Below are 61,210 nucleotides of genomic sequence, written 5' to 3' on the forward strand. Positions count from 1 at the left end.
CACCCGGCTGGCGTGTGTGGGAGTGCACAAGCTAATCTGAATTCCCCAGATAAGCCTCCACAGCTCAGGCGGCAGAGCTGGGAATCAAACCTGGTTCCTCCAGATTAGATACACGAGCTCTTAACCTCCTAACCGCCACTGCTGCTCCTGATAAAGTTTTTCCTAGACTGTCCCACTTCCCCATAGGTGAGGGATAGAGTCGCCCCTTTGAGTCTTCCTAGAATTGCCAGCTCCAGGTGGGGAATTTCCGAGGTTTTCTCCTGTGCTCAGAGTTCTGACCTGGGGCAGGAGGTGTCCATTTTCTTGGAACCTGGAAGGGGGGAGAGAGGTTGCCAGCCTCCAGGTGGGGCCTGGAGTTCTCCCGCAATGCCGCCTGGTCTCCAGATTACAACGTTCAATTCGCATGGAGAAAAGGGGTGCCTTGAAGAGGGCGCTCAATGGTATTACACCACATGGAGGTCCTTTCCTCCCTCCTCAAACCTTGCTCTTCTGCGGCACTGGCCCCCATTATCCAGGAGCTGCCCGATCTGGAGCTGGCAACCCTGACTCCCACCATTCACTGATGGCCGGGGGTGGGGGACCCGGAGACCCTTGTCCTGGTGTCTGTCAGTCTGTTAAACTGGGCAGGGCCCTGAGGCCTCCTCGAACTCGTAGGGATGCTTTGCACGCTTGCTTGCAATTACAAGAAGGCAACACATGCAAATGCAAGCAGGCAGTACAAGCAAAGGCCACTTCCGCACATGCAGAATAATGCACTTTCAATGCACTTTGCTGTGTGGAATAGCAAAATTCACTTGCAAACAGTGAACATAAGAACATAAGAACAAGCCAGCTGGATCAGACCAGAGTCCATCTAGTCCAGATCTCTGCCACTCGCAGTGGCCCACCAGGTGCCTTTGGGAGCTCACAGGCAGGAGGTGAAAGCAAGGGCCTGCTGCTGCTGCTGCTGCTCCCGAGCACTTGGTCTGCTAAGGCAGGGGTAGGGAACCTGCGGCTCTCCAGATGTTCAGGAACTACAATTCCCATCAGCCCCTACCAGCATGGCCAATTGGCCATGCTGACAGAGGCTGATGGGAATTGTAGTTCCTGAACATCTGGAGAGCCGCAGGTTCCCTACCCCTGTGCTAAGGCATTTGCAATCTCAGATCAAAGAGGATCAAGATTGGTAGCCATAAATCGACTTCTCCATAAACCTGTCCAAGCCCCTTTTAAAGCTATCCAGGTTAGTGGCCATCACCACCTCCTGTGGCAGCATATTCCAAACACCAACCACACGTTGCGTGAAGAAGTGTTTCCTTTTATTAGTCCTAATTCTCCCCCCCAGCATTTTCAATGGATGCCCCCTGGTTCTAGTATTGTGAGAAAGAGAGAACAATTTCTCTCTGTCGACATTTTCTACCCCATGCATCATTTTATAGACTTCAATCCTATCCCCCCTCAGACGTCTCCTCTCCAAACTAAAGAGTCCCAAACGCTGCAGCCTCTCCTCATAAGGAAGTGCACTGAAAGTGGATTGCATTGAAAGTGGATTGAAAGTGCATTATTCTGTATGTGCGGAAGGGGCCCAAGCAGGCAAGGCTGACAAACGCAAGAAGGACTTCTCCCCGCCCTCAACCGCCCCTCCTCCTCCCGCTTTCTAATCCCTTTCCCCAAAGCGTCTCACTCCGGTTTCGATTCGGATCGGCGAGACTCCCCCCCCCCGCCCCTCCCTTTCCCCACAGCGGCGACTCGACCGCGCTGTCCCATCCCGGCCGGCTCCGGCTCCGCGAGCCAATGGCAGGGCAGGGGGCGGGCCTCCGCGGACGGCCCCGCCCTCGGCCCGGCGTCCCCGCCCCTCGGCCGTGGCTGCGCGGGGCCTGGGGGCGGGGCCGGGGGCCGGAGCCCCGCCCCCTGCTCCCAGCTGGGCCGCCGCGGGCTATAAAAGGGGCGCTCGGGGCCGGGCGGGCGCTGATCGGGCTCGGCCGGGGCGGGAGCGAGCGAGATGGTCAGCCCGAGCGGCGCAGCAAGATGCTGGCTGGACCCCCCCGCCTGCGGCCCTGGCTCTTCTCCCCCGCCCTCCTGCTGCTGCTGCTCGCCGGCGCCCCGCCGCCCTCGGCCGCCTACTTCGGGTGAGCGCGCCGGATCGGGGCCCCGCGGGACCGGAGCTCCTCGGGAGTCAGGGGGCTGACCGGCTCGGCGATGGGGGCGAGCCGGGGAGGGGGAGGCGCGCTGCCAAGAGTTCGGGGGACGGGGGCGACTTCCGAGGAGACGCGGGGTCAAGAGGGCCAGAATGGGGGCTTTTACTCCCGAGGAGGCACTCTGGCAAAAGGTCGGGAGGGGTGCAGGGTCTTACTTCCGAGGTGACGAGCTGTCAAAACATTGGCGAGGCGGCGTCTTACTTCCGAGGAGACGCGGTGTCAAGCGGTCGGGAGGGGTGCAGGGTCTTGCTCCCGAGGAGACGCGGTGGCAAGAGGTCGGGGGCGCGGGATTTCCCTCCCGAGGAGGCGCGCTGTCCAGCGGTCGGGGCTGACGGGCGATCCCTTGGCGCCCTGCCCTGCCCTGCCCCGTCCGTCAGCCGGCCGCAGCCTGTTGCGCCCGGTGCGCCTCTCCGGCAGGACCCCCTTTCCCGACGGCCCCTTCCGCGATCTCCGCGTCGCGGCGCTTCCTTTTCCCCCAAGTGGCGGGTCGTTCCGCCGGCTCCCTTCCCTCTCGGGCCAGGCGCGCCCGCGCTCTCCGAGATCTCCAGAGTCCCGGGCACTGCGGACGCTGCACATCTGGACAGCGCGGCCCGGATCCCCGCTTCCCCAGCCCGGCAGTTCGTAGGCTTTGCTCTGCCAGCCCCCCCCCCCCCCCCAAGTACCTTTGCTTGGCCTCTCTGACACCCCCTTTCTCCAGCAAACCCGCCCCCCCTTGGGCGGTGAATGAACTCCTCTTGACTCCTCCGCCATCTCTTTGCAAATGTTGATTTTGTCGGTTTTATTCTGGGGGGGGGGGAGGATAGAAGAGCTCATCCTGGCCACCCCTCCCAGAGCCCCCCTTTCCCCTCTCATCTTCCCCCCTCCCTTGAGTAGACCCCCCCTCTTCTTCCCCTTCCATTCTCCCCTGTTCAGGATTTGGTCCCCTGTTTGGTCCGCTTCTGCCAACCTCAAATCATGCTTGGAATCTGCTTAATTTTGTGGGGGGGGGGGCAAGCAAGCTTATTCTGCCCCTCCCTGGTTGTGTGTTGCCATTTGCCCCTTCCATAGGCTGCAATGCGCAACGAATTGCTCCCTTCCCAGATACAGACTCTCCTGCATTTAACGGTGGGGGGGGGGGGAGCTCTTTTAGTTTCGGTCAGGTGGGGGTATTCTCCATGGGGAGGAGAAAGGGAGCGATTGTGCTATGGGGCTGGGCTATGGGGTTTCAGCATCCAAATGCCCATTCCTTTTCTACGGAGGTCCTCCTCATGGGGTTACACGGGGGGGGGGGGGCGTGTGGCATGGAGATTTCTGTAACAGCCCCCTCCCCCCCCCAACTGTTTCCTAGACACAACCGGCTCATCTTCTGTACTTGCACGCAACAGGCTAAGGCAGATCTGAGTGGAGTCCCATGCCCGGCACTGTGAACAGTTTGTAAAAGTGTACTGTCGAAGGCTTTCACGGCTGGAATCACCGGGGTGTTGTGGGTTTTCCGGGTTGTATGGCCGTGTCCCAGTAGCATTTTCTCCCGGCGTTTCACCTGCACAGATGCAGGAGAAAACGTGACTGGAACACGACCATACAACCCGGAAAACCCACAGCACCCTAGTTTTTAAAAACTCCGCCAGCGGGCGTGCCGTGTGATTGACTTATTGAGTTGTAAAAACTGCAGCCGGCTAAAGGTTTGGAATCTCCTGGGCATGTCCTGCTGTCTCCCCCCCCCCCATGGGGGTCTCGCCTCTTCAGGGGTCCTGTCACTCGGGACCAGGCAATTTTGCTTTATTTCACACACGAGGTTTCTTGGCTCTGGCTCTGGGAACCGTTCTTGATTGCTTGGCCTACCTTGGGTTTCTCTTGGGGCCGGCGTGGGTTCCTATAAAACATTATGCTGATTTGCACGCTGTTTATTTATTGTTCTTTCCCGGCAAGTTTGGCGGCGGGAGCGGCCCGGTTTTGTGAGCGGACGTGGGTTTTTATATCTTGCGGTCCCCCCCTTCCTTTTCCTTTCTGTCTCCCTCGCTCTCTCTTTTTTTGCTGCCGTAGCAATTTAAACGATGACTCTATTAGGAAATTGCAGATTTTTGGGCGGCCGTGTCACCGGACGGGACGGTCTCTGCTCAAAGCGGAACTTCTGCAAAACTTAAGGCTGGGCCATCTCTTGAGACTTTGGTTTGCTGTTGTGGTGGGGGGTCTGCTTTGCTTGATGAAATCAGGGGAGGGGGCTTTGGGGTTTTTGCAATCCCAGCTGGGTCACTCTCTTAGTGCAATCCTGTGCAGAGTTTATCCAATGGAATCCCACCTAAATGCACAGTCTGGGACTGGAGTAACTTGCATTAGGTTTGCGCTCTTGCTTTTGAAGTGTTGCTGTTTCTGTTGAAATCTGGGCTCTCTGACCATGTCTGTGGGTCAGCAGAAGGTGTCCTTAGAACCTGTATAGAAGCATCACCCAAGACAGTGTCTAGAAAGAAGGGAACTCCAGAGGGGAAGCCGTGCTTGTCCGATGCAGCAAAATAGAACAGCGGTCGGGTGGTCCCGTAAAACATACAGAAATAAATGCTGTTTTAAGGTGCCACCGGGCTTTGGAGAAGACAGCAACAGATTCCGTTCAGGCCCAGGTGAGATTTTTGGCACCTGTGATGGTCATTGTGGGTCTGTCCTCATCTGGAAGAAGTTGCAGAATTATTATTATATATATATATATTTTTAAAAAACTGCACTGAAAATCTGCACTCTGGGATGTAATCCTGGCTCGGGGTGCGCGCGAAATAATTCTGGATTCGGTTCGGTCTCCCGGTTCAAGATTGAGTCCAGATCCCGGATTGGTTGTGGTGTGCCGGAGGTGTGCAGTGTGTGTTGCTGGTGTGTCTCTCCAAGCAAAGCGACTGTGTGTTTCCCAGCATTGGCATTGGATGGGCAGGAAATCAAAGAACGTCAAGGGTGAGCTTTTGGTTTCTTTGATCCCCCCCCCTCCCCTTTTCCTGTATTTCGTAAGACTCTTCGTGTCTGGGAAAGCGCTCCCTCCCACCCATCTAAAAACCTCGCTGGCCACTCCGTCGGTTAGGAAGTTTGCTCCAGCCGGTCTGATCTGTGCCTGTGATGGTTTCCAAAACTTCCTTTCTGGAGAGGGTGTGGAGTTATTCTAGCTCAAGAGGGCTTTTGGGTGGTGGTGGGACCCGGGAAGAAGAACAACCAAGCATTACGTGTGCATGTTGAAGCCGGTGCTGCCTTCTGGCTCCTGGGCACTGTGGTTTAGTTCTTGCGTTTTCCACGCCAGTTCTTTGGCCCGGCAGATGTTTGGGGAGGCTCTGGGAAGAGGCTCTGGTGTGCCACAAGGGCTTGGGCGACCGCCAGCTGTCGGTGGCGAAGGAAGCGATTAGAACTGCCCTACTGCTGGTCTGCTGCACGCCCAGGGCATGGGCCCAGGAAGAGAGGGGCACATCTTAGCTTGGGCAGCAGAATACCATCAGCTAGACCTGTTCACCTGATGCCCTGAATGGAGCCCATGCTAAGCTGTGGGTTTTTGCAGCTAGGGATTTCTCCCCTTCCTTATGAGCACGGTGGAATCCAAGGCCCATGCTGTGTTCTCTGTGATTCTGTGTACTCCTTGGCGTTCTGCTGGCTTTTCCCATCTTCCTGGTCACTTGTTAAAGCCCTAGATTTTGGGGGGGGGGGGGGGGAAGGGGGGGGGAATCAGATTTTTCTGAGTGCTGTCCCACCTCTTGCCAGCAGAGGGCTCCATCAACCCAGGAATTAGGACCAGGGCCCTCTGGTGTTAAGTCTTGCAGGTGTATCCTGTTCTCTAAGAAAATAAAATATTTTCATGGGAAAGTTTCTTTTTTTGCCTCCCTCCTCCCCTTCTTCTGTTCGTTTCTATTTATTTTGTTTCTCTCTGGGAGGATCCGTTCTCTGCAGGCCGGGCTCGGGGGCCCGGCCCCTCCCGCTCAGTCGCGGAGTTTCTTTAAAGCTGCTCCGTGCGGTTTTATGCTTTCATCTGCTTATTTCTCAAGCGTTTTACTGCTTTTAATGCTTTCTCGATGTGTGGCCTGTGCCTTCCACCCGCCTAATGCGCCGGAGTGGTGCAGAGGCTCTTGTGAGGCGCTATGCCTCTTTCTCTGCATGCGCCAGAGGTGTTCCCGGCACTGCATGTCTGTGCGTTTCGTGTCAGGCATGCTCTATGGCCGACTTCCATCGTGAAAGTTTCATGCCTTGCCTTAAGCCGCAGTGCTTTCTATAAAAACAAATGCCGGAGACTTCTTACGCAAGGGAAACCCCTGTTGTTAGTATGGGGCAGGGGAGCGTACGCTTGGTGGGAGGGAAGGAGGGCGGGGCAAAGAAGGTGATTGGAAAATGGCTACAACAGTGGGAAGTTCCCAAAAAGTGTCTTCTGTTTTAAGAAGAAGAAAAAAGAGTTTAGATTTATACCCCCCCTTTCTCTCCTGCAGGAGACTCAAAGGGGCTGACAATCTCCTTGCCCTTCCCCCCTCACAACAAGCACCCTGTGAGGTGGGTGGGGCTGAGAGAGCTCCGAGAAGCTGTGACTAGCCCAAGGTCACCCAGCTGGCATGTGTGGGAGTGTACAGGCTAATCTGAATTCCACAGCTCAGGCGGCAGAGCTGGGAATTAAACCCGGTTCCTCCAGATTAGAGACACGAGCTCTTAACCTCCTACACCACTGCTGCTAACAAGCTGCATTTTGAGCTCATTTGTTCCTTGGCTGGACTGGTGCATTGTGGGGGAACGGGCTCACTTCTGCTATCTGTACCCCATGGCAAGCTTGCAGGTGTGACCCCCAAGGAAGTCCAGGGTTATTATGGAGAGGCAGGCAATGCCAACCACCTCTGTAGAGCATTTGCCTCGATCTGGCTGGCCCAGACTAGCCCAGTCTTATCAGACCTAAGCAAGGTCTGCTCTGGTTAGTCGTGGTTAGAGACACAATACTACATAGTATCTCACAATACTAGAACCAGGGGGCATCCATTGAAAATGCTGGGGGGACGAATTAGGACTAAAAAAAGGAAACACTTCTTCACGCAACGTGTGATGGGTGTCTGGAAGATGCTGCCACAGGAGGTGGTGATGGCCACTCACCTGGATAGCTTTAAAAGGGGCTTGGACAGATGGATGGAGGAGAAGTCGATCTCTGGCTCCCAATCTTGATCCTCCTTGATCTGAGATGTCTCTCCCCTCCCCAAGCTCCGCCCACAAATCCCCGGAATTTCCCACTATGCAGATGGCCATTCTGCCACTAGCTCTTCAGAGGAATTAGATGGTCACCCTGCGACGGCCCAAACGGATGTGCCACCTTTCGGCCACCGCCCCTCCTAAATGAGTTTGGTGATGGCAAAATGGAACGTACCTCTGATAAAGAAGCATTCAGAAATCTGTCTCTTTATGTCTGTGGTGGCGAACCGATTGGCCGTGCTGGCAGGGGCTGATGGGAATTGTAGTCCATAACATCTGGAGTGCCAAAGGTTCGCCACCACTGCTTTATGTGGATCAGCTCCTTTTTGAACAGATGGCTAGTAACAGGGTGGGCAGGCAGAGGCGTTCCAAAAGAAAATGGCATCCGGGGACAACACCTGCTCCCCTGACCCCTCCCCCTGTGCCTCCCCCCTGCTCCCCCCGAGAGCAGCAGTGGCGTAGGAGGTTAAGAGCTCGTCTATCTAATCTGGAGGAACCGGGTTTGATTTCCCAGCTCTGCCGCCTGAGCTGTGGAGGCTTCTCTGGGGAATTCAGATTAGCCAGCTGGGTGACCTTGGGCTAGTCCCAGCTTCTCGGAGCTCTCTCAGCCCCACCTACCTCACAGGGTGTTTGTTGTGAGGGGGGAGGGGCAAGGAGATTGTAAGCTCCTTTGAGTCTCCTGCAGGAGAGAAAGGGGGGATATAAATCCAAAACTCTTCTTCTTCCTGTGCCCCACTTACCTCAGCCCGGCCCAGAGCCTGCTGCGGGGAGCCTGCCGAGGGATACCCCTCAGCTGGGGGCGGCAGGTGCCTGGCCCAGCTGCTCCTTTAGGTCACATGGGTGGTGCAATTTTGCATCCGCCCTGTGACGTAATGGTAGCGCCTGGAGTCAATTGACCCCCCATGTCCCTCTGGCAGATACGCCTCTGTGGGCAGGGCTCAAACCGTTTTTCCTCTTGCTGTGCCAGTCCTTTTACTTGTGGGGTCTGCTAAAGGTGAGCAGCTCCACCCAAATTGTCTTCCTTCACAGACTTCCGATGTGATGCAACCTATTTTGGTGTCTGATTCTGCTGTCTGTGAAGCCCAAACCACGGGCGGGGGCTTGCACAAATTTCAGGCAGTGTAGGACTTTGTCTGAGTAGGAGAACATCTGTGTCGTACACACAAGGTTCTGGGTTTGATCCAGGGCACCTCCCGTTGGAAGAGTCAGGTGATTTGGAAGACCCAGTTCCTGAGACCCCAAAGATGTTCCAGCAGGCAGAGTGTCAAGGCCTGTATTTAGGCCAAGGGTCTGACTTGGGTGGGTGGGAGCTCACAAACAAAAGAGGCAGCTGCATATTATCATTCTGCATATGCTCTGGAGCATTGGTTTTGTTCTCGCCACAAAGGTCAGGGCCCCTTGCAAGATTCCTTCACTGTTCTTGCCCTATAGCCACTCATCCAACGCAGTCATTTTTTTCCCAAGGAGACTCACCTGGAATTCTTTAGTAATTCTGGGAGGTCTCTAGGCCCTTCCTGGAGGTTGGCAACTCTATCCAGGGTGGCATAGTGGTTAAGAGCAGTGGGCTCTAATCTGGATACCTGGGCTTGATTCCCCACTCCTCCACATGAGTGGTGGATATTTATCTGGTGAACGGGATTTGTTTCTCTGCTCCTCCACACGACACCTGCTGGGTGACCTTGGGCCAGCCACAGTTCTCTCAGAACTCTCTCAGCCCCACCTGCCTCACAAGGTGTCTGTTGTGGGGAGAGGAAGGGAAAGGAGTTATTTGAGACTCCTTATGGTTGAGAAAAGTGGGATATAAATCCAAACTCTTCTTCTTTTTCTCTCCTTGTCTGCATTGGCCCAGTGCAGAGAGCAAACTACACTACTGTTTGCACAGACCATACATCCAGGATTCAGGTGACACCTGCTGCCATCCACCTCTCCACGCCTCGCCCACTCCCCGGTGGCGGCAGCTGTCGCCATCTGCTCCGCACGGCTTTCCGGTGAGTCTTAACGGCAAGCTTTGCGAGTGTTTTGACTGAGCCTGTCTGGTTGCGCAAGCTGTGCCGGCTGAGTCTTTGCACCTAGAGCAGTCTTGGGGAGCTCTCAGCCATTTCAAAGGCCTGCGGAAGAAAAATGCCCCCCCCCCCCCAGCCTCCAACTGAAGAGGAAGAGAATTCCGGCCCGCCATGTGATCGTTTCCGCAGCTGTCCCTTGATCCAAAACCGGACCAGGGCAGTGAGAATGACGCGTTCATCAAAGGGCCGATTTTCACCACCCAAATTAATTTATGTTTAGGCTCTACTCCTTCAGACTACAGGTGCTGTCTGTGGCGGGTCAGCCCAGCTGTGGTCTAGTTTAGGGAATCCCGATTTCCTGGTGGGGCTGGGAATCCCCCGGAATGACAGCTTGTCTCCTTACTCCTCTGGAGAAAAAGGATTCTTTGCAGGGTCGAATCCGTGGTCCCAGACGCCACCAAGGGTTCTGTCACCAAGGGAGCAGCAGTGGCGTAGGAGGCTCAGAGCTCGTGTATCTAATCTGGAGGAACCGGGTTTGATTCCCCTCTCTGCCGCCTGAGCTGTGGAGGCTTATCTGGGGAATTCAGATTAGCCTGGGCACTCCCACAAACGCCAGCTGGGTGACCTTGGGCTAGTCACAGCTTCTCGGAGCTCTCTCAGCCCCACCCACCTCGCAGGGTGTTTGTTGTGAGGGGGGAAGGGCAAGGAGAGTGTCAGCCCCTTTGAGTCTCCTGCAGGAGAGAAAGGGGGGACATAAATCCAAACTCTTCTTCTTCTTCTTCTTCCCCAGACTCCATCCCCCAATCCCCACCTCGCGTCTCCTTACAGGAGAGAAAGGTGGGCTATAAATTCCTCCTCCTCCTCCTATGACAGTGATGGCGAACCTTTTCGAGACCGAGTGCCCAAATTGCAACCCAAACCCCACTTATTTATCGCCAAGGGCCGACGCGGCAATTTAACCTGAATAACCCCCTCGAGCAGGGGCCAGCCTGCTGTAGCCTCCAGCAAGTCCCACATGGGCCGCTCTGCGCCTCTCTAGCATCTCTGCCGCCTCTGCCCCACCCCACCCCCCGGCAGCAGCCACCTGGAGCACAGGCACCAGGCCCACCAGCGTCCCTGCTCGCAGAGGTGCAAGCACATCAAGTCCAGCGGCCCTGGCCAGCCTAGATGTGTGTGTGGGGCGGCGATTCCCCCCCCCACATGACAAACTCTGTGCGTGCGTGCCCACAGAGATGGCTCTGAGCGCCACCTCTGGCACCCGTGCCATAGATTCGCCACCACTGCTCTATTATTATAACGGCATAGAGGCCATGCTCCAAAGCAGCTGTTTTCTCCAGGAGACCTGATCTTGGACATCTTGAGATTAACTACAGTAGCAGAAGATCTCCAGCTGCTGCCTGGGGGTTGGCAACGGTCCCGATGGCCGGCTGACACAAGAATGGACTCCGCAGCCCCTGCACGAACACATCCTGCACCACCTTGCAAACGTTCTCCCATCCCTTGGGTGGCTTCCGAATTGCTCTGACAGTCTGGCTGGGGTGCTGTGTGGTTTCCGGGCTGCGTGGCCGTGTTCTGGCAGCATTCTCTCCTGATGTTTCGCCTGCATCTGTGGCTGGCATCTTCAGAGGATCTGCAGGCGAAACGTCAGAAGAGAATGCTGCTAGAACTCGGCCATACAGCCCGGAAACCACACAGCCCCCCAGTGATTCCGGCCGTGAAAGCCTTCGACAATAGTCTGGCTGCGGCCGTTTGCCTCGCTCCCGGGTGCGTTGAGCCCCGGCAGGCAGCCTCCTCGAACAGATGTCCCTGGGCAAAGGACTGTCCCATTCCGTGGTCCAACAGGGGACTTGAGACAGCTGGGGCTAATCTCCCCAGCGCAGGCGGCTTTCTTTATTTTGAGCGAAGGAATTTTCGGCCTTTCCCGACGTTGTGGCCAATCTGCAAGGGGTGCAGCCGTCGGATCTTTCATGGCAGTCTGCTAATGAGATGGCCTCAGCCTGGAGCTATGCCTCTGTCTGGCTGCCCGGCTGTTTCGGCTACCCAGGAAGCGAAAGACGTCAGGTGGCCTCGTGCAGGGTGTTGGCTAGTGCTTGATTCCCGGGGTGGTGCTTCTGAGAGGAGGGGGGAGACAAACGGATAGACCTAATTTCCGAGTTCTGGTGGGCATGCCGTTGTTTTAGCTTGGATGTGGAAATTTCTAGAGGTTTGGGATTGCAGGTTCAGGGGATGGGAAAGATCTCAGCAGGGCATAGAATCATAGAGCTGGAAGAGACCCCAAGGGCCATCAAGTCCAACCCCCTCCAATGCAGGAACACACAATCAAAGCACTCCTGACAGATGGCCATTCAGCCTCTCTTTAAAAACCTCCCAAGAAGGAGATTCCACCACACTCCGAGGCAGTGAATTCCACTGTCCAACAGCCCTTATTGTCAGGAGGTTTTTCCTGATGTTTAAGTGGAATCTCTTTTCCTTCACCTTGAACCCATGACTCCTGGTCCTGGTCTCTGGAGCAGCAGAAAACAAGCTTGCTCCCTCACCAACATGACATCCCTTCAAACATCTAAACATGGCTATCATGTCACCTCTTAACCTTCTCTTCACCAAACTAAACATCCCCAGCTCCCTAAGCCTCTCTTCGTAGGGCATGGACTCCAGACCTTTGACCATTTTGGTTGCCCTCCTCTGGACCCGTTCCATCTTGTCAATCTCCTTCTTGAATTACGGTGCCCAGAAATGAACACAAAGAGGTGTGCGGCGTGAAACTACCAAACCCAAGAAAATGCGCAGCACACCGGCTGGCTAGTAATGAAAACACCAACAATTATAATCAAATGAATAATCTATTATCATTTCAAACAACTCAAAAGTGTCTTGTTTACATAAGTTCTTAAACTATTAGTAATTGCATCACAATTTCTTAAGTATAAAGAGGTATAGTTCATAAGAAGCTGGATTCCTTATTCAGTGTTATTTATCAAAAACAGCAGAATGCAAACCACAAAAGTCCATAACAGAATGTGGTGCTGGTAAATTCTTGCCAAAGAGTTTGGATGCTGCTCAGCTGTTGTAAAATCCAAGCGTCACTATTTACATGCTGCTCCACTGTAGTAATGCAAGCCTTGATAAATGATGATATGAACCATACAATTCAAACGCAATCGCGTATTTGCGTTTTCAATCATCCATCTTCTTCAGGAAGGTACAATTTTTTATGAATTAATTGAGCCAACCGGCTGTAATCTAAAAGTAACATATCATACAACATTATTCTTAATTACATATTACATAACATCAACAATATATATATATATATATACATTTGCTTTGCTCTATGAACTTACATTAGACAAGATGTCTTAGACCTCAGCCTTTAGCTATCTATTTATTATTTATTATCTGCTGTACACCGCCCAGAGCCCCTCGGGGATGGGGCGGTCTAGAAGCCCAAAGTATAAATAAATATATGTGTTATCTGTGTGCAGCTGCCTAGTGGCAGTAATTATATGTTCTTTCTTAATCAATCACAGGTGTAAAGTGCTCTGCTTACATTCAGTTAAGATGGCAGGAAAAATCAAAATCTTTATTTAGGCCAAATCTGTGGCTTTAAAATATGAAACTAAATTTATTTTCTTCCTGTAAAATAATTATGTTTAAATCAACAAATTAAACTTGTTTGTATTTTTTAAGAACCAGAAATCTCATATCATTTTTGTATATCCATGTTTCCTGAATTGTGTTATCAAGGAAACTACATGGGAGGAAAAATTAACCACTAGGTTTTCCTCTTATCTAGCCGTATTGGCTGAAACAAAGTAGTAGGGCGTTTTGGTCTTAGGATACGTCTCTCAAAGTGTCCTCTAGGACTACGTCTTTCTGTTGAGAGTCTATTAGATCCTAAAATGACTTCATCTCCTGAGGACAGGCGGGAATCCTCCTGGTCAGTGTGATCACTCCCGGAGGAACTCCAGCCATCCTTCCATCTAACACGTCTCTCAAAGTGTCCTCTAGGACTACGTCTTTCTGGTGAGAGTCTATTAGATCCTAAACTGACTTCATCTCCTGAGGACAGGCGGGAATCCTCCCGGTCAGTGTAATCACTCCCGGAGGAACTCCAGCCATTCTTCCATCTAACACGTTTGGCTGACCGGGGAGTATCAGAATGCCATTTGTAAACTTGTTTATTATTATAATCTATAAGGTCTCTATTGAATTTTTTACTTTTAAATTCCACTATTTTGTCCTTGTAATTATCCAAGTCTTTCTGTATCTCTTTAAAGCGTTCATCAAAGCTTTTCTGTATAGGAGCGTTATCTTTTAGGGAGGTTTCCAATTTGTGTATGTCAGTCAAAATAACTTTTCTTCCTCTAACGCTGTTTCTACTATCAGTATCATTAAATCAAAAGAACATTTGTTCAGTATCGTCATCCAACGTGTTTTAAATTTGTCAAGATGAGTGAATAATGTTGGACCTTTTTGAACTCTAAGACCACGTGGGATTCTGTTAGCCTTAATATACTCACTAAGAAACGTGGCATGTTGATATGTACGAATTCTTTTCTTGTGTAAATTGATAAATCCTGTCCAGTCATTATTATCAGTAGCAGTTCTATTTATAGTTTCTTCTATGTTTACATTTGTGAGAATTCTACTAGCCTCTGCAGGGAGGCCAGGCTGAGCCTATTAGCCATGGTTGTGCAAACCCTCCACAACTGAGAAATGGGGTGGCAGAGGGGCCCAAGCTAGAGCCACCCAAGGGCCAGGAGAATGACCTTAGGCCCAGAACTACCCGCAAGTACGCTAGCCAGCACTCTGCCCCCATCCTAGGACTAGGCTTTCTTTCCGGTCTCCACACCCTTTCTTGTACTGCGCTCCTCACCTGCTCTCTGCTCTTCATGAGCCACCAGATTATGGATCTATCTGGAGGATGGGGGGCTCTGGACTGCATGATGCCACCCTCAAGCAATGCCCAGGCCTTTTTCCCTCCCTCGTCCCACCCTAGTTACGCCATTGCCCAAAGGGTCTGCTCCCACTGATACTGAGAGACATTTTTAGATTAAAGTACTCTTTGTAAAGTAATAGAAAGCAAATTAAATAGCCTTGGATTCTCCCTTTTAGCATTGTTTCAGTTAGGACAGGATCAAACCCAGCAAATTATAACACAAAGACTTAAAGCTATTGAGTGCCAAGCTGATCTTTCAAACGCTCCTTCATTTTTTGGTGCCTCCTTATAGCTAGGAATTCTTTGGTGCCTCCATATCTGCTAGGAATAAATAGCCACCAAAGTACTTACGTTACTGTGCAATGTTACTTAAGACCCAATGACTCTTTGTATCTTCAACTAATTATTCAGGTAAATCTGTAAATTCCCTGTTGTTTGAACTTTATTGTAACTTATTTTATAAATTTGGTTGGGTTGGGTTTTGTTCTGTTTTTAATTGGGGAAAAAACATAAATAATAATATAATAAATAAATCATATCTTCCTAGTTCACAATTCAAGTCATTCAGCTACTATAATACACTGTCTAATGCTCATTCCGCACATGCAGAATAATGCACTTTCAAACTGCTTTCAGTGCTTTTTGAAGCTGTGCGGAATAGCAAAATCCACTTGCAAACAGTTGTGAAAGTGGTTTGAAAACACATTATTTTGCGTGTACGGAAGGGGCCTAAATCTCAGGTGAGTTTGGTTAAAGTGTGTATTGTACAGTCAAATTATCAGGGAATAAGTAGCCGATCTAGTCATACAGTGAAGTGGCCTGAGTGAGCTGCAGCAGATCGTCCTCAGAGTTGGTGAACTAAAACACTTTTTAGACATACACACATGCACAAGACCACTGAAGACTGAACCTGGTTCTTCAGATTTATGCCATTTTTTGGCATCTTCTTTTGGCATATCTGATAGTCTGTGAGCTCCGTGCACAGGGAACTCGGCTGGGGATGCTGCTGGTGAACGTTCCATAGCTGACCGCCGTCTCCTGAAATGTCTGGATATTCCACAATGTCCTAGTGAATGGAGCTTACAGGGGCTGGGAATTGGTTATGACAGTGGTGGCGAACCTTTGGCACTCCAGATGTTATGGACTACAATTCCCATCAGCCCCTGCCAGCATGGCCGGAAGCCGGAGCTGGCAGGGGCTGATAGAAAATTATGATCCTATAACATCTGGAGATATGCCAAAGGTCTCAGCCACCACGGGGTTAAATTATAACTAGATTGGGACCAGCGGAGTCTGGAGCACAGTTGCCTCGAAGGGCTAATTTTGTGGCCTAGGCAGAGAGGTGGGGAGGGAAGGTCAATTATTAATTCCTTTTTTTGCGGGAAGTCGCTCATGGCAATGGAATGGCGGAGGGGGGAAGTCCTTTGTCCCCCCTTACAGGAAGCCTTTGGGGTTTAATAATTGAAAAGGTGTGTGCTTTATCTGTTACTGTAAGGTTCCTGGTAGACTTTCTGGGGACAGGTAATTGAATTAGTGCGAGGGCCTAGAAATAAAGAAGAAATTTTTACAGCAGGAGTCCAGGTATGGGAGAGTGGGAGGCGTGTAGCTGGAGCCAAGAGTAGATTCTTGTCTCTGCTGGAACGTTCTGTGCCTCCCCCGTTTTGTTTCCTGCCTAATGCTCAGTCCTTTATTTGCCTGACTCTGTAGGCCAAAACTTTCGGAACAAAAAGTAAGGTCCTCAATACGGGGCCCGCTGCCACCCCTCCAGGTGCCCACCGAGGGTTTTTAGAAAGTGTGTAGGGCCACTTGGGGCTTTTGCCCAGCAAGATTTCTGATTGGTTTGGCAACAGCGTAAGCATCTTCGCTGTGTGACTGCAGGTAAGCTGCAACACAGAGCTGGGATCCAGCAGGTTCTCACAGGTTCCCGAGAGTACGTTACTAATTATTTGTGTGTGCTGAGAGGGGGTTACTAATGGGTGATTTTGCCACGTGGTTTTTGCCTTAGTGACGCCCCTCCTCTCAGCAGCAGCGCGCAGAACTTGAAGCAGTCTAGCAGGAGGTGCACCGGTGTGCGTGGCAGCCTGCGCCTGCGTGCATTCGTTTCCCGCCCAAGGACCGGCACAGCGGCTGCGTCCTTGCCACAGCCCTGCCCAGGAATGCCCCACCCCTGGAATGCCCGGCCACACCCCCGTCGTGCCCCGCCCCGCCCAATTGGCGCTACGCCACAGTTTGAATCCCACCACCATGGGAACCTGTTACTAATTTTTTTGGATCCCACCACTGCTGCAACACCTATTTTGTGACTGACTTAATATTCAGCGGCCGCCATTTTTAAGCTGCCCCTACCACGCTGTATCAGAATCAGGGCTGCCATCTTGCCACTTGGGGGCAAGTGAATCCCCTCTCCTAGGCCCACCCCTTCAGATTGGCAATCAAGAGCTAGTGGAAGGAGTTACCACCAGCAGGACAGGCCTATACCAGCATCTCAGTGCCACACAGGAAGTGATGTCATCACCTTATTTGAGCCTTGGGACACTCTGGGCCAAAACCTTTTGACAGAAGCCATGTTTTGCCTAAAAGTTTTTGCCCAAATGTCAGTGGTCCTGTGTGGCGATGACATCACTTCCAGTATGCACCGGAGCTGATGTTGTTGCCATGCTGGGCTAGGGCTCCCCCTGCTGGCAGTAAATTCATATGTCAGCCAGCTGATGGTTGTGGAATCGGCAAAGCCCTCAAAGTCATTGACAAGGGATGATCCCCTTCTAACCAATTGCGTTCCTTAGAAGTTGTGCACTTAGATATTTACTTTCCCCCTCCCAAAATAAAAGGTCTGTGGGAGACGGGTGGAGTTTGGGAAGAGAGAGATCTTAGCAAGGTATTATGCCTTCCCAGGTAGCCATTTTCCCCAGAGAAACTGACCTCTTGTCTGGAGACCAGTTGAAATCCTGGCCACAACTTGGAGGTTGACTACCCTACAATCTATGATATATTTTTGGGTTGCCAATTTGTGGGTTGGTAAATTTCTGGCGAGTTTTGGGGGCGGCACTTGAGGCAGGTGGGGCGGGGGTGGGAGGGGCATTGATGGAATATAAAACCGTAGAGTCACCCCCTCTGAAACTGCCGTTTAATCCAGGGAAAGTAATCTTGGTAGTAAGGAAGTCAGTTGTAATTCTGGGGTTTCCCCCCCTAGCAGCTGGTTTCCCTAAGATCTTAGCAGGGTATCTTCGTTCAGTGGAGGCCAATTTACTGGTGGTCCCTGGCCCCTCGATGACGCGGCTGGCCTCCACACGGGCCAGGGCCTTTACGGCTCTGGCCCCGGCCTGGTGGAACCCTCTTCCTCCAGCTGTCCGGGCCCTGCGGGATCTCGGTGAATTCCGCAGGGCCTGTAAGACAGAGCTGTTCCGCCGGGCCTTTGGAGGGACCGGCCACTGATGGTGCCCCCCCTTTTCTTGGCTCTTACATCTGGGCCTTGTATTATCCAGTGGGACTCTCCGTTCCTCCCTTTGGGTCACCGGGCGCCACTCACTTATAATTATTAGTATTATAGTTAGTCTCCCGCTGCTTTTATAGGTTTTAACTAATTTATGATTGTTTTTATGACTGTATCTTTATTGTATGTTGTGCACCGCCCGGAGCCTTCGGGGATATGGCGGTATAAAAGTCTAAAGTATAGATCGATCGATTGATCGATAGATAGATAGATTAGATGGGACACTGACGGATGACGAGTCCAGAATATATTTTGACGCGTGAAGCGGAGACACACGCTTGATCCGGCTTTAAATCTGCTTTCCAGCCAGTCTGCATTTCTCAGTTTGTAGCTGTGCAAGGCGAAAAGAATAAGGGAACCGGAGAAAAACCCTGATTCCAGAAGAGGCTGGCAAAGGGGGGCGGTTTCTCCGGGATGAGAGGGGAGAGACGCAGAGAATCCCTCTTTACGGCCCTTGCAAATGCAGCTCTGAGAGAGCTGAAATAGCTTCATGTCTTGCGTGTGGTTCTGGGCTTCTGTTTCCGATATTAAATCATTGGTTTCCAGCAAGAGTCGAGGGTGGGGAACGACACGGTTTTAAGTTTTCTTTATTTTTAAAAACATCGGCTTGGGGAAGGGGAAGCATTTTTGAAGGCCGGGTTACTCCCTCTGGCTTTAGCTTTGGCAACCGCCTGCACCAGCGCATATGCAAAACGGGCCTTCACCGCAGCGGTTCATGAACTTTTCGATCGGCTGTTTTAATTCTGGAGCAAACGGGACGCTTGCAATTGGCAAACTGGGGGAAAAAAGGGAGGTGTTGGGTTTCCTTTGATTTGAAAAATATGGATCTCGGGCACACGCGCTTTGATGTCGGCTCAGTTCTTGAAGGAGTTTGATCTTCTTCTTTGAGAGGAAAGCCCTCGGGCGCAGTCTGGGAATTGCTCCCCAGATGAAGGCATCGGCTGGTGCTCCGGGCAGGTTCCTGGCAGCAGATGGCTAATTGAAAGTGTGGCGTAGTGGTTAGGGTTGACTAGAAGGCCGGGTTCCGATCCCCGCCCTGCCGTGAAGCGGAAGGGGGTGATCTTGGGTCTGTCTCTTTCTCTGGAAAAAAAAAGATGTTAGCATGATCAGTAGAAGTGGAGTGGTCAAGAAAATTGTATGCTTCCACAATAGAATAGAGTGTAGCTTTTAAGGCTGTATATAGTTCTCTTTTCCCTTCTATAAGCACAAGGAAGGGAAAGGATGCTATACTATACCAGTGGTGGCGAACCTTTTCGAGACCGAGTGCCCAAATTGCAACCCAAAAACCCACTTATTTATCGCAAAGTGCCAACACGGCAATTTAACCTGAATACTGAGGTTTTAGTTTAGAAAAAGCGGTTGGCTCCAAGGCGTGCATTTACTCAGAAGCAAGCCCCATTGCCAGCAACCAAGCTTACTCCCAGGTAAAGGATCGCGCTTTAGTTCTTCGCATGAAAATCAGTGAGGTTTAACAGCACTTAACAGGGTTACCTACACTGCTTCCCCAAAACTAGGTCTTAGGTTTAATGCTAATAATCGAGCCCGATGGCCCAGGCCAGCCTAGATATGTGTGTGGGGGTGGGGTGGGGACTCTGTTTGCGCATGCCCACAGAGAGGGCTCTGAGTGCCACCTCTGGCACCCGTGCCATAGGTTCGTCACCACTGTACTATACTCTAGATTCCCTTCGTACAGGAGGGAACGAGAATACTGGGTTTGTTCAGAAGGGAAAGAATACCATGGATTCCCTTTGTATAAATGGGAAAGAGAATATTATATTCAGCCTTTGAAGATCTCTCCCCCCCCCCAATGAAACTGATGTGAAATATGTAGGGTTGTATAGACAATAAAGTCCCTCCCGCACTACTAGTTTTTGCTTTTCCTTTCTTTTGCTTGAGGCAGCCCTCAGCTTTTTCAGTGGGTGCCCATGTAATGTTGGGAACAAGAGTCCTGTTGAATCTGGCCCTCTTCTAGTGCATCTTTCCGTTTCCCTCCAGAAGTGTGCAAGCAGCGTGCAAAGGCAGCGCACCCCCCCTTGTTCTCCATCATCTACACGGTAAAGGTATACTGCCTCTGAAACTGCAGGTTCCACTGAACAGCTGTGGCTTGGAGCTGCCTGTGACTTCAGGGAAAAGGGGGTGAATTCTGTCAGCTGAATGTGGCGAGATGGACCTCCGCCTGCCTGTCTTGGATCTCCCATGGGTTTCATTGAGCGATTTGGACTTCTTCTGTCCGACAGAATCTTCTGCCGGGCTGTGCTATTGATTTAATAATCTGTTCTCTTGCCAACGAACAGTCCCCAAACACCAGGGTTGCCGACCTCAAGGTGTTGCCTGAAATATTCCTGGAATCGCAACTGGTCTCCAAGTTGGAGAAGTCGTTTTCCCCAGAAGAGGGGGCCCCTTTGGAGGGCGGACGCTGTGGCATCGCATCCTTCCCAAGCTCCGCCTCCTAAATCTTCGGGCATTTCCCAACCTCAGGTTGGCAACCCTGCTAAACTCCTCCGCTTCTCTTTCTAGCTGCTTTTTTTCCAGCTCTGTCTTGAGATGGAGAGGATGCCTCCCCATATTGCCCCGGTAGGCCCCTCCGCTCCTCGGAGGAGGACCTACTCGTGATCCCTGGCCCCAAAATGATCAGGCTGGCCTCGACGAGGGGCAGGGCCTTTTCAGCCCTGGCCCCTACCTGGTGGAACAGGCTCCCTAGGGCCGTGGTGGCGAACCTTTGGCACTTCAGATGTTATGGACTACAATTTCCATCAGCCCCTGCCAGCATGGCCAATTGGTGAACAATTGGTGATACATGAACTCTTCTTCTTAGTGGTTTCTTCCTACCCGGTACCAAACATGGCCATGCTGGCAGGGGCTGATGGGAATTGTAGTCCATAACATCTAGAGTGCCAAAGGTTCGCCACCACGGCCCTAGGGAGATCAGGGCCCTGCGGGACTTACAGAGTTTCCGCAGGGCCTGCAAGACGGACCTGTTCCGCCAGGCGTTTGGCCAGCCTTGTTAAAAATACGTCTACCATGCTGGAAGGGGCTGATGGGAATTGTAGTCCATAACATCTGGAGTGCCAAAGGTTCGCCACCACGGGTCTGCCATGTCATCTGGCCTCCCGTGGGCACATGGGGGGGAGGGGGTAGCCAGACGCCATCCACATTTTTAAATGGGTTCTGTTTTTATGTAATTAATACTTAAATCATGTTTTAATGTATGTTTGAACCTTGTTGTGAACCGCCCTGAGCCCTCAGGGGGAGGGCGGTATATAAAATTAATAATAAATAAAAAATGTCTGGACCTTGTCACTGCCTCCAGCAGGTGTTCTGGGGTATTACACTAGGGATATCTTTATATCTGGCACTGCTTTATAGAGAGCCTTGTAGTGATGAATAACTCCTTTCCCGGATCCTTATAAATGGAGTGGGCTGAACTGAAACATCTGGAGACGGCATGGAATGGGCCAGAGGTTAGAACGTCGCATTCCACTCTCTGAGCTTGCATTAGATAACATGGTGTTGTTCATGATCGGCTACCTTCTGGCCCTGTAAGTTGGCCCGAGCAGTTTACTGTAGCCTCTGAGCCATGTTGCCAGTCTGGCTTGCTGGGCTGTGTATGGTGAGTTGGAAGGGTTTGCAGGTGTTTCCTAGTAGCCAGTTGTTCTTGTAAACACGTCACTGCCTTACAACCAGAGGTGGGATCCAGCAGGTTCTCACAGGTTCCCGAGAGTAGGTTGCTAGTTATTTGTGTGTGCCGAGAGGGGGTTACTAATTGGTGATTTTGCCGTGTGATTTTTGCCTTAGTTACGCCCCTTCTCTCAGCAGTAGCGTGCAGAACTTGAAGCAGTCTAGCAGGCGGTGCACCGGCGTGCGTGGCAGCCTGCGCCTGCATGCATTCGTTTCCCTCCCAAGGACCGGCGCAGCGGCTGCGTCCTTGCCACAGCCTCGCCCTGGAATGCCTTGCCCCGCCCCCGTCGTGCCCCACCCAGCCCCGTTGGCGCTACACCACAGTTTGAATCCCACCACCATGGGAACCTGTTACTAAAATTTTTGGATCCCACCACTGCTTACAGCCAATAGTCCAGGTTAGTCTGAATTCATTAGAACCAAAGTGTTATGGTGTAGCCTACCACATCTGGGGACTTTTTGGAGCAGGACTGAGACAAGGGAGAGGGTACAGTTTTGGCCCCAGAGTCCCAGGTAATGCCAACAGACTCAGAGTCTGAGCTTACAGTGGTCCCTGCAGAACCATAAGAACGTAAGAACTTGCCTGCTGAATCAGAGCAGAGTCCATCTAGTCCAGCTCTCTGCTACTCACAGTGGCCCACCAGGTGCTTTTGGGAGATCACATGAGCTCACCAGAGGGCCAGAGAGAGTGTGCAGGCTGGGAACCACAGCCAGGGCCCAGCGTTGAGATTCCCCAGCCTCCTGACCTGCCCACTGTGTCTTCAGAGCCCCAGGAGCAACACTGGAAGGAGCTGCAGGCCAGTTTGCAGGAAGCAGCCAGGCTAGCACTTCTGGGCTCAGCTGGGCTCGGCAGGAAGTCTCTGCAGGAGCCAGACAGAAGTACCACAGCTGCATGAGGTTATTGCATGGGGGTGTGTGGGATGTTTGCTTTACTTTGGGGGTTGGAGGTCCAGCTGTGGCAGCAGTGTCATACCCGGACCTGAAAGCCACTGTTTGCGCTTCTCTTGCCTGGGCCTGGTTTTGATCTTGCTTTGGACTTTGGACTCGGCTCAGTTACACCCTCCTACACTTGATTACATTAAACTGCTAAACTGGCTGGGAGCTGCTTCTGGCTCTGATTGATAAGGGTCTGTCGACGTGTATAGGGTCTAGATCAGTGGTGGCTAACCTTTGGCACTCCAGATGTTATGGACTACAATTCACATCATCCCCTGCCATCATGGCCAATTGGCAGAGGCTGATGGGAATTGTAGTCCATAACATCTGGAGTGCCAAAGGTTCGCCACCACGGGGCTAGATCATAGGTGTCAAACTCGTGGCCCTCCAGATGTTGTGGACTACAGTTCCCATCATCCCCTGTCATCATCCCCTGCATCATGCTGGCAGGGGATGATTGGAACTGTAGTCCATAACATCTGGAGGGCCACGAGTTTGACACCTGTGGTCTAGATCGAGGGATGTAGTTGTCTTCATTGGTTAGACCTCACCTGGAATATTGTGTACAGTTCTGGGCACCGCAACGCAAGAAGGATATTGACAAGCTGGAACGGGTCCAGAGGAGGGCGGCCAAAATGGTCAAAGGTTTGGAGTCCATGTCCTACGAGGAGAGACTGAGGGAGCTGGGGATGTTTAGTTCGGTGAAGAGGAGGTTAAGAGGTGACATGATAGCCATGTTTAGATGTCTGAAGGGATGTCATGTTGGTGAGGGAGCAAGCTCGTTTTCTGTTGCTCCAGAGACCAGGACCAGGAGTCATGGGTTCAAGGTGCAGGAAAAGAGATTCCACCTAAACATCAGGAAAAACTTCCTAAGGGCTGTTCGACAGTGGAATTCACTGCCTTGGAGTGTAGTGTAGGTTTTTAAACAGAGGCTGGATGGCCATCTGTCAGGAGTGCTTTGACTGTGTGTTCCTGTGTTGCAGGGGGTTGGACTTGATAGCCCTTGAGGTCTCTTCCAACTTTATGATTCTATGACAGTGAGGGTATAACCTTATATCGCCATAAGTTATGGGGATTGCTATCAGGCCTGCCAGCATGGCCATGCTGGCAGGGGCTGATGGGAACTGTAGTCCATAACATCTGGAGTGCCAAAGGTTCGCCACCACGGTTCTATGATGACACTAAACAGCATTGGCCATGACTAGTAGTTGGATGTGAAGCCACCAAGGAAGATCTGGATTGTAGTGCAGAGGAAGGCAGCGGCAAACCACCTCCACTCACCTTGCAAGGAGCTGTGGCTCAGTGGCCAAATCTCTGATTTATATTCAGATAGACCAGGGGATCCGATTGGGTATCAGTTCATGTGAACACCGACTTAAACACTCCTCTGGTGAGGTCAGCGTTGTCTGCTTGGACTGGCAGCAGCTATCCAGGATCTTCGATGGAGCTCCACGACATCCTCTGTGAGCGAATTCCACATTTAAATTGTGGTTTGATTCCCCGCTCTGCCACTTGAGCTGTGGAGGCTTATCTGGTGAACTCGGCTCCAGCACATGCCAGTTGGGGGACCTTGGGCTAGTCACAGTTCTTCGGGGCTCTCTCAGCCCCACCCACTTCACAGGTGGGGAGGGAGGAGGAGGAGGAGGAGTAGTTTGGATTTATATCCCCCCTTTCTCTCCTGCAGGAGACTCAAAGGGGCTGACAATCTCCTTGCCCTTCCCCCCTCACAACAAACACCCTGTGAGGTAGGTGGGGCTGAGAGAGCTCCAAGAAGCTGTGACTAGCCCAAGGTCACCCAGCTGGCGTGTGTGGGAGTGCCCAGGCTAATCTGAGTGTACAGGCTAATCTGAATTCCCCAGATAAGCCTCCACAGCTCAGGCGGCAGAGCTGGGAATCAAACCCAGTTCCTCCAGATTAGATACACGAGCTCTTAACCTCCTACGCCACAAAGGAGTTTGTAAGTCCCTTTGAGTCTCCTTGCAGGAGAGAAAAGGGGGATATAAATCCAAACTCTTCTTCTTAGTGGTTTCTTCCTACCCGGTGCCAAACATCCTTTCTTGGAAGTCCAGATGTCACAGTGAAGAGCTGAAATGGAGCATGCTTCTCTTTGCGGGCATGAGTCCCTCTTGGCGACACCGTCACACGAACATGCATGAAATTCCCCTATCCCGAATTGGACCACTGACTCACCAGAGTCGGTATTGTCTACACTGGCTGGCAGCCACTTTCCAGGGTCTTGGGCCTGGCCCTTTTAATTGGAGATCCCTGGGATTGAATTTGGCACCATCCGCATCCCAAACAGATGTTCTTCGGCACAGCCGCTGCTCCTCCTGCACTGTCAATTCCCCCCCCCCAACTTCATTTATACGTTCTTTTTTTTTTTCAAAGGAAGAAATTTGCCTAATGCAGTGGAAACCTCTGATTCCACGGGGGAGAATTGTAGTTCCAGGCTGCAGTTCAGGAGGGGAGTCGGCCGTCCGCCGCTGCTCACTTTCTCCTTCTCCAGGAAGTTCAGCCAGGAAAAATATCAACAGTTCCATTAAAAAGTCTGCCGGTTTTGCTAGAGTAGTGAAATAAACATACCTGTAGGCAGAATGGCCTGAACCGCACAGGAAACATTAACTAGAGGGAACACACACGGAGAGTCCTCCTCCCCTCTCCCCTGCATAATCGCCCCGATAAAAAAAAGTTGCGCGCCCATATGGCCAGAAATAAATCAAAACATCAGCAGTGGCAATTGTACTGGAAGCTGGGGGGGGGGGGCGGGGGGAGACCATGGACTGGCTTGGATCCGATGCCAAACGGAGTCGGCGTGGTTTGTAAAAAGGAGCAATTGGAGCAGGCAGATCTAGATAGGGCCGCTTTGTTTTGGATCCTTGCAAGAGGTCGGACCTCGAATGCTTTGCACCTGACGTGCGCCCCACTCGGCCTCAGTGAAAAGCAGGGCTGGGAGGGGCCCCTGAGAACGGCTGCTGGTCCGTATTGGGCTGGATGGACCAGAATTCAGGACGAAGTTGCTTTGTGTGTTTTCAAACCTGCTGGGTGACCTTGGACTAGTCACAGTTCTCTCTGAGCTCGCTCAGCCTTACGAGGTGCCTGATTTGGGGAGAGGAAGGGTGAGGCGTTTGTAAGCCCCTGTGGGTTCCTTACAGGAGAGAAAGGGGACTATAAAACCAAATTCTTCTTCTCCTCCTCCTCTTCCTCCTCTTCCTCCTCTTCCTCCTCCTTCTTCTCTTCCTTCTCTTCCTTCTCCTCCTCCTCCTCCTCCTCCTCCTCCTTCTACTCCTTCTACTCCTTCTTCTTCTCCTCCTCCCCCTTCTTCTCCTCCTTCCTTCCTTCCTTCCTTCCTTCCTTCTTTCTTCTCCTTCTTTCTTCTTTGCTGCTTAGCATGCAAACACATGCTTAGCAGTAGATCATCTGAGTAGTAAAACTACAAGAGGCTATTTAAGAAACAAATCACTGTAGTTTACTGGAAGTCAGGCATTGCAGTGTGCTCAGAGATCAGCAAGGGCATCTTCGAGGGATCTCTAGAGCTGACTGTAAATATTCCCAGTTGTTATTCCGTGCATTGCCAGTGTTTCCCCGCTACTGTTTCTTCTTTCCCAGACCACTCCTACGAGTAATCCACTTCAGAGTTGTGTAGTTGTATAGTGATGATATGACACTATGCTTGATGTGACCATTCTGTTGGAGGGCAGTCAAGAAAATCATGGGTGAGGATGGCAAGAAGACCAATGGGGGCATGGCTTTAGGATGACATCATGGAGGGCAAAGGTCAAGAAAAAAATGCCCTGTTGTGAGAAATGCCCGAAGTTGTCTGAAACAGGTAGATGTTTTTCAGCAGATGGTTTTCCAGTCATTTTGTACTGCCTTGGTGGAAATAGCCTCTAAATAGTATGCCTTCGTAGAATTGGTAAAACTGCATCTTTACGCTCCTGCAGCCTCTTTGGAAAACCCTCGGTTGATTTGTAGCCTCCTCCCTCTTGAGTATGGGAGTTTCTTTGCCTCGTATCTGGGAGTCTTAGTAGACCATAAACTAAACATGAGTCAGCAGTGTGATGTGGCAGCGAAGAAAGCCAGTGCGATTTTTGGATGTATCAATAGGTATATGTCAGGATCAAGGGATGTAATTGTACCTCTCTACAATTGTACCCCTCTATTCTGCATTCGTTAGACCAGGGGACTGCAACCTGCAGCTCTCCAGATGTTCATGGACTACATATCCCATCAGCCCCTGCCAGCATGGCATATTGGCCATGCTGGCAGGGGCTGATGGGATTTGTAGTCCATGAACATCTGGAGAGTCGCAGGTTGTAGTCCCCTGGGTTAGACTTTACCTGGAATATTGTGTACAGTTCTGGGCACCATAATTGAAGAAGGATATTGACAAGCTGGAATGGGTCCAGAGTAGGGCAACAAAAATGGTAAAAAGTCTGGAGTCCATGCCTACGAAGAGGGCCTTAGGGAGCTGATGATGTTTAGTCTGGAGAAGCATAGGTTAAAGGGGGACATGATAGCCATGTTTAAATATTTGAAGGGATGCCATGTCAAAGAAGGAGCAAGCTTGTTTTTGGCTGCCTCAGAGACTAGGACACGGAGTAATGGATTCAAGGTGAAGGAAAAGAGATTCCACCTAAACATTAGGAAGAACTTCCTGACCGTCAGGGCTGCTGGACAGTGGAATGCACTGTCTCGGAGTGGGGTGGAGTTTCCTTCTCTGGAGGTTTTTCAACAGAGGCTGGATGAACATATGTCAGGAGTGCTTTGATTGCAAGTTCCTGCATGGCAGGGGGTTGGACTTGATGGGCCTTGGGGTCTCTTCCAACTCCATGATCTTTTCCCTCCCCGGGGTTGGCATGCAGTAATCTGTCAGGAATAAATTCCATTAGAACATGCTGGGTGAGACCTGCACGGTTCTCATGGCTGGCCTCTCCAGTTTCATTTGCAATGGGGTGGGCGGGGGAGATTGTGGGGGACTCTTTGCCAAGAGGGATGGCCCTCCCCCTCCTCCTCCCCCTCCTCCTCTTTCAGGGATGGGTGGAGATGAGTGATGGCTGAACTGTCCATGCAGAGAAGCTCGGCAAGAAAACTGCTGGTTTTGCTCCTGTTTCTTGGGCTGTTGCGAGAAGATCCTGGCTGTCTGTAAGGAAGGGAGCACTCCTTGACAGAAGGGTAGCTCTCTTCTGGCCTTCTTGAGCCAGAGACACCCAACTCCCAATGGTCCTGGGATAGGCTATTTTGCTCAAAGGTCCTGGGATGGAATAGTTCGCTCAATGGATCCTGAGCGAATATTCTGTACGGGTCCTGAGCGAATATTCTGTACAGGTCCCGAGCGAATATTCTGTATGGGTCCCGAGCGAATATTCTGTACGGGTCCCCTACGAGAAGAGGTTGGACTGTCTGCCTTGCCGTTGGGGTCTGTTGAGGGAGGCATTCCTCCAAAAAAGTGGGGGATTGGTGGGAAGATTCTTTTCCATCCCCATCAGCCTCTGCTTCCATGCCTTGTTAAGGTCACCTTGAAGCAGTGGGCCCCCCCAACCAAGCCCCCCCAACCAAGGATGCGGTTGGAAGATGTCTACCCTTTCCCCCTCTGTTTTCTTCCAGCCACTTTGGCCAGAGCACTGGATGTTGCTTTGTTGATCGCCGGATGGCTGAACATAGAGCAACAAACTACACGAGTCTGGTAGAGCTTCCTGAAGTCCAGAGAGAATTTGTGAAACTCCAATGTGTGGTTCCTCACAATATGTTATGTGGGTCTACATCACAGGTGTCAAACTCACGGCCCTCCGGATGTTCATGAACTACAATTCCCATCAGCCCTTGCCAGTATAGCCAATGCTCATGTTGGGAGGGACTGATGGGAATTGTAGTTCATGAGCATCTGGAGGGCCGCGAGTTTGACACCCCTGGTCTACATTAAGACCCATCTATGTCAAGTGCTATCAAGTTGCAGCCAGTTTACGGTGACTTCTTAGGGTGTCCAAGGGAAAACAGGTGGTTTGCCATTGCCTGTCCCTGCGTAGCAACCCTGGATTTCCTCAGTGGTCTCCCATCCAAGTGCTAACCAGGGCTGACCCAGCTTAGCTTCCAAGATCTGGCAAGATCAGGCTGGGTAACCCAGGTGAGGGTGACCAACGTGCTAAGGTGGTCCCTCATTTTGAAGACTGTGGGCTGTGTTCAGCTGTATGTGTACGACTCTCTATCTAAAGGGTGTTTTGCATGTTGATTTCAGATGCATTGCGCTGAAATGCTAATATTTTAAGGCCTGTCTGTGCTAGATTCAGGGGTGCACAGACAGAGGTGGGATCCAGCAGGTTCTCACCAGTTCCCGAGAGTGGGTTACTAATTATTTGTGTGGGCCGAGAGGGGGTTACTAATTGGGTCTGCTTTTCCACCTCCACGCCCTCGCCTCCCCGAGAGGCACACTGCCTTTGAACTTGAAGGTTCCATATAGCAATTGCGACTGATAATGTAACTCCCTGAACTGGGTTAATCCTTTTCAGGTACTGCAATTCATTGATTCTCAGCCTTTCGTACCTTTTATCTCACCAGTCTCTATCAAAGAACCTGTGTGTTTCACCATTGCTGTGTTCAGATTTGTGAGCTGGGGCATTTTCTACAATGCGATGATGATTTAGAAATGACCTGGTGCAAAAAAACTTTTTTGGGTCGTAGTTGGGTGGCCGCCCATGTGGGGGGGGCATCCAACTCAGGTTTTGCCCAGGGCTCAGGTTTGCCTAGGTACGCCTCTGCCCCTTTGCTGAGGGGGGGCTGGCGAGGGAACCTGTTACTAAAATTTTTGGATCCCACCACTGTGCACAGACCCTGGGTAGGGTGGAAAAGTAGCCCAAAATGGCAGTGCTCCCTTCTAGGTCACCTCTCTTTTTCGTCTTCCTTTTCCTGCCTGTTCTTGGTAGAACACAGGCCCCTCTGTGGTTTATATCTGGGTCTATCTAATTTGGGCTTGCAGTATAGCCTACATCTCTTAGCGTAGGGCTATTTTTAGGCAGCTGGAAAACTCCATTCCGAACTCTTTCGGTAACCAGATTGCTCCCCTTCAAAAACTCTTGCTTCCTGTTGAAGTGGCCTCAACATAAGCTGATCGGATCTAGAGACTCTGCCGTATCTTAGCACAGGGTTTGTGTCTGCTTGAGAGGTCACCCAACAGTTGAATTCCAGGATCAGAGTCAAGGTTTTAGTATTAACTTTTAAGGCCTGAAGCTGTCTAAGACCTCCGTATCTTTGAGACTGCATTGCTCTGTACTGCCCACGGAGGATTCTTTGTTCCTTTGATGGTAACCTCAGGGTGGCCTCTGGCCCCAAAGACATTTGGCTGGCCTCAACCAAAGCCAGGGCCATCCTGGCTCTGCTGGAACTGTACTGTCGAAGAGCAAAGAGCATGTATCACACAGGTGTCAAACTCACGGCCCTCCAGATGTTATGGACTACTTTTCTGCGTTATTTTAGTAACAGCCGGACAGCTGGAGGGAGAGTGTTCCACCAGGCCGGGGCCGGGGCCATAAAGGCCCTGGCCCGCGTGGAGGCCAGCCGCATCACGGTGGGGCCAGGGACTACCAGTAACCCAAACGCAGCAAAGCATAGTCAAGGACTATGATTCTGGCAGGGGATGATTGGAACTGTAGTCCACAACATCTGGAGGGCTGTGAGTTTGACACCTATGATCTATCAGATCCTCTGAAGATGCCAGCCACAGATGCAGGCGAAACGTCAGGAGAGAATGCTGCTAGAACACGGCCATACAGCCCGGAAACCACGCAGCACCCCTCTGCTGGAACTCCTTGCCACTTGATATTAAGGCCCTGTGGGATCTTAATCAGTTCTGCAGGGCCTGAAAAATGGAAATGTTCCACCAGACTTTAGCTGAGGCAGCCATGAATTCATCCCGTATTGCTGGCCCGCCAACTTTTATTGATTTATTTGATTAGATTTATGGTGGGACCGAGTTGGCTAGTTTTTAAGCTGCGTTAGGGTCTGCTCTGGATGTCCAAAAGATTTATCTTGATATTTTAATGGTTAAATGATAGTATTATTGGACTGGTTCTATGACTGATGTATTTTAAAATGTATATAAGCCCCCCTGAGCCGGGATTTGGCTGAGAAAGGGTGAGGTAACAAATGCAAATAAAAGAATACATTGTGTTCCCTGCCCCTTTCTCCCCATATGATTTGAGCCCCCTCTGTGTCACTTGAGAAGGTGTTGGGCCTCATAGTAGTAGTTTGTTAGATGCTGTAGTCTCAGATCGTAACACCACTACAATGCAATAAAAGGCAAATACAATAAAACACAATATGATAAAAATGAAAGCTTCAACAGCTGCATTTAGCAGTAAGTATCACAGCCACGTTCGTTTTGAAAGTTTAGAATGCCTCTACTTCTCATTAATTTGATAAGAGCAAGAAAGAAGCAACAATACACCCAATGGGAATTTACACCTGCCAATAAGAATCTGATGCGTTCTTCATCTGTTTCAAGTCAGCAAGGAGCATCTTGGATCAGCAAAAATTGAATAGCACTGTATATTGAACGCTAATCGCTCAACATGGCTGGTTGTTCGGAGGCAGAGTGGTAAAAGCAAAGGGATTTTATTCAGTGGTGGGATCCAAAATTTTTAGTAACAGGTTCCCATGGTGGTGGGATTCAAACTGTGGCGTAGCACCAATGGGGCTGGGCGGGGCACGACGGGGACATGGGTGGGCATTCCTGGGCGGGGCTGTGGCAAGGACGCAGCCGCTGCGCCAGTCCTTGGATGGGAAACGAATGCATGCAGGCGCAGGCTGCCACGCACGCCGGTGCACCTCCTGCTATACTGCTTCAAGGCAAAAATCACGTGGCAAAATCACCAATTAGTAACCCCCTCTCTGCACACACAAATAATTAGTAACCTACTCTCGGGAACCTGTGAGAACCTGCTGAATTCTACCTCTGATTTTATTATATCCGAATTATTATTATGATGATGATGATGATGATGATGATTATGATTATTATTATTATTATTATTATTATTGGGTTTATAGACCGCCCTCCCCCGGAGGGCTCAAATTCTCTGTTGGCCTTATAGAGGGTGACTGATAGCCCTCACATTCTATAGCTGAAGGTCAGATGATTGTCTGCTCAGCTTTAAATCTTATGGGGCAGCCATAAGGGGCACTCTTGAACTCGCCTCCCTCGCAGATATGTTGTGAGGAGAAAAGGGAGGGCGGGGGAGCGAAGCCAGGTAAGCACTAGGGCCCAGGTGGAGCATTCTAAAACGTAACCGTCACAGTGAAATTCAAAGTAATAAACCCCACCAAATTTCATAAGTTGAGCTGCCTGGGTATGCTGAATAATTTCTCCCTTCTTCTGTCTGCATTGTCTTGGTACATCTCTCTGATGAGCGGTATAAATTCACAATATTATAAATAGTATCGGCAACAAGCATCAATCTTGTAACAATGTTGAAGTGCTCACGGCGAGTGTAAAAAACGACACCTTCTTTCCCTGTTGCAACTGAACGTTCCAGCCAAAATACCTTTTGGCAACGTCATTAATCATTTCGTTTTCACAATTGCGGGTGGCAGTAACTGTGTGAAGCTCAAGGTTGCCTTTGTTTCATGGGAAAACTCCCAGCGTGATAAAAATCTGCGTTCTGGGGTGCACAGAGCAATGTCGATTGAATGTTTCTGAAATGAAAATGGGTGGGGGTTGGACAGAGTGGGGAGAAACACGCAGCAATCTCTGGGTTTCACCTGGAATATTGTGTACAGTTCTGAGCACTGCAATTCAAGAAGGATGTTGACAAGCTGGAATGGGTCCAGAGGAGGGCCACCAAAATGGTCAAAGGTCTGGAGTCCACGTCGTACAAGGAGAGACTTAGGGAGCTGGGTAGGTTTAGTTTGGTGAAGAGAAGGTTAAGACGTGACATGATAGCTGTGTTGAGATATTTGAGATGAGATGAGGAGAGGCTGCAGCGTTTGGGGCTCTTTAGTTTGGAGAGGAGACGTCTGAGGGGGGATAGGATTGAAGTCTATAAAATTATGCATGGGGTAGAAAATGGTGACAGAGAGAAATGTTTCTCTCTTTCTCACAGTACTAGAACCAGGGGGCATCCATTGAAAATGCTGGGGGGAAGAATTAGGACTAATCAAAGGAAACACTTCTTCACGCAACGTGTGATTGGTGTTTGGAATATGCTGCCACAGGAGGTGGTGATGGCCACTCAATAACCCGATAGCTTTAAAAAAAGAGCTTGGACAGATTTATGGGGGAGAAGTCGATCTATGGCTGCCAATCTTGATCCTCCTTGATCTGAGATTGCAAATGCCTTAGCAGACCAGGGGCTCAGGAGCAGCAGCAGCAGAAGGCCATTGCTTTCACATCCTGTATCGTGAATCTCCCAAAAGGTAATTTCCAGGGCTACTCGCTGAGTAGCAGAGTGCTGGACTAGATGGACTCTGGTCTGATCCAGCTGGCTAGTTCTTATGTTCTTATATTTGAAGGATGTCATGATATACCAACGGGGTAAAAACAATGCAGAACTCCATGGAAGAAACATTTTATTTCCTGCCTCCAAATATTTCAATGAACTCCCGTCCAAAGTACCTCACTAGCTGACAGAGTGTGGGACCTCCAAAAAGAAAGCCCATTCATTCTTTCTTTTCCAAATTTGATAGTTCCTCTCCTTGCGCCAATCTATCCAATGACCGTGCTGTGTACCAGATGAGGTCCGCCATCTTTCCCCTTTGTTCTTGCCTGCCCCCAAGGGTCTCCAGTGATCTTTCTGTCTTTCATCAGAGGTGTGCTTAATTTGGGCAACCATAACCCCTCTTGGCAGGGTAGTTAACGCAGCAAAGATGCAAAACCTGATTAATGTGTAAATAAAGCTTTATTTGGGAACAATCATACTTGGTAGTGAGGACAAGAGGCAGAGCTGAGACTGAGGGGAGCAGAGAAGCACGAGAAATGGAGCCAACAGATCGTACAGCAACTGAAGACGTTTTCAAAACGCTGCAACCAAAGAATCGCTTTAAAAGGGGATTCACTGAAAACGTTTTGAGACTGGAAATAAAATGGCTGGGGGTAAACAAGATGCAGAACTCCATGCAGGAAACGTTTTCTTTCCTGCCGCAGAAAGTTTTAAAAGTTTGGTGCGGAATGGGCCGTTGATGGAGCAAGGAACTGATTCATGCGTCGGCCTCCCCCGGGGCTCCTTTTGAAAAGGCCAAATAACACATTGGGCACTCCCAACGTGGCATTCCAACATCACGCACAGCCAGATCTTGGCAGCCGTGGCTTCCCTGCCCTGCTCCTATAACTGGATTTTGTCTGGCGGACAACCGGGGGCCTCTTGTATGCAAAGCAGGTGTTCCTTCCCTTCCCCAAATCACAGCCCCTGCCGCTCTACAGTCCCATGAAAACTGCTTTCTCTGTTGCGGTGCTTCGAGATCACAGCTAGTGCATCCGTCATGGCAGAGCCTCTCTTGGTAAAGAACAGTGCCTTTTTGCCACTGGAAGTAACGTTACCAACTTTGGGTTGGGAAACCCCAGGAGTTTTGGGGGTGGAGTCTGGGGGGAGCAGGGCTTGTGGAAGGGATGGACCACAGTGGCGCATTAATGCCACAGAGTTTGGCAACCCTGGAAGAGGAGGCAATTTTGGATTTCTTCCCTGCTTTTCACTACCTTTAAGGAATCTCCAAGCATCTTACAATCTCCTTCCCTTCGCTACAACACACCTCTTGTGAGGGGCAGAGAGAGTTCTGAGAGAACTGTGACTTGCCCAAGGTCACCTAGCAGGCTTCATGGGCAGGAGCAGGGAAACAAACCTGGTTCTCCAAATTTTTTATTTTATTTATTTATTATTTCGATTTTCATACCGCCCTATCCCCGAGGGGCTCCGGGCGGTGTACAACAAAATTAATACAAACAAGTCAGGGGGCAAACCATACAAGTAAAACAACAACAGCCCATAAAAACTCCAACAGTAAAACATGCTAAATTTCATTAAAACAGCGGTGATATCATAATAAAAGGCACCCGGGGAATCCTTTCCTTTAAAGCCCTCCCCTAGGGAGCAGTCGGACTCCTCCATAGGAGGGTAATCTTGATGGAATCGAACAGGGGCCCCATACTCAGCGGCTGGTTGCTCCAAAGGCCCAGCGGAACAACTCGGTCTTACAGGCCCTGTGGAACTCACCGAGATCCCACAGGGCCCGGACAGCTGGAGGGGGAGTGTTCCACCAGGCCGGGGCCGGGGCCATAAAGGCCCTGGCCCGCGTGGAGGCCAGCCGCATCACGGTGGGGCCAGGGACTACCAGTAAATTCACCTCTGCTGAGCGCAGAGGGCGAGTAGGGACATATGGGGTAATGCGGTCCCGAAGGTACGAGGGTCCCAGGCCGCGTAATGCCCTAAAGGTCAAAACCCAAACCTTGAAAATTAAGAGTCCACCGGGTCTGTACAACTACACCACGCTGGCTCTCTCAGAAGCACTAGGCTGGGTGGTGGGGGGTTCCCATTCTTTCTGCCAGGCTTGGCTGTCTTCAGGCTCTGCCATGTCAGCTACAAACTGCCCAGTCCGAGGCGTAAACAATACTACTGCTGGGTGGGCGGCAGGGGACCGGCCTGCAGACTGACGGGCAGGCAGTTGGTCATGGAGCTGTTTTAAATTTAGGAGGCGAAGCTTAACAAAAGGCCGTCCGAGGTGTTAGGCAGACAACTGGGTGATGGATTACCCCGGTCAGATGTGTGTTTTGGCACAGGCAGAAGCCGGCAGAGACTGACACACGCACATGGCCTGCAGCGAGCGCTGCTGGATAGCTGCCGGTGTCCTCAAAGCACGAGGGCTCGGCCGTTCGTACAGAGCGTTCTGGCCAGCCCTTGGGAAAAGTGCTCGGCCCGAACAGGATGGGCAGGTTTGGTTGCTTGTGCTCGCTTGCGTTGGTCTCCAGAAATGTGTACCTGTGATAATGGCGGCACCGTGTGCTGGGGGGAGAGGCCCGCTGAATGCTGGGGGAGGGGTCTAGTGATGAGGATAGAGGTGAGGTGCTGGCCAAAGTAGATTAAGAAACCAAGTTTGTAGCCCTGTTCGCCACTCCTGTTCTAGTTGCAGTCCATCTGCTTGGCAGCAGACTTGAACCCATCTCCCTCTGATTTGTGTCCACAGCCATCCAAGAGTTGCTCTGTTTCCATCTTGCTTGGCAAGGGATATCTGCAGAGTGGCCTAGCAGAGGTCTTTTGTACCCAGAGGTGGGATCCAACAGGTTCTCACAGGTTCCCGAGAGTAGGTTACTAATTATTTGTGTGTGCCGAGAGGGGGTTACTAATGGGTGATTTTGCCACGTGATTTTTGCCTTAGTTACGCCCCTCCTCTCAGCAGTAGCGCGCAGAACTTGAAGCAGTCTAGCAGGAGGTGCACCGGCGTGCGTGGCAGCGCAAGTTTCGCGCTCGCGCAAGTATCTTCGGCTTCCTGCCCAAGGATCGCACACAGCGGCTGCGGCCCTTGCCACAGCCCGTAGGAATACCCGCTTTAGAATGTCCGGCCATGCCACTGTCGTCGCGTTCCGCTCGCCAGTAGCCCATGCCACAGTTTGAATCCCACCACCATGGGAACCTGTTACTAAAATTTTTGGATCCCACCACTGTCTGTACCACAGATGTACCATAGTTAGTTCTGTCAAAGAACTGTGTGATACTGTCTCTCTTCTTCACACGTCCAGAGGAGGGCAACCAAAATGGTAAAAAGGTCTGGAATCCATGCCCTACGAAGAGAGGCTTAGGGAGCTGGGGATGTTTAGCAAAGAGAAGGGTTAAGAAGGTGACATGATAGCCCTGTTTAGCTATTTGAAGGGATGTCATGGTGGTGAGGGAGCAAGCTTGTTTTCTGCTGCTCCAGAGACCAGGACCAGGAGTCATGGGTTCAAGGGGAAGGAAAAGAGATTCCACCTAAACATCAGGAAAAACTTCCTGAAGAGATGTCGTCACGTTAGGCATTGTCAAGGCCTAGGCTGCATTTTAAGCTTAATAAGACCCTGCCGGTCCACTGGACAGTGCTGAGGAGAAGGGGACCCAAAGTGTGGGACCCCCACCCCTGGCAGGGGTCTGGCAACCTTATTTGAAAGCTACCAGGAGATTCAGGGAACAGTTGAAGGGTCCAGGGTGGCCGTGTCTTTTTAAGGTAATTTCAAAGATTTTGAATTGGAGCCTTCGGCTCCAACAGCTGTCAAAAGCAGGAAGTCGAGAACTGGGTGCTCGACCGGAGAGAATCCTGAAAATGTATCTCAAACCAGCACACATTTTAGCTTCTTTGCAAGGGGCAGCAGAAAGGAAGGGTTCAATAAAAGCGGGGACACAGGCAGTGGTAGGATTCAGCCGGTTCGCACCACTTTGGCAGAACCGGTTGTTAAAATGGCGGTTGTAAGCAACCAGTTGTTAAATTATTTGAATCTCACCACCAGAACCGGTTGTTGAAATTATTTGACTCCACCACTGGATACAGGGCTGTAGAATTTTGGTTCAGTCCCAGCTAAATCCATGGCTCTCCCAATGACATACTGTCTGTCTGTCTGTCTGTCTGTCTGTCTGTCTGTCTGTCTGTCTGTCTGTCTGTCTGTCTGTCTGTCTGTCTGTCTCGTCCGGTTTCATGTTCGAATTAAATTTCTGGTGACCGCCCACCTCGCTAAATCTCTCGGCGGTGCGCACTAGGCCAGAATGAAGTTAGAAAATACAGTTAATGAAGGCCAGAAACAACAACAGTACACAGAATAAAATAAATTCAATCAGGTTAAAAACAATTTACAAAATTCATAAAAATAGCAGCATCAATACAATGCAGTACAATACAGCAAGAATATAGCAGAATCATAGAAGTATATGGCGCCCAAACCCAAGGCCGGGCGGGGGAGCAGTGTAGATTAGATGTTATATTGGGCGTGCCGATGATGGAATGGCACGCAACACAGGGGCATCCCAGAGGGCCGGCCTCACCAAAAGCCCGGTGGAACAAAACCGTTTTACAGGCCCTGCGGAATTCACCAAGTATGTGACTCTGGCATTGTGGGTCTCTCCTCCCTTCCCTGCCCGTGCTGCCTAGAACCAACAGTTGAAACGTTGCTGGAGCAGGCCTTATGCCAAGAGGAATGACGCTCCAGCCAAAAGAGAACTGGTGGGAAAAGTGAACACCATCCATCTCACTGCGAGAGGGAGAGGGTGGGGCAGAGAACTGTCAATTAAGGAAGCCGGCAATTGTGGGTAAGAGAACAAATCTGTGCAAACCGTTCCTACTAAAGGTAGAAGGGGAGGGGGAGGAACTGAATTACAGAGCTTGCAAACTCCATGCACATTCCACTGATATCTCCATTTTCCAACTGTTTTGAAGCCAGAAGAGACAGACCCCCTCCCCGGCTCTTTCTCATTAGCCATGTTGGAATGTCTTGTCGAAGGCTTTCACGGGTTGAATCATTGGTGTTGTAGCTGTGCGGTTGATAGTGTTTAGCCATGTTCATTTCTCTCCTGGCGATGCCGCTGCATATGTGGCTGGTATTATCTTCTCTGAAGATGCCAGCCACAGATGCAGGCGAAACGTCAGGAGAGAATGCTGCTAGAACATGGCCATACAGCCCGGAAACCACACAGCCCCCCATGTTGGAATGGTGTGTCGGAAACATCCCTTGTTAGTTATAATTGGGCAACTGGGCCCCAGAGGGACAGACAATACCAAAAGTGGATTTCAGAGGAGTCTGGTAGATCATTTGCAATAGGGCGGGGGGGGGGGGGTCCTCAAACTTTTCAGTACGGTGGCCCACTAAAAAAAAACCAGACCGAAGTACGTACAGATCACTGGGTGGAAGGTGAGGAGGTTTGATCCTTCTGTCTCACCGTGTCGTTCATCAGTTTCACCGATTAACGTTTGCTTCCCAGCGGCAGATTGTGGCTTCCCAATGACTTTATTTAGGGCCACAGCTTTCAGCTGACTTTAATGAATTTGGATTTTTCAAAAATAGTTTTTTTCCTCTAAAAGAATGGGCCCATTCAGGCATGTTCATCCTCTTTAAAGAAAAGGTACTTTTCTCATGCAAATTAAGTTAACCCGATTTTTTAGTTAGTTAATTAGCAAAGATAGGATAACTTAGGCAAGTGGGGCTACTTTGCTATGCTACCAAAATCCTTTTATGTCGGGCAATGACTATGATCAAAAGTAGAATAGATTCAGGGTCAATCCCCACTACCGCCTTAGCCAGGTTTCAGGAACACAACCAACCAGGTTTGAGGACTCCACCCCCCCCATTGCTTGTGTGGCAGATCCGGTTTCACTAGCGTGCGCCGCTTCCGCTAATCCGTGTTCCGGCAGGACCACAAGTTTTGCTGCGGTATGACCCCATTGAAGAGCCAAAGGTTCAGAGTTGATCCGAGGGAGGGGATGAGGGTTGACACTCCTGACCTGCTTCTGTTCTGGAGTAGACGCCGGAATTTTGGCAACCAATCAGCACTGCAATGTCTTTTAATAGCCTTCCTTGGTTTCGCTTCCACTTTTACGATCGGGCCGTGCCAGGGGACGCAAACGCGAACAGTCAGCCGTAATTTGTAACGAATTCATACGGGAGCTTATACAGGTAACGCATTAACTGTTTGCACAGTCAAACGTTAAACTTTACAGCTATTTTTTTGATCTCGCTCTACAATGTACGCTCTCAAGCAGTGGGAAAAGGTCCGCTTCCATCACAATACAGCCGCCAATCAGGGGACACCGCGAAGTGAGCCTACCGCCTGGCAGTGGGGATTGTTGGCGAGAGCTCTGCAACCGCTGCGGTGTGTCTGCTGTGTGAGCCTTTCGCTGCGGGAGGGATAGAACTCCGATGAAAGAGGACACGGTTTTCACCGCTGAAAGCAGGTTTTGGATCTCGCGCGGCAGATTTCAGAGTGGGGATTCAACCAGGGTTGTTGTGGCTCGATAAAAAATGAATGTCCATGTCTTTGTTAGTGGGAGGGGCTGCTTTCAGAAGTTAGAACCTTAAGGATTCAGGGTAAGTACGCTCGAAACCTTTCGTTCCACTCGTTCCCTTAAGAGAATCTGGCGATGCCAGGGATCAAACCTGTGACTTTTCCCCTTGGAAAAGATTCTCTGTATTGTTCCCCTACCACCCTTCCCCGCCACTGTCCTTTTCCAAAGGGCAGACCCTCCAGTGGAATTTCTGTTTCCATGAATCCACGACCCTTTAACCTCTTTGGCTTAACCCCAACTCCATAAACAAGGCAGCCGCTGGAAACAGGTTCAGGGGAGGCCGTTGGCATTCCGCTGGGAGACTCCAATGAACTGGTGCCAAGGTTGGCCGGAATAGTTCTGTCACTGGAGGTCTGTGGGCACTGAGCCTTTTGACATCATTGTCAGAATACTCCTACCCTACCTGCGGCCGCTGTTCGAATCACATAAAAAAAAGGGGTTTATGGGATTAGATGGGTGCCCTTGCTAGGACAATTAAGCTCCGAACCAACATTTTGTGCTGTGGGCACGGATCTGGCCTTTCTGCCTGTCCTTAGTTTCTCTCTTAGAAAGTGCCTTCGTGTCTGGGATCACAAAGCCATCTAGTCCAGCCCCCTGCCAACACAGGAAATAATGAGGAAAGGAGTTGATAATAAAAGTGCAAGGATTATCATGCCCTTATATAAAGCCGTGGTGCGACCGCACTTGGAGTCCTGTGTTCAGTTCTGGTCACCACATCTCAAAAAGGATATCGAAGAGATAGAAAAAGTGCAGAGAAGGGCAACGAGGATGATTGAGGGACTGGAGCACCTTCCTTATGAGGAGAGGCTGCAGCGTTTGGAGCTCTTTAGTTTGGAGAGGAGACGTCTGAGGGGGGATATGATTGAAGTCTATAAAATTATGCATGGGGTGAAAATGTTGACAGAGAATTTTTCTCTCTTTCACCATAATACTAGAACCAGAAGGGCATTCATTGAAAATGCTGGGGGAAGAATTAAGACTAATAAAGGAAACGCTATGCTTAGCGTGTGATTGGTGTTTGGAATAATATGCTGCCACAGGAGGTGGTGATGGCCACTAACCTGGATAGCTTTAAAAGGGGCTTGGACAGATTGATGGAGGAGAAGTCGATCTATGGCTCCCAATCTTGATCCTCCTTGACCTGAGATTGCAAATGCCTTAGCAGACCAGGTGCTCGGGAGCAGCAGCAGCAGCAGAAGGCCATTGCTTTCACCTCCTGCACGTGAGCTCCCAAAGGCACCTGGTGGGCCACTGCGAGTAGCAGAGAGCTGGACTAGATGGACTCTGGTCTGATCCAGCAGGCTAGTTCTTATGTTCTTACAGGAGCTATCATTATAATATTCCCAACAAGTTGGTGTCCAGTTGATAGGCTGTGGTGGGTTTTCTGGGTTATGTAGCTGTAGACTGGTAGTTTTTGCTCCCTATGTTTCCCCCGTATCTGTGGCCGGCATCTTCAGAGGCAAAAACTATCAGACCACCGCCACACAGCCTGGAAAATCAACAGCAACCAGTTGAATCCAGCATGGTGTAGTGATTAAGAGCTGGTGGACTCTAATGTGGAGAACCGGGCTCGATTCCCCACTCTTCCACATGAAGCCTGCTGGCTGACCTTGGGACAGTCACGGTTCTTCAGAAACCTGGATATTTTGAATTTGACTATCAGGATTAATCGGTGGGAAATAAGCCCCAATTCAGCTGCAGAACCAACCTCAAGATAAAGCCGAGAAGTGGAGGATAGCCGGTGTGGAGCCTCTTGGAGAGGCCTGGCCTCAGGAAACCAGAACGCAGCCACTTCTTGGTGGGCGAACTTCCCCAAGGGCCTGTCAAGCTGTGCTCAGTCTTAGGCTCCAGGTTGCTTTGGCTGACTTCTGACAGTAAAACCCACCATCTCCCGCCTGTAGTGCAGGCAAACCCTATTCCTCGATACAGGCATTCTTGCAGATTTTCTGTCTCCCCTACCCCGAGCACTGGACGGGAAGAAGGGCTGAGCCAGAAGCCCGGGTGATTGGCGTCCTGGCCAGCGAAACGGGTCCCAGTTCCAACAGATGTTCCTGCAGCTTTTGTCGATTGCCCAGGAACAGATGCCAACCTGGTCCCCGTCCAGCATGTTGTCACTTGATGCTGGGAACATGATGCTGGCTGCTCTTTCCCTACTGCGTTTGTGGCGAGGCCTGCGGATGAGAGACGAGATGGGAACGTGGCTGGTTGCTGCTCTAAGCTGAGTGTGCCAATGGCTGTCTTGCCCTAAGGAGCAGCTCGTGGATTAGCCTGCAGGCATTTCTTCCACTTTCTACCTGGGCATGTCGAGGGCGCAGAGCAGACAGCTAGGAAAAGATTGTTACTTGGGTTGTTAGCAAGCTTGAAAAGTGGCATGGATTTAGAGGGCAGAGCGAGGACAATAAGCTACTACTGGGGTGCATAGTTGGTCCTAGTGCAGCAGCATCTTGTGTGTGTGGGGTGTGTGTGTGTGCATTAAGTTGCTTCTGACTTATGGCCACCCTATACATCAAAATGTCCTACTATTAACAGCCTTTATCGATCAGACTGTACGACCAGGAATACCAATCTCTCCTGAGTGCTGCACAAAGCTCCTGTTCCCCTCTATACTTTGGGATCACCCGGAAATCTAGCCCTGCTGTATGCTTAGAACAGCTTATTGTTAACATAAGTGCAGATGGGTCATGACCAGAGCAAGGTGCAACTCATTCCCCTCTGTCTATCTTCAAGGTAACTTCCTTAACATTCCACAAAGTGAGCGTTGTTGTCGGTACTGTCCCAACGCTATGGACTCAATCCCTCATATCCTGCTTTACTGTTCGAGGTGTAATGATATTAGAACTGATCTGGGAGCTTTACTACCTCTAGAATTTATATTTCTCTCAGACAAACTAAAAATGTCTAAGCTATTGAACAGCCCTCATGTAGAAATTTCTGAAGCAGTTGCTACATTTTTAATCCATGTTCTACATGATATATAACAATGATCCTGTTTTTGTACTTGGAATGTATGGTACTTCTGGTTTATGCCTAATAATGGTTTTTGGATTGGATTGGAACAGCCTTTATTAGGTCTTGCAAACTGAGCGCTGTGGCTTCCTTTATTGAGTTGATCCGTCTCACGCTGGGGCTTCCTCTTTTCCTGTCACCTTTTCTTAGCATTATTGTCTTTTTTCCAGTGACTCTTGTCTTCTCCTGATGAGCTGTATACCGGTTTTGTGTTAGCTTTTAGGGAGAAGTCAGGCACTGATTTAGAATACTAGTTTGTCTTTCGGCTAGATGCGAGGTTAAAGCCCCAACTCCACATTTCAAAATAGTCAAATTTATTTCTGTCCGCTTTCTTCATTGTCCAATTTTCACACCTGTACTCAGTAATGGGGGATACCATAGTGAGAATGACCTTGATCTTGTTTCTAGACACATATATTTACATTTAAGGATCTTCTCTAGCTCCTTGGTGACTGCTCTTTCCAGTCTCAATCTCCTCCTGCGCTCCTTGGCCACAGTTTCCCTTTTGGTTGATGATGAAGTCAGTGATCATAAAATCCTGAATCATTTCAGTGTCTTCATCATCAGCCTTATACTTGTGTGATTCCCTAGTAGTCATTACTTTTGTCTTCTTGACCTTAGAGATGAACAAGATCTTCAGGATTTAAGCTTTGGCTTTTGAAAGTTTATCCCCTAAATATCTTGTTGGTATAGTTGATAGGCTGTGGTGGGTTTTCTGGGTTATGTAGCTGTAGACTGGTAGTTTTTGCTCCCTATGTTTCCCCCGTATCTGTGGCCGGCATCTTCAGAGGCAAAAACTATCAGACCACCGCCACACAGCCTGGAAAATCAACAGCAACCAGTTGAATCCAGCATGGTGTAGTGATTAAGAGCTGGTGGACTCTAATGTGGAGAACCGGGCTCGATTCCCCACTCTTCCACATGAAGCCTGCTGGCTGACCTTGGGACAGTCACGGTTCTTCAGAAACCTGGATATTTTGGGTGACTATCCCAGGATTAATCCCCAGTGGGAAATCGCCCCCAATTCAGCTGCAGAACCAACCTCAAGATAAAGCCGAGAAGTGGAGGATAGCCGGTGTGGAGCCTCTTGGAGAGGCCTGGCCTCAGGAAACCAGAACACAGCCACTTCTTGGTGGGCGAACTTCCCCAAGGGCCTGTCAAGCTGTGCTCAGTCTTAGGCTCCAGGTTGCTTTGGCTGACTTCTAATTCTGACAGTAAAACCCACCATCTCCCGCCTGTAGTGCAGGCAAACCCTATTCCTCGATACAGGCATTCTTGCAGATTTTCTGTCTCCCCTACCCCGAGCACTGGATGGGAAGAAGGTCTGAGCCAGAAGCCCGGGTGATTGGCGTCCTGGCCAGCGAAACGGGTCCCAGTTCCAACAGATGTTCCTGCAGCTTTTGTCGATTGCCCAGGAACAGATGCCAACCTGGTCCCCGTCCAGCATGTTGTCACTTGATGCTGGGAACATGATGCTGGCTGCTCTTTCCCTGCACGTTTGTGAGCGAGGCCCTGCCGGATGAGGAACGAGATGGGAACGTGGCTGGTTGCTGCTCTAAGCTGAGTGTGCCAATGGCTGTCTTGCCCTAAGGGGAACGCTCATGTGGATTAGCCTGCAGGCATTTCTTCCACTTTCTACCTGGGCATGTCTCGAGGGCACAGAGCAGACAGCCTGGGAAAGATTGTTACTTGGGTTGAGTAGCAAGCTTGAAAAGTGGCATGGATTTGGGGCAAGGAACGAGGACAATAAACTGCTACTGGTGCATAGTTGAATTCTAGTGCAGCAGCATCTTGTGTGTGTGCGGTGTGTGTGTGTGCATTAAGTTGCTTCTGACTTATGGCCACCCTATACATCAAAATGTCCTACTATTAACAGCCTTTATCGATCAGACTGTATGACCAGGAATACCAATCTCTCCTGAGTGCTGCACAAAGCTCCTGTTCCCCTCTATACTTTGGGATCACCCCCCCCCCCCGGAAATCTAGCCCTGCTGTATACTTAGAACAGCTTGTTAATTATAAGTGCAGATGGGTCATGACCAGAGCAAGGTGCAACTCATTCCCCTCTGTCTATCTTCAAGGTAACTTCCTTAACATTCCACAAAGTGAGCGTTGTTGTCGGTACTGTCCCAGCTAAGGACTCAATCCCTCTGCTATCCCGCTTTTACTGTTCGAGGTGTAATGATATTAGGAGAACTGATCTCGGGGAAAGCTTTACTACCTCTAGAATTTATGTTTCTCTCAGACAAACTAAAAATGTCTAAGCTAATTGAACAGCCCTCATGTAGAAATTTCTGAAAGTTGTTGCTACATTTTTAATCCATGTTCTACATGATATATAACAATGATCCTGTTTTTGTACTTGGAATGTATGGTACTTCTGGTTTATGCCTAATAATGGTTTTTGGATTGGATTGGAACAGCCTTTATTAGGTCTTGCAAACTGAGCGCTGTGGCTTCCTTTATTGAGTTGATCCGTCTCACGCTGGGGCTTCCTCTTTTCCTGTCACCTTTTCTTAGCATTATTGTCTTTTTTCCAGTGACTCTTGTCTTCTCCTGATGTGAAGTACAATAGCCTCGGTTTTGGTAATTTTAGCTTTTAGGGAGAAGTCAGGCACTGATTTAGAACCCACTAGTTTGTCTTTCCGGCGATCCATAGTACGGGTTAAACTCCCCTCCAACTCCACATTTCAAAATAGTCAAATTTATTTCTGTCCGCTTTCTTCATTGTCCAATTTTCACACCTGTACTCAGCAATGGGGGATACCATAGTGAGAATGACCTTGATCTTGTTTCTAGACACATATATTTACATTTAAGGATCTTCTCTAGCTCCTTGGTGACTGCTCTTTCCAGTCTCAATCTCCTCCTGCGCTCCTTGGCCACAGTCTCCCTTTTGGTTGATGATGAAGTCAGTGATCATAAAATCCTGAATCATTTCAGTGTCTTCATCATCAGCCTTATACTTGTGTGATTCCCTAGTAGTCATTACTTTTGTCTTCTTGACCTTAGAGATGAACAAGATCTTCAGGATTTAAGCTTTGGCTTTTGAAAGTTTATCCCCTAAATATCTTGTTGGTATTTAAGGTGCTTTGAGATTTGAATCCAGCAATTATACTGCCGACCAATTTGACTACACTCTGAAAGTGCTACCCAAGAGGTGCTCTGGAAACCTTTGGGATGCGTGCATCTTTGCTCACCTGTACAATGCAAAAAGTAAGCCGAAGTCGTCCTAAGGGCGTTTTATGGAACGTAGAGGAAGACTAAAAGAGAGGACCAGTTTGGTGAAGTAGTTAAGAGCAAGTGTTCTCTAGCCTGGAGAACTGGGTTTAATTCCCCACTCCTCCACACGAGCGGAGGACACTTATCTGGTGAACTGGATTTGTTTCCCCACTCCAACACATGAAGCCTGCTGAGTGATTTTTGAGAATTCTTTCAACCCCACCTGCTGTTGGTTGAGGAAAGGAAGGTGTTTGCAAACTGCCTCGAGTTTCTTTACAAGAGAGAAAGGCAGAGTATACATCCAAACTCCTCCTCCTCCTAACCCTACCTTCTCTGCTCTCAGTTTCACTGATTGAAACTGGTCTGGCTGCTTTGTTAGCAATGTAAAGCTCGAGGGACATAACAGTACCTCTCTATTCTGCATTGAACAGGCCTCGCCTGGAATACTGTGTCCAGTTTGGGGCACCGCAATTCAAGAAGGACATTGATAATCTGGAGTGAGTCCAGAGGAGGGTGACCAAAATGGTCAACGGTCTGGATTCCATGCCCTATGACCGTGGTGGCGAACCTTTGGCACTCCAGACGTTATGGACTACAATTCCCATCAGCCCCTGCCAGCATGGCCAAAGGTTCGCCACCACTGCCCTATGAGGAGCTCAAACAGGACCCTGTCAGCTGGGTATGTTTAGTTTAGAGAAGGTCAAGGGGGGACATGATGGGCATGTTTCAATATTTGAAAAGTTGGCAGATTGAAGATGGAGCAAGTTTGTTTTCTGTTGCTCCAGAGGCTAGGACAGTGGTGGCGAACGTATGGCACGGGTGCCAGAGGTGGCACTCAGAGCCCTCTCTGTGGGCACGCACAAACAGAGTTCGTCATGTGATAATAGTGTAATTATTTCAGGGAGATTATTAGCATTAAACCTAAGACCTAGTTTTGGGGAAGCAGCGTAGGTAGCCCTGTTAAGCGCTGTTAAACCCCATTGATTTTCATGCAAAGAAGTAAAGCACGATCCTTTACCTGGGAGTAAGCTCAGTTGCTGGCAATGGGGTTTGCCTCTGAGTAAACCCTCCTAGGGTCGTGATTTACCCATTAGAAGTGTTGCACAGTTGCTTCAAAGCAAAGTCGCCGACTACCACCAAGCTTACTCCCGAGTAATGCGCACTTTGGAGCCAACCGTTTTTTTTCTATACTAAAACCTCAGTATTCAGGTTAAATGGCTGTGTTGGCACTTTGCGATAAATAAGTGGGTTTTGGGTTGCAGTTTGGGCACTCGGTCTCGAAAAGGTTCGCCATCACTGGGCTAGGACAAGGAGTAATGGATTCAAAGTACGGAAAGAGATTCCACCTAAACATTAGGAAGATCTTCCTGATGGCACAGCTGTTCGATGGTAGAATGCGCTGCCTTGGAGTGTGGTGGAGTCTCCTTCTTTGGAGGTCTTTAAACAGAGGCTGGATGGCCATCTGTCAAGAGTGCTTTGATTGGATGTTCCTGTATGGCAGGGGTTTGGACGGGATGACCCTAGTGGTCTCTTCCAACTATGATTCTATTTTATGATTCTATAAAGGAAAACAGCTTTTTTTAAAAAAAGGCCATGCATGTATTTTTCGTACTAAAACCACGACAGTTTTGCCATCTTCAGCATTGCCTGATCGCTGATTCCATCCATCTTTGGGCAATGCTGGCCCTCCTGGCCTTTGGGTTGGGCGCCATCTGTGCATGCATCTGGGCATGTATTTTTATCTGTAATTTTTGGAATTGCTGCTATAATGTATTTTAATGAATTTTAATGTTTTATCGCTATATTGTATTTATGAGACCTTATATTGTATTTGTTTTGTGTCTCATTGTACACCGCCCAGAGCCCTTTGGGGGTTGGGCAGTCTATCAAGATGAATTAATAATAATAATAATAATAATAATAATAATAATAATAATAATAATAATAATAATAATAATAATAATAATAATAAAATGGAGATAGCAGCATGGGGTGAAACTGAGCAAAGGTTGAAGGGTTTGTAAATCACTTCTCCTTTCCCCCCATTAGGTACAAACCTAATCTGTATTTTGCAGATGGCCCCAGATCTGTTGCAACTGTTTTGCCCTTAAATGTCAGTCTCCAGGCACCTGGGTTGTCCCCGCAAAGCATAAGCATTTTTTATTGTCATTGTGCACGCACAAGGACACAAAAATGTCAACTCTTAAGTTAAATCTGAATTCCAGACTCATACCCAATCCACAATTTCCCCTTCCTCCACCCATCCCCTACGGCCCCAAACACATCGACCTGCGAAGCCGCGGAGGCAATAACATGAATACAGCTCTAGGATCATAGGTAGTCTCTAAGCCTCAGAGCCTCAGATAATTGATGGCCCAATTTCGTCGTGCAGGCCTGCTAACAGTTCAAAAGAGAGTGTGTGCTGGATGGGGCGGATCTCTCAGAGATGTTTGGGCTTTCTTTGGAAGCTTGGAAGGGAATTATAGAGTTCTTCCAAGGAGGAGGGCGGCCAATTGGCCCTGCTGTGCAGGGGCTGATCGCCTTTGGGAATCGTGATCTGCCACTGTGCAACTGGAGAACCATACACAGATGCAGTAGGTTAAGACGAGGACACAAACATGTCAACTCTAAGTTAAATCTGAATTCAGAACTCCAAGGAGGCACAATAGAATAATATTCTAGATGTTTAAAAAAAATCTCGGTTTTGAACAGCTGCCTTCCACATCTGTATGGACGCGGTGCCACTGGATATGCTGTGGTTTGACGCACGTGGGGGCTGCTGGTCTCAGAAGGCAATACTCTAATTTAGATGACCACCTTCGAACTTTGCTCAAGCCGATGGGCTCTTCTTTTCCTGCAGGCTGACTGGGAATGAACCCCTGACCATCCTCCCTCTGACCTCAGAAATGGAGGAAGCCGCCATCAAAACCCATTACAAAGTCTGTGACCGCCTGAAGCTGGAGAAGAAGCAGCGAAGGATGTGCCGGAGGGACCCCGGGGTGGCCGAGACCCTGATGGAAGCCATCAGCATGAGCGCCCTGGAATGCCAGTACCAGTTCCGCTTTGAGCGGTGGAACTGCACCCTCGAAGGTCGCTACAGGGCCAGCCTGCTCAAGAGAGGTGAGCTGAGAAGGGGAGCAAAGCTTGGTATCTCCTCTGGAATAAGTTGGTGCAAGGATACACCCAGTGGTGGGATCCAAAAATTTTAGTAACAGGTTCCCATGGTAGTGGGATTCAAACTGTGGCGTAGCGCCAATGGGGCTGGGCGGGGCACAATGGGGGCGTGGGCGGGCATTCTGGTGGCGGGGCATTCCTGGGCGGGACTGTCGCAAGGACGCAGCCGCTGCACCGGTCCTTGAGCGGGAAACGAATGCACGCAGGCGCAGGCTGCCACGCACGCCTGTGCACCTCCTGCTAGACTGCTTCAAGTTCTGCGCGCTACTGCTGAGAGGAGGGGCGTCACTAAGGCCTAAATCACGTGGCAAAATCACCAATTAGTAACCCCCTCTCGGCACACACAAATAATTGGTAACCTACTCTCGGGAACCTGTGAGAACCTGCTGGATCCCACCTCTGGATACACCACCAAGCAGCTTTTGAGTCAGTTGTGGCACTGGCTTGGAAGTTAAAAATTGCATTTGTGGGTTTAATTTGCATCGTGGGCTCTGGTCGGCCTCTTCCTTCGTACCTGGTAGACAGCAAAAGACCAGATTCTTTCAGGAGTGTCTTGCTGAAGGGCTTCCTGAGCACTGCCAGGTGTTGAACACAACACACAAATGACACTGCCCCCGCTCAGTAGAGAATGGCAGCACAGAAGCGTTGGGCAAAAATGATGGCCTGTAAGAGGTTCCAGTCACTGTCCCAGGGGTGCAAAAGGGCTCTGGGAGTCAACTAGCGTAGTGTCAATATGGCAGCATCCTTTCAGCACTGTTACAGTTCCACTCTGCACAACTGATCAAGGCTGGCCCAGCCTATCATAGTGCATCACTGAGAGCAGCAGTGGCGTAGGAGGTTAAGAGCTCATGTATCTTATCTGGAGGAACCGGGTTTGATTCCCAGCTCTGCCGCCTGAGCTGTGGAGGCTTATCTGGGGAATTCAGATTAGCCTGTGCATTCCCACACACGCCAGCTGGGTGACCTTGGGCTAGTCACAGCTTCTCGGAGCTCTCTCAGCCCCACCCACCTCACAGGGTGTTTGTTGTGAGGGGGGGAAGGGCAAGGAGATTGTCAGCCCCTTGTAAGTCTGTAAGTCTCCTTAAGATTGTAAGTCTCCTGCAGGAGAGAAAGGGGGGGGGATATAAATCCAAACTCTTCTTCTTCTTCTAATGCTGTTGTCATTTTCTACAGGTTTTAAGGAAACAGCCTTCCTTTATGCCATCTCTTCGGCAGGGCTGACCCACGCCATGGCCAAGGCTTGCAGCGCAGGGCGCATGGAGCGCTGCACCTGCGACGAGGCTCCCGACCTGGAGAACCGCGAAGCCTGGCAGTGGGGCGGCTGCGGGGACAACCTCAAATACAGCAATAAGTTTGTCAAGGAGTTCCTGGGGAAGAAATCCAACAAGGACCTGAGAGCCAGGGTGGATTTCCACAACAACCTGGTGGGCATGAAGGTGAGAGCCTATGCGCGGGGGTTGCACGGCATTTGCGCACTGGAAACGATGACGGGTTCTTACTTGGTTGCTAGCCCATAGCAAAGTTGGACTTGGACATAAGGAAGGTGCTTTTGGCTTTCCGGGCTGTGTGGCCATGGTCTGGTGGATCTTGTGGGTCTGGTAGATCTTGTGGGCTTTCTGGGCTGTGTGGCTGAGGTCTGGTGGATCTTGTGGGTCTGGTAGATCTTGTGGGCTTTCCGGGCTGTGTGGCTTTGGTCTGGTAGACCTTGTGGGCTTTCTGGGCTGTGTGGCTGTGGTCTGGTAGATCTTGTGGGCTTTCCGGGCTGTGTGGCCATGGTCTGGTAGATCTTGTGGGTCTGGTAGATCTTGTGGGCTTTCTGGGCTGTGTGGCTGTGGTCTGGTAGATCTTGTAGGCTTTCTGGGCTGTGTGGCTGTGGTCTGGTAGTTCTTGTGGGCTTTCCGGGCTGTGTGGCCATGGTCTGGTAGATCTTGTGGGTCTGGTTGATCTTGTGGGCTTTCTGGGCTGTGTGGCTGTGGTCTGGTAGATCTTGTGGGCTTTCCGGGCTGTGGTGCCATGGTCTGGTAGATCTTGTGGGTCTGGTAGATCTTGTGGGCTTTCTGGGCTGTGTGGCTGCGGTCTGGTAGATCTCAACAACCAGTTGAGTCCAGCTGTGAAAGCCTTCAACAATACATGTTCTCCTTGGTTTCTTGAGTGATAATTGTATCTTTTGAGCATCAGCATCCTGAGAAGCTCTGGACATGCTTGAAGGAGAAAATGGCAGGGCTTTGAGAATAGGTCAGGTGATCTCCTAACTAGAACTTCAGCAGTCAGAAGTGAACTGTAGCATCCCTTCCCCTGGCATCTATAATACTTCTGTTTGTTGTTTAGTGCAACCTGTCTTTTCCCATGATGTCTCGGACCCATGATGCACCGTCTCATAGCCAGAGGAGTTATCTCTGATATTAAGTAGCTGCTGTTGGGATAGGCTGCCTCGGAGTGTGGTGGACTCCTTCTTTGGAGGTGCTGTCTCAATTCTGTGGTATTTGTGGGCTTCCATTGGCTGTTGCCAGAAATGTCCCCAACAACATGGATCCAGAGGAGGGCAACCAAAATGTTAAAAGGTCTGGATGCCATGCCCGATGAGGAGCAGTTTAGGGAGCAGGGTATGTCTAGTCTGGAGAAGAGAAGGTTAAGGGGTGAGATGATCGCCATGTTTAAATATTTGAAAAGAAGTAATGTTGAAGAGGGAACAAGTTTGTTCCTGCTGCTCCAGAGACATAAGAACTGGCCTGCTGGATCAGACCAGAGTCCATCTAGTCCAGCACTCTGCTACTCGCAGTGGCCCACCAGGTGCCTTTGGGAGCTCACATGCAGGAGGTGAAAGCAAGGGCCTTCTGCGGCTGCTGCTGCTGAGCACCTGGTCTGCTAAGGCATTTGCAATCTCAGATCAAGGAGGATCAAGACTGGTAGCCATAGACCGACTTCTCCTCCATAAATCTGTCCAAGCCCTTTTTAAAGCCATCCAGGTTAGTGGCCATCACCACCTCCTGTGGCAGCATATTCCAAACACCAATCACACGTTGTGTGAAGAAGTGTTCAACTTTCTTGATCTAATTCTTCCCCAGCATTTCAGCGAATGCCCCTGGTTCTAGTATTGTGAGAAAGAAGAAAAAATTTCTCTCTGTCAACATTTTCTACCCCATGCATAATTTTATAGACTTCAATCATATCCTCAGATCTCCTCTCCAAACTAAAAAAAAAGAGTCCCAAGCTGCAGCCTCTCCTCATGGGAAGGTGCTCCAATCCTTCAATCATCCTCGCCCTTCTCTGCACTTTTCCATCTCTTGATATCCTTTTTTTTTGAGATGTGATGACCAGAACTGAACCAGTACTCCAAGTCGCGGTCGCACCACGATAACTATATAGAGGGCATGACAATCCCTTGCAGTTTATTATCAACTCCTTTCCTAATTATCCCCAGCATAGAGTTTGCCTTTTTCACAGCTGCCATGCATTGAGTTGACATTCCCATGGAACTATCAACTAAGATGCCCAAATCCCTTTCCTGGTCTGTGACTGATAGCACTGACCCCTGTAGCGTGTATGTGAAGTTTGGATTTTTTTGCCCCTATGTGCATCACTTTACATTTTGCTACATTGAACTGCATTTGCCATTTCTTAGTCCACTCACCTAATTTATCAAGGTCCGCTTGGAGCTCTTCGCAATCCTTTGCGGTTCTCACCACCCTACATAATTTGGTATCATCTGCAAACTTGGCCACCACGCTACCCACCCCTACTTCCAGGACAAGGAGCAGTGGATTCATAGTGCAGGAAAAGAGATTCCACCTAAACATTGGGAAGAACTTCCTGACTGTCAGGGCTGTTCGACAGTGGAATACATTGCCTGGGAGCGTGGTCGAGTCTCCTTCTTTGGAGGTTTTTAAACAGAGGCCATCTGTCAGGAGTGCTTTGATTGTATGTTCCTGCACGGCAGGGGGTTGGACTCGATGGCCCTTGGGGTCTCTTCCAACTCTGTGATTTTGTGAACACTTATAAGCTGACTTGAACCATGACACAAGCAGGATATAAATGTTTTAATGAGGAAACATTTGGTTTTGACTTTGTACTTTTTCAGGATGACCTGTGAGCTAAATAGCAGTTGCTTAAGGAGCAGCAGTGGCATAGGAGGTTAAGAGCTCGTGTATCTAATCTGGAGGAACCGAATTTGATCCCCAGCTCTGCCGCCTGAGCTGTGGAGGCTTATCTGGGGAATTCAGATTAGCCTGTGCACTCCCACACACGCCAGCTGGGTGACCTTGGGCTAGTCACAACTTCTCGGAGCTCTCTCAGCCCCACCTACCTCACATGGTGTTTGTTGTGAGGGGGGAAGGGCAAGGAGATTGTCAGCCCCTTTGAGTCTCCTGCAGGAGAGAAAGGGGGGATATAAATCCAAACTCCTCCTCCTCCTCCTCCTCCTCCTCCTCCTCCTCCTCCTCCTCCTCTTCTTCTTCTTCTTCTTCTTCTTCTTCTTCTTCTTCTTCTGACAGGGGTCCTCAACCTTTTTGGCCCTGCAGGCACTTTAAAAAATCCTATACAGCTACAAATGGCTGCCACGGGAAGCAGAGCCAGTCTCAAAATGGCCACCTCCACTTGTCCTTCAGATTTTTGTTCCATGGTGGCAGCTGCTGCCAAAGCAACATATTTAAAAACATGCAGAGCCAATCAAATCTCCAATGCTCAATCAGAAACCATGCCAGGCAGAAGTGCTACCTGGTCCCACCCATGTTTGAAAAAGAACACATGGAGCCCACAGGAAGCATGTGGGGTCTCCTGGTTTAAGGTGTAGCCTGGGACACCAGTGTTCACCTTGCCACAGGGCAACGGCTAAGGAAAACCCTGCAGTGCTTTGCACTGTGTGGTCTTCACCTTTGTAGCAAGGGCCCCGCCTAGAGAACAGTGGATTGAAATAAGGAACCGCGCAGTGGTAAACAGCAGGGGCAAGAACAGCCTGGCTAGGGCTCGAAAAACCTCATGTACAAGCAAGAAAAAGGAAGAGCAAGGCACACAATACACACAGTAATAACTGGTGTCATTCCATCTAGTATAAGGTGACCAGATTGTCCCCTTTGTAAAATGGGACCCGGGCGGGTGGGCGGGAGGGCGCGTGCAGCCACAGGAGCACACTGCCTTCTGGGGCGCTCCTGGTTTCCTGCCCTGTCACAGGGTGGGAAATGGGAGCGCAGAAGACAATCGCAACTCAATGACGAGAACTCAGGGCGCCCAGAAGGTAGTCATCCTCTTGCATTTCGTCTTGAGGCTGCTGCACTGCCTTCTGGGGCGTGCCCCAGAAGGCAGTGCGGCAGCCTTCCAAAAATCGGGATGGTTCAAAAAACCCGCGGGATGCGGGACAAGTTGTTTTAAGGCGGGACTGTCCCGCCAAAAGCGGGATGTCTGGTCACCATAATCTAGTACCGCACTGCGGAACCTCTTCATTAACTACACCTGAATTATCTCCACCTGCTGATTTGAAGATAAGTAGAAAGACTCTTGAGGAACTTGCTTCTCAATGGGAGCTTGACCATTATTGCATATACGGACTATTTATGAATGAAATATATATTTGTCACTATGACAATTGGTATATCTTGTTACAGTATCGTAGTACGAAATTTTTGAGTCGTTACAATATACTGTGTTTATTACTGTGTGTACTGTGTGCCTTGCTCTTCCTTTTTCTTGCCTGTACATGTGGTTTTTTGAGCCTTGAACAGTGGATTGATCCAGGGTGGGATCCAAAAATTTTAGTAACAGGCTCCCATAGTGTGGGATTCAAACTGTGGCGTAGCGCCAATAAAGCTGGGCGGGGCACAAAGGGGGCGTGGCGTGGGATTCCGGGGGCGGGGCATTCCTGGGTGGGGCTGTGGCAAGGACGCAGCCGTTCGCCGATCCTTGGGCTGAGAGCTTGAGCGCACACAGAGGCATGAGCTTCGCCACGCACGCCAGTGCACCTCCTGCTAGACTGCTTCAAGTTCTGCGTGCTACTGCTGAGGGGCATAACTAAGGCAAAAATCACGTGGCAAAATCACCCATTAGTAACCCCCTCTCGGCACACACAAATAATTAGTAACCTACTCTCGGGAACCTGTGACAACCTGCTGGATCCCACCTCTGGATTGATCCATTTCTCAGCAAAAGGCACCTCCGTCTCACTGGGCAAGCGCAGTTCTTCCAGTGACTACTTTCCTTGAAAACAGCGTAGGAACCAGATCAGCTGACTGTGCCACCACCTTGAGGGGCAACAGGAAGTGAGCCAGACCTCACAAATCCTTTTTACCACACCCTTTCCCGCCTGCTTATGACAGGAACGAGAAAACTGTTGGCACGGCTCCTTCTCAGGGAAGGGTCTTTCATCAGATAGTAGAAGAGTGCCTGGCCCAGCGGACAAACACTGCTCGCTATTGCTTTTGAGGTTCGGTTTCAGGGAGCACAAAGGAAGTCTGCGTTGGGATTTGAGGGGGGTTCGTAGAGGTAAGCTGATGCTAATAAGATTTGTGAAAGAGCAGAGCGTTTGTGGACCATCGCTGCAGAGATAGCTTTGCATTGATGCGTGATGTTCTTTAGTTCTCCGGAGTTTATCATACATGCTGGCATGTGAGCATCTGGAGCATCAGGCATTCTATGTATGATGGAACCATGAACCATTGCCGTTGGGTCTTTCCACACTCCTACATTCCTGCTGGGTGACCTTGGGCTAATCCAGTGGTGGGATCCAAACATTTTAGTAACAGGTTCCCATGGTGGTGGGATTCAAACTGTGGCGTAGCGCCAATGGGGCTGGGCAGGGCACAATGGGGGCATGGCCGGACATTCATGGGCGGTGCATTCATGGGTGGGGCTGTGGCAAGGATGCAGCCGCTGCGCCGGTCCTTGGGCGGGAAACGAATGCACACAGGCGCAGGCTGCCACGCACGCCGGTGAACCTCCTGCTAGACTGCTTCAAGTTCTGCTTCAAGTACTGCTGAGAGGAGGGGCGTAACTAAGGCAAAAATCACATGGCAAAATCACCAATTAGTAACCCCCTCTCGGCACACACAAATAATTAGTAACCTATTCTCGAGAACCTGTGAGAACCTGCTGGATCCCACCTCTGGGCTAATCACAGTTATTCGGAACTCTCTCAGCTCCACCTGCCTCACAAAGGTGTCTGTTGTGGGGTGAGGAAGGGAAAGAAGCTTATAAGCCACCTTGAGTCTCCTTTCAGGAGAGAAAGGTGGGGTATAAATCCAAACTCTTCTTTGAGGGTGCTGGGAAACCTCAGCCACTTGACCAGGTGATAGTTCCCAAGGATCCTCTGTCTGGTTTGGCGTCCATAAAGGCTGAAAGCAGCAGGAGTCTCGGAAGGGGAAGGTGTCTCCTCCACAAAACTGGCTTGGTGGTCTCTCAGCTGCACGGCACGCCGGTTTTCCATGACATAAGCCGGCCTCATCATAATGGGTCTCCGAGGGCTGGTAGACTTGTTTATCCTCCTTTCCGCCCCAACCCCCAGCCCGTTCTAGCCCTCCAAATCAGTCACAAGAAGAATCTTTTACTTATGCACCAGGAAACCGTCTTTTCGGTTTAGATACTGCTGCTCAGACAGTTCCTGGGCGACGCCGCGCTCGCCCTTCCCAGCTTCAAATACTTCCCTCCTTTTGCTACAAGAAGCTCCCGGCCGGATTCTCCTCTCTTCACACCCTCGACAGCTCAGCTGTGTCACGGAGCTGCCAACGGTGAAATAATCGCCTCCGTTGCGCCCATTTCGTGCCTAGCTAAGTGCCTACGATATGACCTCAGTGGGCATGACAAGGCCAGCTTGTCTGGCGGGGAGAGATGAGGTAATTAACCAGAAGGGCTTCTCCGCGCTCCTTGTTCTTTATTGACATGCGGGAGCTTTTAAGAATATGTAGCTTATTAAAAAAAAGCAATTTTCTCATCTGCCAAAATCCACTTGAGCTCACTCAACCGTTTGGGGGGGGGGCGGCGAGAATGGGCGGGGGGGGGGGAGGCCGAGAAGGAAGGAGTGAGAAACTGCAGATTGATAAAACTGCAGATTGATAACACAGGAGTTTGTTGTCTGTTTATGCCTTCCAAATAACTACTATTCTCTGTGTAATTATGGAATTCGCACAATATGATTTTTGACAGCTACGTCATGGTTCCTCGCCATCCAATCCTCCCTTCCAGCTGCTGGTATCTGCAATTAAGTGAAAACCTGGGCCAATATTTTCATCCCATTCGTTAATTCTTATATCTATTGTTTTCATAATCATCATCATAAAGATCTTCCCTTATACTCTACAAAGCCGTGGTGCGACCGCACTTGGAGTACTGTGTTCAGTTCTGGTCGCCACATCTCAAAAAGGATATCGAAGAGATAGAAAAAAGAATTAGAAGGGCAACGAAAGGATGATTGAGGGACTAGACACAACCTTCCATATGAGGAGAGGCTGCAGCGTTTGGAATATCTTTAGTTTGGAGAGGCGATCCTGTGGGGGGATATGATTGAAGTCTATAAAATTATGCATGGGGTAGAAAATGTTGACAGAGAGAAATTTTTCTCTCTTTCTCACAATACTAGAACCAGGGGGCATTCATTGAAAATGCTGGGGGGAAGAATTAGGACTAATAAAAAGGAACACTTCTTCACACAACGTGTGATTGGTGTTTGGAATATGCTGCCACAGGAGGTGGTGATGGCCACTCACCTGGATAGCTTTAAAAAGGGCTTGGACAGATTTATGGAGAAGTCGATCTATGGCTACCAATCTTGATCCTCCTTGATCTCAGATTGCAAATGCCTTAGCAGACCAGGTGCTCAGGAGCAGCAGCAGCAGAAGGCCCTTGCTTTCACATCCTGCATGTGAGCTCCCAAAGGCACCTGGTGGGCCACTGCGAGTAGCAGAGAGCTGGACTAGATGGACTCTGGTCTGATCCAGCAGGCTAGTTCTTATGTTCTTATCTTCTTGTTCCTTTTTTTTCTTTTCTTTTTTGGTTCGTGAGAAACCTTCCCGAGCGCTGACAACGTCCCGGGCGATCTTCCTGCGTGTAAAGCCGGGTGGCTGGATTCTTCTCCCGTTGCCGCCTTTTCTGTCTCCTTAAAATATCCCCCCGCCCCTCCTTGACTCCAGCCCTCCCTTTGTGTCTTATTAATGAAAAAGTCAGAGTATTAGCACACTTGATTTGTTCTGCCGGGCCCGAGTTAAGTGACGCTTTAATTAAATCCCCCCCCCCCCCTTGTTCGTGTTTCTCGGCAAAGTATCATTACACATGACTTTCCGACTACCTCTTTGGGAGCGTTGCTAAGTTCCTTAATCCGCCGGAGCCTGACCCCGTCTTTCTCTCTCTCCCCCTCCTTGGAGGTATGTCTGGTCAAGCATATCTTACATGTCTGAGGGGCGCTATGAAAGGGGATGCTGTTGCCCGGGGCGAAAGGGCTCTGTTGCTTTTCTTTCCCCAAACTTCCTTACTCGTGAGAAAGGGCAGGGGTGGGAGGCGGACGAGCTTGACCACCAGCAGGAAAGCGTTCCCATCTGGGTGGACAGAGGGCATGGGTTGCCCCGCTGCAGATCCCTTGATGTCCCGCACTGTTGGTCCCTTCAAGTTGTCGGGTACGGTTTTGCTATCGTTGCAGCCCATCAAAAAATCCTGTCACGAGATCACTTAATGTGCAGTTTTTTGCTGCAAAAAAAACTGCTGTGCTCAGTGAGGGGGTATTTCAGCTCTGCACTGCGAAATGGGAACTTTTTTTTAATTATTATTTTATTTCAGTTATGTTTTACATATATTTACAAATCTGTATACATAAAATAACATTGTTACTTTAACATTTACATAACGTTATTATTATCACACATACATCTCTCAAACCTACTATGGAGGTTTAGGAGTCCAACCTGTCTGTAACAAATCCATAACTGTAGATCTTTAACTGAATATTATAGTATAGGGTTCAGAGAGAAAGAATATGAGGAAAAGAAAGAAAAAGAAGAGGAAGAAAGAGAAGGAAAGAAGGAGAAAAGAGAAGAGAAGAGAAAGAGAAGAGAGTAGGGTAAAAAGAAGAAAAGGATAGGCGAACTTAACTCCCATCTGCTCTTCTCCTGTGTGAACCTGTTCACTTGCAGCTGCTTTGCAGATACCCCAAGTAGAAGCAAGCTCCTCAGAGGTGAAACAACACTTTATTCCCCAATTAAAAACATCTTGCATCACATCTGTGAAAGACATACCTGAGATGCTGAGAACAGGTAGAGGTCTGCATTTGGATGGTTTTTATCCAAATCCATTACTGAAATTCTGTTTCATTTTAGATAAGAAATAGCTGAAACGAAAGAGGCAGTTTGGGGTACTCTTTGGAAATATCCAAATGCAGGACCCTATTATCGTATCTGTGGCTTTTCTAATGCTTGTACAATGGGGGAATCACAAGAAGAAGAAATTAAAGAAAATGAGACTTGAGTACAAATTATACCAGTTAGTCATATCCCTATATATTCATGACTGACTTCTGCAAATCATGAACAGGGAGGAAAGAGTTGCTGGAACCTGAAATTCCTGCCGTGTTTGTAATATTATGCCTAGGCCTTTGGCACTCCAGATGTTATGGACTACAATTCCCACCAGCCCCTGCCAGCATGGTCATGCTGGCAGGGGCTGATGGGAATTGTAGTCCACAACATCTGGAGTGCCAAAGGTTCGCCACCACGGGCCTAGGCAATGGCAACCATTCCTGGTTATGGACTTAAACCTTGTTATTGTATAAGGAGAAATTCTTGAATTAACTAGGGGTTTTTTTTGTGTCCGTCTCCTGTAGGTCATTAAAGCTGGCGTCGAGACAACCTGCAAGTGCCATGGTGTATCAGGATCGTGTACCGTGCGGACGTGTTGGCGACAGCTCTCCCCCTTCCACGAGATTGGCAAGCAGCTCAAGCAGAAGTATGAGATGGCGCTCAAAGTGGGCAGCACCACAAACGAGGCGACGGGTGAAGGAGACATTTCTCCCCCGAAGAAATCGGTCCTCGGTCACGGCGACCAGATCCCAAGGACTACAGACCTTGTCTACATTGATGACTCCCCGAGTTTTTGCCTGGTGAGCAGGTATTCACCTGGCACCTCAGGCCGGAAATGCTACAAAGATAAAAACTGCGAGAGCATTTGCTGTGGTCGGGGCCACAACACCCAAAGCCGGGTGGTCACCAGGCCTTGCCAGTGTCAAGTCCGCTGGTGCTGTTACGTGGAGTGTAAACAGTGTACGCAGCGAGAAGAGGTTTATACCTGTAAGGACTGATGTGCTCCAACTGGATCGCCCTTCATGACGAGAGTCTATGATGTGTATGTATGGAGATAAAACAGGGTTGGAGGGTAGTGGAAAAGCTATGCCGAGGAGCAAGCAATTTGTAGGATGCTGGTGACCCAGCTGTCTTTCTCCCTGCCTTTGACACTGCCCTATTCTGCATGAGTCCCCAAAAATGTTCCGAGAATGTTGGCAGATCATTTTTGATCCCCCCGTTTGTTTGCACTACCCCCCTCAAATCAATTCCTGGCCGCCATTTTGTGTTTGGCCGTTTTTTAAAAAATTCTCTGTGGAATCCATGCTTTGATATCAGCTCCAGTGCCTTGTGCTGCGGTTCCCCATAGCTCGTGTAAACGAAGCTCCAAAGGTTTAACACCCCCACCTCCAAGAAAGCAGAAATGATAAAAATAAGTAGATGGAAAGGAATGGCGTAAGCTCAGCAACATGACAGAAAATGGTGCTGAAGACGAAGTTCAAGGACAGCAGAATGGAATGGAAAACATATTAAGCAGCTCTCGTAGCCATGAAAACATTTTGAACCATAGAACTGTCATTAAAGAGGACACATATACAATGTTTGCAGGCGGGAAATAAAATGTTTCAGAACACTTTGGGGTAAAAAAACATGCAGAACTCCATAGAGGAAATGTTTTATTTTGTGCCTCAAAACGTTTTATTTTAGCAGTGTGACAAGGGCCATTGTTAACGTCTCTGCAAATTGATTTTGGAAGTCCAAATGTGTGAAACCAAGTGCCTGTTGAATTGGAGTACATGCTGGGTTTTGGGGGGTGGGGGGTGGGTGGGAGGTGTTTATTGCCCAAGTTCACGTTAATTCAGAGGTGAATCAAGCCATGTTTCTAAATAAGGAGGTTTTTGGCATCATGAACCGGCCTGTAGTCCAGATGTTCCCTGTCTTTGCTGACCTGCTTTGACTGCCTTGAGAAGCAAGATCTGGAACAGTGACTGTGCCGGCGGGAAGAATAGGCAGGCAAAATGATAGTTGAGCAGCATAGCATGTGTTAAAGGCAAGGTGACCAGACGTCCCGCTTTTGGCGGGACAGTCCCGCCTTAAACCAATTTGTCCCGCATCCCGCTGGGTTTTTTAACTGTCCTGATTTTTGGAAGGCTGCCGCACTGCCTTCTGGGGCGCTCCCCTTTTCC

The 61,210-nt window shown here is 49.8% G+C and overlaps 1 protein-coding gene across 1 annotated transcript; it reads left to right on the top strand.

Annotated features, from left to right (window-relative positions):
* The first annotated feature begins 1,972 nt into the window (after window positions 1-1,972).
* WNT9A (Wnt family member 9A) lies at window positions 1,973-60,081 on the top strand. Its single transcript, XM_048511406.1, has 4 exons — window positions 1,973-2,108; window positions 48,467-48,726; window positions 49,954-50,216; window positions 59,570-60,081. The coding sequence occupies exons 1-4, from the start codon at window positions 2,008-2,010 to the stop codon at window positions 60,041-60,043; spliced, it is 1,098 nt and encodes a 365-aa protein (XP_048367363.1). The 5' UTR covers window positions 1,973-2,007; the 3' UTR covers window positions 60,044-60,081.
* The last annotated feature ends 1,129 nt before the right edge of the window (window positions 60,082-61,210 follow it).

Source organism: Sphaerodactylus townsendi, linkage group LG11, assembly GCF_021028975.2.
Source record: "Sphaerodactylus townsendi isolate TG3544 linkage group LG11, MPM_Stown_v2.3, whole genome shotgun sequence".
Classification (NCBI taxonomy): Eukaryota; Metazoa; Chordata; class Lepidosauria; order Squamata; family Sphaerodactylidae; genus Sphaerodactylus; species Sphaerodactylus townsendi.

Coding starts and splice junctions, on each gene's coding strand:
- WNT9A (XM_048511406.1), top strand. CDS start 2,008: ATGCTGGCTGGACCCCCCCGCCTGCGGCCCTGGCTCTTCTCCCCCGCC. Junction 2,109..48,466: donor CCCTCGGCCGCCTACTTCGG/GTGAGCGCGCCG, acceptor CTTTTCCTGCAG/GCTGACTGGGAATGAACCCC. Junction 50,217..59,569: donor ACAACCTGGTGGGCATGAAG/GTGAGAGCCTAT, acceptor CGTCTCCTGTAG/GTCATTAAAGCTGGCGTCGA.